Source organism: Candoia aspera, chromosome 5 (assembly GCF_035149785.1).
Source record: "Candoia aspera isolate rCanAsp1 chromosome 5, rCanAsp1.hap2, whole genome shotgun sequence".
NCBI lineage: Eukaryota > Metazoa > Chordata > Lepidosauria > Squamata > Boidae > Candoia > Candoia aspera.
The window spans coordinates 78,154,016-78,226,104 of record NC_086157.1 but is presented as its reverse complement, the minus strand read 5'-3'; positions in this window follow the sequence as shown (position 1 = coordinate 78,226,104).

The following is a 72,089-nucleotide window of genomic DNA, read 5'->3' as shown; positions in this document are numbered from 1 at the left end:
CAAAAACTCTCCCCACGACCCGAGTCTGATCCCAGCAGAAGCCGGATTCTCGGGTAGCCGGCTCAGGTCGACTCAGCCTTCCATCCTTCTGAGGTTGGTAAAATGAGTACCCAGCTTGCTGGGGAAGGTGACGACTGGGGAAGGCAATGGCAAAGCACCCCGTTGTAGTCTGCCAAGAAAATGTCACAAAAGTGACGTCACCCCAAAGTGTCAGACGTGATTCGATGCTTGCACAGGGGACCTTTCACTTTTCACCACAATGATTTAAAATTTACCTATATACAGCAAATACTGTATATACAAATCTGTATTAGTATGCTGTATGTTGCATAGCAAGGTAAAGAGAGTCTGTGCTATACTTCTCCCAGTTCCAAAATGTGAAATAAAATATTATTGCATTTTCTTTTGACTGTAAGTGCTGCAAATTTCATTAACAGGTGCCAAATCAGTCCTGTGTGAATAACAACATTGGTCACACTTTTAACACAATTACAGATGCTGACTTTGTTCTACAAAGTGTTATTTTACTTACTCTACTTACTTACTTACTTAAATTTATATGGCTGCCGGTCTTGCTCTGGGTGGTGAACACAGGTAAAAACAATAATATAATATAATATATAATAATACAGAATGAAAATTGAAAAATAAGGGAAAATAAAGATATACAACAAGAATAAAACAAAAAAGTAGCAGTCAAAGGTAACTTTCAGCAATAGTTAACAGCATCTCACAGGCTCACCTAACCTCCTGACTCCCGTGCATAAAAGAGCAGCCAGGTCTTAAGAGCCTTTGGAAAGGCTAGCATGCTCAGTGCATGGTGTTCCAGAAGGCAGGTGCAGCAACAGAAAAGGCATGCTTGCTGGATCCCACCAAATGACACTCTTTAATAGGTTGGATCCAGAGTCTGACCCTCCTGCCACACCTGATAGGGTGGAGAGACACAATCAGAGAAATCATTGGTCCCTCAAATATCCTGGTCCCATGCCATGTAGGGCTTTATGGGTGACATGCAGCACATTGAAAAAATAACAGATAACATTTGTTTTTGTTCTAGAGTAAATGTCAATCTGATTTAAACAATATATAGTTTTTGTTATCAATATACTGATAATTAGGCTCTTCTTCAACAGTGTTGAAGTGCTGTGGTCCAGTGGGTACCCCAAACAGAAAGTACACTGATACAAAACTCTGCTACCTGCAACAAGGCAACGTAGGGGAGGGAGCAGGAAGGGAAAAACATCCTTTGGTGCCAGGAAATTGGGGAGGGAGGCATTTTCACAAATGTCCAGAAATGTTTCAAAAGACCCTGAATGAATATGGAAAAGCATCCCCAAACAGATTTGGTGTGGCTGTGCCATACTGTGCCATGGTGGAGCTTGCAGCTCCACCCCTTGGAATGTCAATTAAAGAGATTCTTTTCCAAGTTCTGTTATGCACACATTGGGAAGCAAAGGAATAGTGATTCTTCAGCCTGCATGGTAAAATGGAAAAAGAAAGAGGTCTTTTATGCCAAACTGGAGAACTGACAGTGGGAGACTAGTTCCCACTTCTTTTCTTCCAGTAAAGCTGCCCCTTTGATTAGGCATTGCAGCATCTAATCTGCATGTGGCATGTTGTTCATTTATCAAGTGTGCAGAATTCTTTTGGAAGTCTACTTGATTTGTATCAAAATAAGTGTCCATTGAACTTGCAGCAGATTGCCAGACACATGTCAAAAGTGTTCTGTGCAGTACTGCAGTAGGTACCATCATGTTTGCTCTGTCAAAGCTAGGTGCATCACTTTACCCTTGAAATGGTGGCTGAAGAACTGCTTTCTCCCAGCTCCTTTTCCCTGACAGTTCTCCAGTCCCACAGAGCAGCTCTAAGGGATAGGAGAACTTCTGGCTAAACAGCAGCTTCTCCTCTCTCTCCTTCACTCCGCCCAAACCCTCCGAGTGCTTACAGTCAAGGGATCTGCTGCCAACTCTGGTAGGGCTTGAAAAGAGATGGTAGTTTGGCAGTGACACTTCCACTGCCCAAAGGTGAATGGACCTGAAAACTAATGGCTGGGCCCAGGGGAGGCATCTACCCACAACAGCCTTGAGTGGCCGATAGAAAAACACCATTTTAAAACTGAACACAAAAAGATTAGTGCAGTGGGTCAGGGGTGAGGTGAGAATAGCATTATCCATTTATGTCTTCTGGAAACAGTTAACAAGACATCTCCTACCCCAGTTTGCAGGCTGTGCATAAACACTCTAATTCTTCAGAGACTATAGCTGCCAGGAAGAGAATAATGTTTAACTAAAATAAAACAAAGACACAAAAGAGATTGTATTGTTCTGAGGCAGACTGTTGGCTTTGCTGAGGGATTAATGGAAGCATCAGTCTTAAAAAGAGAAGGCAAAAGCTAAAACTGTAATAATGTGTTTGAAGCTGCTCCACAGAGCAATGTAACACAAGGTACTTTACTGGAAGTTTAGCACAGTCAAGCCTTACAGGGGAAAAAAAAAAAGCTGCTTCGCTGACCTTCTACCAGCAGTTCAGGTGATTCTCTCTCTCCCTCTCTCTCCCTCTCTCCCTCCCTCTCTCTCTCTCTCTTTTTCTCTTCATATTTCTTCTACATCAGTCCTGGAGATTTGCAAAATCCAATCTAATATATGTAATATCTTGTGGTTCTTTTTGTTTGCTCTTTATATTGTGTTTTTCCTCAATAAATAAGCAAATAAATAAATAAATAAATAATCATGCAGAAGTTCCTGATTTTGAAGATGTAAGCAACATCTTCAATGAATACTAAATTGTGTTTCCTTTGTATGCCCATCTTTAGCAAAATTTTAAATCATAGGACTTCAAATGGTGGCATATTATAAGAGTAGAAGAGACTTTAATAATATTTTACATGAATAAAAGTTTACATGAATATAGGTTCCAACTGAATAAAAAACTTCCTAACAGTAATAGGGTTTTCATAGTGGAACAATTTAGGCACAGCAACATTCACTAGAAGTGTTCAAGGGGAGTGCAACCCCTGAATATAATAAAAAAATCATATGTGGTCCTCAGTCTAGAAAAAAGTTATTCACTGCCATCCTGAATATAATATGGAGATAGCAGACTAACTTCATTAATTGTTAATATACTATTAACTGAGGGCATAGGAGCTGACTATCTTGCCCTGAGGAATGAGAAAAGAATAACCACTTAGAATACCTTTCAACAAACTCTTTGTTCCTTGCCTCTTAATTGTGAACCTTTTTTGGTTCCTCTTTCCAGTCTTGCATCTTTCCTCTTCATTATCAAAGGAAAAGACAAACTATGCTCCAAGCAACAAATAGACCATGTTGGAGATATCTTCAATAGTCTATTCTTTGTTGAAATTTATCTGCCACTACTCCCTTATTTTTCTTCTGTGCTCCTGAGAGTAAAGACTTTCCTTATCTTCACATGTTTTAAAATACACACACACACACACACACACACATATATATATATGTACTGTGTATGTGTATATACAGTATATATAAACACACACAAACATACATATATACACATACACACAGTACATATGTATGTGTGTGTGTATATATATTCATTCATTCTAATTTAACTTATCTAATTAGTTACCTTTATTTTGACTAGGATTTTGCTGGATTTTCTTTCTCTTTTTTTATAGCCTTAATTTTTTAAAATTATTTTTTAAAATTATATATATGAAACTTTGTGGTATTTCACCCTTTGCTTGGGTACAGTCAAATACTGAAACTACTTTTATGACAGTCTGTTTTGTTCTTTGATTCCAAAGCATGAACAAGGTTGCCATACTGGGCTCTACAAATCCAAGCAACTATTAAGAGATATCAAAACATTAGGAGTTTAATATACCTTTTTGCTGCCATCTAGAGGTAATCTGGATTTTTGAAGGCTATAGTCCTGCAAAGCAATAGATTTAAGAAAGAAAGTTCACAAAGAGGCAGAAGAATTAAAGCTTATATGGACAAATCAAAGACAGCAGAGATAGACAGAAGAAGAGAGGAGGAATATGAGGAGGTTGTCTTGAAAGGGAGTTAAAAAATTATAAACTGTTTCAGATAAAGTTTGGATTTTGCCTCAATAAAATTTATTTATTTATTTATTTATTTATTTATTTATTTATTTTTCAAGTTTCTATCACCACTCATCTGTCCCGAAAGGGAGACTCTCCTTTAAACAACTTAAATAAGAATTAAAGATGGAATGGGTTAAGTCAGTTAAGGAGATATGAAATAATTTGTCAAGTATGTTTGCACAAATTAATAAACAATTAAAGAAATACCAAATATCAGAGGTTGCATAGACAGCTAGTAAAGCATACAGTATTACACTGCTATGAAAAATGAGCTTGATATTGGAAAAGTTCAAAAAGATATTACAGATATTAGATTAGATTTGGCAGATCTCCAGGCTTGGAATAGAAGAAATAATTTGAGACTTAGAGCAATCAGGCAGAGTGCAGAAAAGACTGATTTAATTAATCTTATCTTCAAGATTAATGAACTTTTGCTGGACTTATTCAGATAAAGATGTAGAATGTGCCCATAGAGTTTTTCCCCTAGATTCACTCAGACTTAAAAGCCAAGAGATGTAATAAGATTTATTAATGCTTCTGTGAGACACAAAATTGTGCAAAGCAATTGTGAGCTGGAAGGGATAAACTGAAACAGGGATAAAGTGCAATATTTTCAAGATATTATTCCTGATACATTAAAGAGAATGAAAGCATTTAAACCTCTTATTGAATGATGATTTAAGAACTGAACACAGTACAATTGAGGCTTTTCTTTCAAATTAATTATCTTTAAACTAGGAAGATAGTAACCCAGAAGAGAGACTATTTCAACTCTTTGTGAGATGATCAGAGACTTAAGGGATAGTCCCTGAAAGACAAACTGAGATGACCTTGAACATACAGAAGACTGAGAAAAGATAAAATAAGATAAGATAAAAGGACATGTTGTAGTTTGGGAAGTACAAGAACACTGAGTTTTATAGAGTTCAACATTAGTAAGGATATAAATGCTGGGGGGAAAAAAAGTGGGGGGGAGGGAACAGCTAAGTATTTTATAGAAGCCAGTATAGGGACATAATTGGCTAGGGGAAGTTTCTCAACTTTTTGACCCTGGAGGAGCCCTTGAAATATTTTTCAGGCCTTGGGGAACCCCTGCACGTTCAGGCTCAAATATAGGCCAGAAGCTACAAAATTATTATATGCATTTCATGTGTTTGCCTGTATATATGCATTAACAGTGTTCTTAAACTGAAAATAAAGAATGAAACTTACCTCTTTACTGTGAAGTTGCCTAAACTTGAACTAACTTTTTAAATAAACTGTGATCTCCCAGGGAACCCTAGTGACCTTTCATGGAACACTAGGTTTACACAAACCCTGGCTGAGAAACTCTGGGCTAGGGGGAGAGAGACCTGAACTCAATGCAGCAACTCTTTCCACCCATACCAGACCAAATACAGCATTTATTTAATCTCCTGTAAACAATTGTCCACATTTTTCTAAGAAGGTTTAGAAAGCATGGGTTGAGAAGTAGTTGGGAAAAGGAGTTAGGAGAAAAAAAAGTTAATCAAAAAATATTTTCCAGAGCTTTTACTACTAATTTAATAGTAAATGTATTTGTTATATATTTGTTATATATTTGTTATATATTTGTTTTCATTGTTGATTATTAGAATTAATATTTTTGGCAAGCAAGACAGCAATAGCCGAAGCATGATATGCAAAAGGGTAAACAACAGAAGATAATTTGTTTGAATATCAGGTAATTGGTTGAACCAAAAAAAAATATTTAAAATTAGCAAGTTTTAAGAGTTTCAACCCATTTATGGTTATGTTACAAGAAACATACACAGTATGTCAAAAAGGATCAAGGGCAAATATTTTGGAGACATTTTTTTGGTAGAAGGCACTAATAAGTAAAGTGGCATGACTATTTTTTTAAAAGACTAATATAATTTTTAAATATAATTTTTATTAAGGTTTTTGATTCAATAGTAAAAACTAATACAAACTAAACATAAAGAAAGAGAATAGAATAGAAAGAAAGAATAAAAAGAAAAAGAAAGAAAAAGAAAAAGAAAAAGAAAAAGAAAAAGAAAAAGAAAAAGAAAAAGAAAAAGAAAAAGAAAAAGAAAGAAAGAAATATATAAAGAAGTGACTTCCAACCTTCATCACAACAAGTATAGGCAAATTTAATAACTCTTCACTTCCTATAAGGTTACAAAGAGATATCCCCTCATTCCATACCCCATCCCTTATCTATAAGCAAATTCATAAAACATCAACTTTTCAATCCTGGTGCAGCAAAAAGTCCATAAATGGTTGCCAGAACTCGGGGGGGGGGGAATGTCTTTTTCAAACTTGATCAAATAAACAAATTTTATATTCCTTCCTTTTACTTCTAACAATCTTAATCTTTAATTCAATAAAATATTGTGGTAGGATTTGATTTCTCTTCAATTCTTCTTTATCCCATTGCACAGATTTCTTCAAAGCTTTAACAAGCCTCTTTTGTAGATCCAATAAGAAAATATTTTCCAGGTCATTCTGTTGGGTTATCATTTGTATTTCCCTTTTAATTTTTAAAATTTTAGCAAGTTTATTTTGTATATCCAGTGTCCTTTTCCAAATCATTCTCTTGGCCTATCATTTGTAGCCACTTTCGGTACTTATCTGCCTTGTCAGATAAAATTTGTTCCACATCTGTCATTCCTTCATTAACATCTTTTGGACATAGTCTATCCACAGAAGTAAACATTTTACTGACACTGTTGATATTGTAATTACTGATTTCTGGCTCCATTCTTCAAAGCTCTCCTTTAATGTTTCCAATGTTACTGTATAACATTTTGTGTCATTTTGTAGATCCCAGTATTAACCGACATCAAGAGCAGGCTTGTATTTTTTTTTCCCTTCTGCTTGGAATCTTTAGTCTCCTCTAGTGTCTAGTTTCTAACAACATAAGGTGACTTATCTTTGTTATCATTTTCAATAGCCAGGATAACCAAAATAAGACTGTTTTCCATGACAAGCTCTTTATTTTTTATAGTTGATTCCAAAATCTTATAGTAAAGTTGATATTTGAAATTTATCTGTTTATAACTTAATCCAGTTATAACTTTCTTAGATCAAAGTATTATTTAGCTTTGTACTGTTTATTTCAAATTCTTTAAGTTCTTAAGTTCATAGTTAAATTTTCTTTTGTTCAGTGTTGAAGATAAGCTCATCCGGTGACTTTTCCAACTTGTCATTCTGAATGTCTCTAACAGCTTGAAGATGATTAATAGGCAATTTCTGAAAGTGATTAGAAAGTGAGGTTAGCAAACTTAGTGTCCTTTAAAAGGTTCCCCAGGGGTTGCGAGCAAGATGGCTGAACCCTTTATCTTCTGGTGCTCAAACCCATGGAAAACCACTGTCCTGCAGGCTCCTCATGAGGAGCAGCCATCTGGAATACATGTGGGCGATCTCATGTCCTCTCCTTGTCCAGAGAGGTTCCTCTATCTTTCCTGTGGTCTTCTGCTTCACTTTTGAGGAGATGTCTTCAGTTTGCCATACCTCCCTTGGAAGTCAAGTCTGTCATAATGTATCACAGCATGGTGCCACATTCCACCACTTTGGGACATGCATATGACATCACAAGTCACATAGAAAAGCAGCAGGGATTGATAACAACACTGTGACACTGTAAGCTCCTTCCCTCTGTGGATGCTATTGCTAATTCCCTCTTTTTAATTAGCAGAATGATGCGCAATGTAATGTAATTTCCAATGAAGTCCTATATATACCTACTCAGGAAATTACTACTGAGTAGGTATATATATTGAATACAGTGGACTCTAAGCCCAGATAAGTGAATATGAGTTGCAGTCTCAGGCACTGTTCTAAATAAAGAAATGCAATCAATCACCACTGTAATTATATAAGTTCCTTTTCTTCCCAGTATTTCCAATTTTACAAAAAATTTTTAAAAAATCAAATGGATCTGTAATGGATACTTAGCATAATTCTACTGGATTGGCACGATAGCATCGCTTATGGTATAATCAAGGAGGAAATAATTAAGTTGTATTTTCAATGTATGCTCCACCCTACTTAATGAAATATCCCACTTAAAAAAAAAGCTTTTCAATGTGTGGAACTAGCCTGAATTAATATGCATAAAAGTGGCTATTTATCATCATTTTGAAGTATATGATTTTCTCCTCTAATGTCAATTGAAAATCACTATTTTTTTTTCTTCATGTTGATGACCACTTAATTTCAATAACCTCACATAGCATGGCAGGTCCAACTCTAAAATGTGTTGTCAAATTGCATTTGATTCTTTTCTTTTTATAGATACAGTCCATAGCTTACAGCTTCAGGTTATAAAACCACAATATTAGAGATAGGTAAACTCCCTGTAATGTTATATGTAATTAATTTAGAATAAGTGGATTGATTTCTCAGATGTTAACAGAGCTATTATGAAGCCTAAATCTGCCCCCTGAGCTTTGCTAGGATTCACTATACCCTATGTAAATCATATTTTTCCTCTCTACCCCACTCTTTCAAGGAGGGTGTGCTGTCTGACAGTTGTGCATAGGCAAGCTAATATTTGCAAAAGAAGAACATGCTTACCTTACTAGAATAGCATTCAGTTACTTTCCCTCTGCTGCTTAAAGCATCTGTGTCTTGCTATTAAAGTGAGGGGTGGCAGGAACATGTGGCAGATGGTGCGTAACAATTTCTATTTTTTCCTAGAATCCTACTATATGCTGTGGTAACCCAGTCAAGAGAGATCACATCACTCTCTCCTCTACCATATTTTTTTCTCCAAAACTGATTTGAAATTTGCTTAGGATGCTCTTCAGATCAATGTGCATTGAGGTGCAGAAGAATGTGGAAGATGGGTATAGAATAACATTGTTTCAATCAGGGATAGCTACAGCTACAGTCACAGGCTTCAAAACAGTGGGTTTATTGGATCAAGAAAAGCCCTGTACCTTTTTATGTGCATGCAAAATGTGTGATGCAAATTAAAAAAGGGGGCAGAGCTTTAATTGCACCACCATTTTGAAGCTGGTGAGCTTTGCTTCTAATGTCCCTGTCCTCAACAAAAAGAAAGTATATTCAATCAAGTGGAATTGTAGGACAAATCCTTTGCACAAAGAAGTATGTGTTGAAGTCTCAAATTCTTCTAAGCAGCTCCTGCCAAAAAAAACACTCTGCTAATTTTAAATTACACTTTTCTCTCATTATACTCCAAGCATTCTCTAACATATGCATGCATCTCAGAAAGAGAGGTGCCAGTGGCTTTTTTTTTTCCTGTTCTACAAAATTCACAAATACCCAGTAAGTCTGTAACAGGGGAATTCTATTGAACCGATCTGATAGCATAACTCATGGTATAATCAGGGAGAAAATAATTAAGCTCTACTTTCAAAATATGCTCCATTCCACTTTATTTATTTATTTATTATGTATGGCATAGCCATAATAAATAAATTCCACTTAATAAAATATCCTGCTTAAATACAGTTGGGAAATTATCTGGGATTATCTCAGAAAGAGAGACTCTCTTCCATTTTTCTCCATTAAGTTGCCTTCAGGTGTTCCTTAGCCCTTTGTGCATTGCAGGTTCCTGTGCATGATGGAAGAAAGCATGACTTCCTTTATGATCTCCAGCCTAGACACCTTAACCTTAATCTTTGCAACGCTAGCAGTCATTCTACTGATTTAACCTGAGCTTGCTTTGATTCTCCTTGTTTTATCCTCCCACTATAGTGGTCATCTCTAAATTCCGAACCATTTTAATATCCTCTACTTATGCTTCCTGCCAATCCAAAGCTTCCTATCTTCTCTGACGATGGTAACAGATTTGCTCCCTTTATCCTCCTCATCCTTTTTTTAAAGAATTTTTTATCTCATCTTTATTATTTTTTATAAGTAACTCAAGGAAGGGAAGTTACCTAATACTCCTTCCTCCTCCGTGCTTAATTTTTCCCATGTTTTGCTAAAATACTTTGGCACTGAAGAACAAAAATAATTAAATTCCTATATTGCACCATTTTATAAGTGTTGGTGAAAGTGAACAATAGACCCATTCTAGAACTGTAATTGTGAGAGCCAGTTTGGTGTAGTGGTTAAGACATCAGGCTAGAAACTGGGAGACCATCATTTCTAGTCCCACCTTGGGCACAAAGCCAGCTGGGTGTCCTTGGGCCAGTCATTCTCTCTGCCCTAGGAAGGAGGCAATAGCAAACCACTTCTGAAAAAACCTTGCTAATAAAACTGCAGGGACTTGTCCAGGCAGTCTCCAAGAATCAGACATGAGTAAACAGATTAAAAAAAGAAAAAAAAACCTGTAATTACCCCAGGTTGCTGTGTAATTTTTCCAATTACTTTCAGTCAGAATGGGTGAATAAATATACCAATTTGGTTACAGTATCTCCCAACACAATCTGGAAAAGTTTTGCTTAATATAATGTAATTTTACAGAAGTTAAAATATTTCACAGATGTTTAGTATCACCCATGAAATATTTCTATAGATCCTGATAACTTGACAAAATAAATTTCTAAGGAATATTCTATCATGAAGAATTCCAAGATAAATTACATATCATGTTCAGATTCCAGGTTTTCTTTTCAGGCTTTTAAAGGGCCTGTTTGATATAAGACTCTTGTAAAATGTTGATTTTTTTATTTTTTTTCTAATGTGGATATACATTCTTCAGATATTATCAGTATTCTTGATTGGTAAAGTCCTATGTGCTTAAGAAGAAAGAATTGCAATTGTCTCATTTGAATTCAGGCTGGGACTTATGTCCAGTTATTTTGCATGATATATTTAGCAGAGATAGGGTTCTTCCACCCCCATCACTCTCCCTCAAAATCTTTAATGTATAAAATCCACTGTCTTTCCATACTTTCCAGGTCCCATGTGTGGCATGAATTACTTTCACCTTTTCAATCCTCTAAGGTTTCCCAAACTGTGAGGGGAGATGCAACCAGAGCCCAGGGAAGGTGTGAAGAACCTTTTAGTTGTACTTTGTTACAATAAATCCACATTTCCCAAAGTTTCATTGTATTGTTTTCATTGTTCATTTGTGTTCATTCTGGTGTTTGGATTTTTAGGGGAGTGTATACATCAAGATTACACTAAAGGGAGGTGTTATGGCAAAGATTTTAGGGATCCCTGCTCTAAGGTAAGTTTTAAATATGAATTGCAGATTTAATTCCTTTATATCTGGGACAAATAGTATTGCTGTTACAGATTTAGAGTGGTGTGATAATTCAGTTGGTACCACTAAATGTATTTTGAGTTTGAAAATATGTGTTAATCAGTTGGAAGTCACTGAAGTAATAGTTCAAATTTGATATACTTAAGTCTCTATCATTATTTTATATAGTTTATTGGCTCTTAGGCTATTTATAATTATGTACTGTATACATGAATAAAATGTATTCACTAGTACAACTAATAGGCAGGGGCCAAAATATGTGTAACCGGATTAGAATTTTAGGAACAACAATGCGCCATATCTTCTTCCTAAGAATATATCAGCAAAATAAAATATAGCAGGTAACTCAAGAGCCTCCAGACGCTGAAAAAAAATAAATTACAAATAAAACAAGTCAAGTGTAATGATTCTAGTAACAGCATAATTGCTAGAAAAAGTATGATATAAACAATATGAAAGATAAAAACGTTCAGGGACAGCACAAAAAATGAAATTCTCAATTAAATTCTTAGTATATTCAGAGTTTGATGCCAGGCCTAATGATACTGTAATATCATGCCTGAGAATTAAGCAGACAGAGCACTACTGGCATCAAAGGCCTACCCAAGGCAACTTGGAAGTCTGGTAGATATTGTTACAGATGGATATTCAGCCAGGGAAAATACCCAAATTGGAAAGTTCTTCTTAAAATCCTTACGCAAGTAACTGAGTAAAAGGATTCTTGGGTCTATCTGACTCCAGAGAAGAGATGTGGAAAGAGGGAGGGATCAGTTTCCTCTGTGACTTTATAATTTTCTACTTTCATATTTTCTGAAATATGAGAAAATTGTGTTATTTTAAAACAACCCTATTCCTGAACAAATCATAGCACTATTTCCTACACAAAGAACCTAATGTAAGCATGCACTACAAGTGAGACAAAATGGAGAAGAGATTTTCCCCTTCCTTTGAAATGATATTTCCATTTAATATATGCATATATTTATTTATTTACTATGATAGAAATTGTACACAAAGGTGCAGGCAATATTAGCATATTTCTCTAAAATAAAGACAATATTTTAAAATAATAGTTTGTTCATTTATATCAAATGGTTTTTGTGTAAAACAATTTGTTTTAAATTGAGACACAGAATTAACAGGTATTTACTCCACTAGTAAAGAAAAATTCAGTATATGATCATTACATTTAGGCAGTTAAATTGTGTCTTTTTCTTTCTTGATATAAGTTCTGGCCCTTAAAAGATTGATATGCCATTCTGAAGCTCTACTGCACTCTAAAGAGACAAAGTATAACCTATGCAATAAAGGAAAGAGAAGGGATGACAAAGCTTCATTCAGAGTATTTCTATATCACCGTCATTTTCATTCTCTAAACACTCACCTTTAAGGGGGTCTGTAATTATGTTACTTTTGACAACTTAGAAGATATGCCTAGAGCACTAATGGAGGAAGACTAGAGATGAACATGCCAAATACGTAATGGCTCATATCTATTACACCATGGCAATAAGGGTTATTCCATTGCTGGAATGTCTCCAATGGAGATTTCTGAAGGAAGAAATGGTGGACCGAAAACAGGTCCATGAAAAGGGGAGCTGACAACTGCGGAGGAATGAAGATCTGGCAAGTAGATTGGCTCTTTGGAACCTGTTTGAACAAGAAGAGGGCTTGAGATAGCCCACAAGTGATCCAGATAGCTGCTCCTCATGAGGAGACTGCAAGATAGTGGGTTTAGAGCTCTGGTAGATGAGGAAATCTTCAGCAAAGGATCGTTACCTTGTCGTGGTGCTGGAGCTTGAGCACCTCAATGATGCCATGAGCTAAACCGTGAAGGGCCACCCAAGACGGGAAGGTCATGACAGAGAGGTCAGACTAAATGCGATCCCTGGGGAAGGTAATGGCAACCCACCTCAGTATTCTTGCCGTGAAAACTAAATGGATCAGTACAACCAGAGATATGTCGGTATACCATCGGAAGATGAGACCCCCAGGTCGGAAGATGGTCAAAATGCTACTGGGGAGGAACAGAGGAGGAGCTCAACTAGCCCCAGACGTGATGATGCAGCTAGCTCAAAGCCGAAAGGACGGCTAGCGGCCGACGGTGCTGGTGGTGAATGGCGAATCCGATGTTCTAAGGATCAACATACCATCGGAACCTGGAATGTAAGATCTATGAGCCAGGGCAAATTGGATCTGGTTATTGGTGAGATGTCAAGATTAAAGATAGACATTCTGGGCGTCAGTGAACTGAAATGGACTGGAATGGGCCACTTCACATCAAATGACCACCAGATCTACTACTGCGGACAAGAGGACCACAGAAGAAATGGAGTAGCCTTCATAATTAATAGTAAAGTGGCTAAAGCAGTGCTTGGATACAACCCAAAAAACGACAGAATGATCTCAATTCGAATTCAGGGCAAGCCATCTAACATCACAGTGATCCAAATATACGCCCCAACCACAGATGCTGAAGAAGCTGAAGTAGAGCAGTTCTATGAGGATCTGCAGCACCTACTGGACAACACGCCTAAAAGAGATGTTATTTTCATCACAGGAGACTGGAATGCTAAGGTGGGCAGTCAAATGACACCTCGAATTACAGGTAAGTATGGCCTGGGAGAACAAAACGAAGCAGGACACAGGCTGATAGAATTTTGCCAAGACAATTCACTCTGCATAACAAACACTCTCTTCCAACAACCTAAGAGATGGCTTTATACATGGACTTCACCAGATGGACAACACCAAAATCAGATTGATTACATCCTTTGCAGCCAAAGGTGGCGGACATCTGTACAGTCGGTAAAAACAAGGCCTGGAGCTGACTGTAGTTCAGATCACGAACTTCTTATTGCACAATTTAGGATCAGACTAAAGAGATTAGGGAAGACCCACAGATCAGCTAGATATGAGCTCACTAATATTCCTAAGGAATATGCAGTGGAGGTGAAGAATAGATTTAAGGGACTGGACTTAGTAGATAGGGTCCTGGAAGAACTCTGGACAGAAGTTGGCATCATTGTTCAGGAGGCGGCAACAAAATACATCCCAAAGAAAGAGAAAACCAAGAAGGCAAACTGGCTGTCTGCTGAGACACTAGAAGTAGCCCAAGAAAGAAGGAAAGCAAAAGGCAACAGTGATAGGGGGAGATATGCCCAATTAAATGCAAAATTCCAGAGGTTAGCCAGAAGAGATAAGGAATTATTTTTAAACAAGCAATGCGCGGAAGTGGAAGAAGACAATAGAATAGGAAGGACAAGAGACCTCTTCCAGAAAATTAGAAACATTGGAGGTAAGTTGCAGGCAAAAATGGGTATGATCAAAAACAAAGATGGCAAGGACCTAACAGAAGAAGAAGAGATCAAGAAAAGGTGGCAAGAATATACAGAAAACCTGTATAGGAAGGATAACAATATCGGGGATAGCTTTGATGGTGTGGTCGGTGAGCTAGAGCCAGACATCCTGAAGAGTGAGGTTGAGTGGGCCTTAAGAAGCATTGCTAATAACAAGGCAACAGGAGACGACGGCATCCCAGCTGAACTGTTCAAAATCTTGCAAGATGATGCTGTCAAGGTAATGCATGCTATATGCCAGCAAATTTGGAAAACACAAGAATGGCCATCAGACTGGAAAAAATCAACTTATATCCCCATACCAAAAAAGGGAAACACTAAAGAATGTTCAAACTATCGAACAGTGGCACTCATTTCACATGCCAGTAAGGTAATGCTCAAGATCCTGCAAGGTAGACTTCAGCACTTCATGGAGCGAGAATTGCCAGATGTACAAGCTGGGTTTAGAAAAGGCAGAGGAACTAGAGACCAAATTGCCAATATCCGCTGGATAATGGAAAAAGCCAGGGAGTTTCAGAAAAACATCTATTTCTGTTTTATTGACTATTCTAAAGCCTTTGACTGTGTGGACCATAACAAATTGTGGCAAGTTCTTAGTGGTATGGGGATACCAAGTCATCTTGTCTGCCTCCTGAAGAATCTGTATAACGACCAAGTAGCAACAGTAAGAACAGACCACGGAACAACGGACTGGTTTAAGATTGGGAAAGGAGTACGGCAGGGCTGTATACTCTCACCCTACCTATTCAACTTGTATGCAGAACACATCATGCGACAAGCTGGCCTTGAGGAATCCAAGGCTGGAGTTAAAATCTCTGGAAGAAACATTAACAATCTCAGATATGCAGATGATACCACTTTGATGGCTGAAAGTGAAGAGGAACTGAGGAGCCTTATGATGAAGGTGAAAGAAGAAAGTGCAAAAGCTGGCTTGCAGCTAAACCTCAAAAAAACCAAGATTATGGCAACCAGCTTGATTGATAACTGGCAAATAGAGGGAGAAAATGTAGAAGCAGTGAAAGACTTTGTATTCCTAGGTGCAAAGATTACTGCAGATGCTGACTGCAGTCAGGAAATCAGAAGACGCTTAATCCTTGGAAGAAGAGCAATGACAAATCTCGATAAAATAGTTAAGAGCAGAGACATCACACTGACAACAAAGGCCCGCATAGTTAAAGCAATGGTGTTCCCTATAGTAACATATGGCTGCGAGAGCTGGACCATAAGGAAGGCTGAGCGAAGGAAGATCGATGCTTTTGAACTGTGGTGTTGGAGGAAAATTCTGAGAGTGCCTTGGACTGCAAGAAGATCCAACCAGTCCATCCTCCAGGAAATAAAGCCAGACTGCTCACTTGGGGGAATGATATTAAAGGCAAAACTGAAATACTTTGGCCACATAATGAGAAGACAGGACACCCTGGAGAAGATGCTGATGCTAGGGAGAGTGGAAGGCAAAAGGAAGAGGGGCCGACCAAGGGCAAGATGGATGGATGATATTCTAGAGGTGACGGACTCGTCCCTGGGGGAGCTGGGGGTGTTGACGACCGACAGGAAGCTCTGGCGTGGGCTGGTCCATGAAGTCACAAAGAGTCGGAAGCGACTAAACGAATAAACAACAACAGATGAGGAAATAGCCATCTTGCTTGAACCATGGTTGGTGCCTTTGAAAAGACATTAAGTTTACATACTTCCTTCTCTAATCACTTTTGGAAATTGCTTGTTAGCTGCTTTTCAGCTATTAAAAACCTTTGGGTCAACAGGTTTGATAGCACTGGCTAAGTTACCTTCAATCCTTAGCAAAATAAGTGTTAACTACAAGTTTAAGGACTTTTTTTTTTTTTTTTTGGAATAAACAGCAAAAGGGTATTAAAACTTTGATTTTAGAAAGTTTCGTATGGACTAAGGATCCAGATAAATTTGAAAAAAAGATTTTGGATTTAATTATAGAATCACTCCCATGGGAAAAAGCTTTCTATAAACCAATATAAAGTTGGTTTATTTGATCAAAGTGAAATAAATATGTTGGTTTATTTGATCAAGGTTGGAATAGAAATAGAAATGGAAATTTGATCAACAGAATAGAAATTTGATCAAGGTTAAAATAGATATATTGTTATTTCTGGTAACACATAATGGACTTTTGCTGACACCAGGACTAAAATGATGATGCCTTATGGATTTGATTATAGACAAGAAATGGGATATGGGAAGAAGAGATCATTTGTTATATTTTAAGAGGGGATGATAAGTTACTAAAAATGTTTATTTTGTTTATTTATTTATTTGTTTATCCAATTTGTCCCCACCCATCTCCTCCCATCAGGGGACTCTTGTTATACTTGTTGTGATGAAGGTGGGAAGTCACTTCTTTATATGTTTCCTTTCTTTTTGTTTACTATATTCTTACTTTTCTATTTTTATTTCTTTTTATTTCTTTTCTGTACCTTTTTAGTCTTTATTCTTCTATATATATATATTAGTTTGTATAGTTTTTACTGTTGTTATTTTTAATAGAATTACTATAAAAAAAAGAATGATTCCTAGGGACCTTAAAGATGACCTGCTCCTTTTTGGAGAAGGGGAGGCAGGAAATCTGCTCATGGGCCACTTTGAGATATTTGTGCCACAGTTTTGCCAATATTCCTCAAGTCTGGATTCTGGGTAGGTGGCATTGAGAGACAAGAAATTGGATATATGGGCAAGAGATATGGAGGGACACGGGGATGAGTCATCTGACTCAGAATCTGTGTATCAATGTATGTGTAGAAAGCAAGGGGGCATGTGTGGAGCAGGACATATGTGAGTGACCGATGAATGACCTGAACTTTGCCAGGCTAGAAGGCAGAATAGATGTTAATTGGGAAAGTAAGTTAGAATAGATAAGGATGTTTATTAGAAAAATAGATTAGGGTGCCTGCCAGATAAGAGGGATGCCATTTGCCAGTTGGACAAGAAGCCCCCAGGAAATCATGGGGGTTAGGAGTTTACATTAAGCAGGTGTATGCCTTAATAAGTGCTATCCATAATCAGGGGTTAAGAGTTCATGCTAAGCAAATGGAGGATGTATGGCATGAGGTAACTACTTTAAACTTGTATAAAAGAAGCTGCTTGTCTCATGTTCAGGGCTTCTTCTCTCTTCCGTTGCGGAGAGGAAGTCCTTCTTTATATAGATGTCTAAATAAATGAGTTTGATTCTCTGGCTCTGCGTGGTGATTGGCTTATTGTGCCAGGCAAACAGACAAACTGCACTTTGTGGCCAACAGGGTCTAAGGGATTTCAATGTTAACAGCTTGTGATGTTAGCTCAGATTCATTTCAAGGAAGTGGACAGAATGCTGTGCAGCATGAGCTCTGCCACTTTGTGTGATGCATCCATGTCCCAACTGGTTTCTTTGGGCAGCTGGTGAGGGTGTGAATAAGTAGATCTAGGAAATATTCAACAACTTCTGGGGGAGGAGTGGTACAGTCTGTCTTGAAAGAGTTAATGATTGATCCCTCTGTGGAGAGGCCTTCCCTGGAGCAGGCTGTCTCATACAACTGCTGCCCATTCTCCAACCTTCTCTAAAAGACAGTAGTGCAGGTACAGCTGCAGAGAACTCTAAAGAAAGTAAATATCTAGGTGGTGCTGCACTACAGAGTCTTTCTCCTTCCTCAGTGGTAGTTTCCCTCTGTGCTAATAGAAGGAGAGAGACTGGCTTCTGAGTTCATTCTTTCTTTTCCCTGCCTTTTATTATCTAATGAAGCCCCTGGGGGAGATTATGTGTCAGTTTGGGGTGAGGTATTGTAATGGTTGCCTATTCTAAAACACTATCAGACTCATGAGCAGGAATTCAAAGATATCTGATTTATTAAAGAATAGCATGCAGGATCACAGAGAAAGCTGAGAATGAAAAAAGTGTGCCAAATGCAAACTAAAAACTCTCAGTGTAAATGAGATCCCTCCCCCATAGAATCTTCCCAAGTTCACAATCCCAGGTGCTCCTAACGGTTTCTGATGGTCTGCGGGAAAAGTCCTTGAACAGAGAGCATAACCAAACACATTCCATTGTAATGAACACAGATATAGATACTGGAGGGTGCCTCGAAGCTTGCAAGAATCAACAACCTCCTTGACCTCAAAGTGCTGTCAGCCATCAACCATGATCGGAGCAGGAGGAGGAGGTTGGGGATGCCAGAGGGAGGAGTGGCATCACTCCTGCAATGGAAAACAGGGTGCAAGCGTTTCAAATTGTGAGGCAGGTCCAATTTAACAGTAACTGGATTGATAAGACCAACAATAGGGAAAGGACCAATGAACTTGGGAGCAAGTTTTTTAGAGGGTTGTGGTGACTTGATAAATTTGGTAGATAGATACAACTGATTCCCAGTCTTGAAGTCGTGTTGCAAGGAACAATGCTTATCGGTTTGAAACTTGTAAGCAGCTTGGGCATCAGCCAAAGCTTGTTGAATCACCGGCCAGGAATCAGCCAGCTTAATAGCCCAGTCAGAGACAGAACATGTTTGGGAAGGGAGTTGTGGCAGTTCAGGGATGGGAACAAAGTTGTGACCAGAAACCACACAAAAAGGGGTTTGCCCGGTACTTTGATGGACAGCATTGTTATAAGCTACTTCAGCAAAAGGTAGTAACTCCACCCAATCGTCCTGATGGTAGTTAATGTATGCTCTAAGAAATTTTTCAAGAGTGGAGTTCAAAATCTCAGTAGAACTGTCAGTCTTAGGATGGGAAGACATGGATAGCACTTGTTTGGTGCCAATTTTAAAAATGATTTCCAAAACTGGGAAGTAAACTGTGTCTCAAGGTCACTGACCAAATGGGAGGGGCTACCGTGGAGGCGGTAGATGTGGATGAGAAATAGTCACGCCAATTGCGGGGCTGACGGCATGGATGCACATGGAATGACATGTGCTTGTTTGGAAAAAAAATCTTTTACATCCCAAATGACAATTTTCTTCTGACTGGGAGGAAGATCCACAATAAAATCCATAGAAATCTCATCCCAGGGACGGGACGGGCTGGCCACAGGCTGTAGAAGCCCCTGTGGTTTCCCCCCCTTACGTTTTGACATTGCACAAACAGGACAGGAAGTCACATAGTCTTTTACATTGCGTCTCAAGGTAGGCCACCAGAATTGACGACGAACCAAATGTAATGTTTTGACAAAACCAAAGTGCCCAGCAAGTTCATCATTATAGGAGCATTGTAAAATCTCAGCTCTTAAAGGTTCGGGTACATAAAGGCGGTGTTCCACGCATGCCAGACCATTTTTGAAGGAAACAGTGTCTTTATTAGCTAGCAACCAAGTGTCAGATTTCAGTGCCTGGAGAAAGTCTTTCTGTAACTGACAAGGAACTTGCACGTTCTGCTTCCCATACTGGACTGGGGGCGGGATTGCTTGCGCACGGGTCTGGCTCTGAGTGACAGCAACCAAACCCAGTTGTGATTCAGTGAGAACAGTCCCAACCACGTCTGCTCCCTGGTCAAAATCCTGAGGTAAACGTGACAAAGCATCGGCCAGAAAGTTTTTCTTTTCTGGGATAAATTTTAACTGGAAGTTGAAACGACTGAAAAACTGAGCCCAGCGAATTTGTTTAGGACTGAGATGCTGGGGTGTGTGGAGGGCTTCCAAATTCCTGTGATCGATGTTTGGGGGTGTGAAGGGCATTTAGCACCTTCAAGGAGGTGACGCCAGGCTTCCAAAGCAGCTTTTACACCAAACGCCTCCTTTTCCCAAACATGCCACCAGCGTTCGGTTTCAGAAAATTTTCTGGACAGATAAGCGCATGGTTTTAAGTGATTTTCAGAATCTCTCTGTAACAATATAGCCCCAAGTGAGGAGTCAGAAGCATCAACTTGGACCACAAAGGGGCGTTCAGGATTCGGGTGCTGTAGAATAGGCTCAGCAGTGAAAAAGGTTTTTAATTTCTCAAATGCTGCCTGGCATTCAGGCGTCCAATTCAACACTTGCCCCAGAGTTTTTTACTTTGTGTGTCTCCCCCAAGCCCTTAGTATGGAGTAAATCAGTGAGGGTCAAAGCAATCTCAGCGAACCCCTGGATAAATTGGCAATAGTAATTACTGTACCCAAGGGAACTTTGCAATTGCCTCCGGGTGCGGGGATGTTCCCAACTTAAAATCAGCTTTATGTAATGGTTGCCTATTCTAAAACACTATCAGACTCATGAGCAGGAATTCAAAGATATCTGATTTATTAAAGAATAGTATGCAGGATCACGGAGAAAGCTGAGAATGATAAAAGCGCGCCAAATGCAAATTAAAAACCCTTGGTGTAAATGAGATCCCTCCCCCATAGAATCTTCCCAAGTTCACAATCCCAGGTGCTCCTAACGGTTTCTGATGGTCTGTGGGAAAAGGCCTTGAATAGAGAACATAACCGAACACATTCCATTGTAATGAACGCAGATACAGAGCTTGGTACAAGGTTTCACAGCAGCTCCCTCCTAAACAGAAATGCGCGTCAGCGCCATGGCATGTGAAACGTTACGATGTATACTATACATTGAAACAGTGAACATGACAGGTATCTTCAGAACACAAATGATATTTAGGTAATGTCATAACTCTATAGCAACAAATTTAACTACTACTACAAATGAACAACCAAGGACACAAGTCTGAAGTTCAGTTTTTATTTATTTATTTATTTACATAGAAAAAAAATAGAATCCCAGTCAGTACCTTTCCTTTTAAATGTAGTGTATTTGTGTGGGTGCATGCAATTCAGAGCCATTAACTTCTAATTTTTTTTGTGCTTTGGTGAAGAGAAGATGCAGTCTGTTGCTTCTGGGAATGTGAACTAGCTTGCACCTGTGCAATATTTATACAAGGCCTTTTTATGAGTGTTTTAATTCACTCTCTCAAACTTTGGTTTATTTTCAGATCATGTAAATCTTGTTCCACTCTCTCTGGTACGCATCTCCATACTGGATTGAGCCAGAGATAAAGTTGCAAGTCTTATCCAAAGTCTGGGAGCTATGGAGGACTGGATACAAGGACCAAGCTGAAGATGAATTTCTGCAAGGCAGAGGTGCTGGGTTTTTTTTTTAATATATATTTTTATTAATAAAATATTGGGATACGAAACAAAGTAAGAAATACAGATAGAACAAAACAAACAAACAAACTACCAAATGTAGTTTAAAAAACAAACAAACATAGTGAAAAATCTTTCTAGTAACACTCCCCCTCCCAACCCTACCATTTGTGTCCCAAACTGCTAACCACAGTTTGAATATTTGTACTTTACACTGAACATTAATCATTCTTACTAATTTCTGTTTAAGTCCTAGAAACCATATTCCAAATGTCTAAATCTGCCATGCTGTCTAATGCATTGTGTATAAGGCAGCCATTCCTGCTTGAATTTGGTTAAATTTCTGTTATGGATATATACTGTCAATTTTGCCATTGCAGCATATACAATTTTGGTCTCCCGGTCAGATATCATTGGCAACATTTCTGTTTTCCTATGTTGTGCCAGGCTTGTTCTTGCTATAGACCTAGACCTAGACCTAGACCTAGACATATTTGCTCTTGTAAGTCCAAAAGAAAACAAAGAGCAGGGATGATATAGTAAGGAAGGATGCTTTCTTTTATCATAAGGGAAAACATTATTATATTTTATTAATGTTTTCTGGAATTATACTTAATAAAATATTTGTAGTTTCAGTACAAATTTTATTTTTAGGGCATTTTGAATATTTTGATGTATTTACTAGAATTTGTTTGAATTACCACCACATGTGTAAAATATTCCCTCTTTTTTGTGTCACTTCCAACATTTGTAGTTGTATGCTTTGTCTATCTTGGCAATCATTTATGGGTTTATGGACATATGTAGAACATTTTGTACCAATTTTTAATTGTAGCTTGGCAGAGGTGCCGTTCATCTAAAAAGCATCTGAATTTCTGTAAGCTGTGGTTATGATTCTGGACCTTGACCAGGTAGCATTCCCTATGAAAATTCAGATTTGCAATTTGGAGGAGCAGTCTTATAACTACTAGTAGATAGGCAAGTAGATGCTATGGCAAGTGAAGCCTTTGATTATGTGATCCTTTATAGATTAGGAAGCTTGATAACAGTACCTATTTCCATCGAGAATAGACTACTGCAATGCATTCTACAAGGAGCAACTTCGAAGACTAAACAAAATTGCAATTCTTACAAAATGCAGTTGCTTGCCTGCTAATGACTAAGCTATTTAACATTGTTTTTTGTGGGTGCTGCATTGGCTTCCAATAGATAAAATTCAAAGTGCTAGTTTTAACCTATGAAACCAAGAAGTAATATTGCCAGTGCCTTTGCATCCAAGAACAACAGAAATCCTCATCAATAAATACCTTCCCTTTTTGTCATCAGTCAGACTGTGCACAGGGATGGGTATTCTCTTATATTATCTGAAAAAAGTACTTGAGGGACTAGTTCACAAAGAGTAAAATATGGCTTGTGCTCTTTGAATGACCGTGCTGAAAAGCTCTATATCTCCAGCTGTCCATAAACTATTTATTGAAAAATACTATTTTTGAACTACTGTATCTGAAAAGATGGCCTCATTCTAAAGCAGTGATAAAATAGAAGAGAGTAATAATATTCAAGAGGGTAAATTTGTACATCCAAGAGAAAACTGAGGACAGTGATGGTATACTAGGAAGGATGCTTTCTTTCAACATAAGGGGAAAAAAATATTTAATAAAGCTGCTGCTATTGTCTGAGAGAGACTATATCCTTTGAAACATGCTCAGAACTAAACACAAAATGCCAAACATGTTATGAACTGTACATAATCAGTGATTCAAACAGAAGCAGCAAAATTATATTTGTTGGATAATTATCTTCAGCTAGCTAAAATATTAGCTTGGTCTGAAAATGGAATCAGAAATGCTCCAGGTTTTTGTATATTATTTCAAAGAAAAGGTCATTTTAGTTATGTTGATATTACACTTTCCTTGAAAATTTTATTGTTTATTGGTTGTTATAATTCTGTATATAATTGTTTTATTTACATACAGTATGTAGAAGAAGAAAAAAAATAAAATGGTTAATTTATTTAAAGGGAACAAGAATCCAAAGACCACCATAATATGGAGACCACCATCACTATCGCGCAGTGCCTTGAAAAGTGATCAGTGGAAAATATATCAAATCTTTTGTGATTTATAAATAGCATTTTGTGCTTCTTAATGTTGCACTGCATTTCCAAAATGATGTATATATCAGTCTGATTCAGCATTACATCCAACTTTGAAATGCTGATTTAAAATATAATTCAGATATTGACTAGGCGATTTTTTTTTCTCCTTAAAAGTGTTGAACACGTCATCCTCTCTACAAAATTGTTTTTTTTGACAATCATCTAGTGTCCTACTTTACATCTCCACTCTGATGGTGTTATGTACTTAAAAGGGTTAAAGCTGGAATTAGCAAAGGCCACCCCTCTTAGAACTGTCCATACTAATCACCCACAGTATTGTTTTCAGTGGGTCTGTAAAGTTGTTTCATTTAAGCTATCTAACAGGATGGATGGATGGAATTCTTGCCTTTGTTCATGTTTCTTTTTCTCCTTGCTTTTGACTGCCTTTTATGCCATTTTCCCAGATAACTGTTTTTGATGTTTACTGATGTTCAGAAAAGAAACATTAGACTATATTGGTCTAGCTGAACTGAGTGGCAGGTGTACTTGCTCTGATATGAATATTGGGACTGACTGGGAGTGTGCTGGGTGCAAACTCAAATGGAAATAAGCAACAATAATTTTCCAACAGAAAGGTGCAAACTGAAGTCAAAACATATTTGAAATGTTCAAATAAGATAACTAGCAGGAAATACAATTTCCTCATGTTTCAATGGCATATTTATATGCTATAAAATTGTGTTTGAATATGTTTGTATAAAATAATCTAGGTTAACTGTACTGGAAACAAAAAGAGAGACTTTAATCTCATTTCCTCAAAACATCTTTATGGATTTTATAGAAGAAGCAAAAATGTGCTTTTCAAAAAAGACTATTAAAATAGCTATCGAGATACAGCAGTGTAATGATTTCTACTTTTACTGTGATTATGACGTAGATTTTTGCTCTGAATTTGTACTAAAAGGTTGAAAACACAAAAGAGTTTTATAAAATGAAATTTAAGGTCAGTATCATTTAAAACTTTCCCCTTACAGTACCAAAAGTGGATATTTAATGTTTTTTCCAAGTTCTCAAGATATAATTCTGTAGTCTAAGACATGCAAACACTTTTAGAATTTTTCACATCTTCTGTTGTCTTTTTGTGGCATTTCAATCAATTTTTAAAATTCTTCTGAAACAGATTGAATACTTTGTCCAGCTTTTTCCCCTATTTTCCATCTTTCTTGGAGAACATTTTTCAAGGAAAAAAAAAAAAAAAACTACTATATTTAAAAACCCTAATGAACCTTGCAACACTTAAACAGTTTTCTCAGCTTAACTCAAATAAATCATTTCTTGTAAGAGAGACCCCAGCTGTTTTGGAAGAGATATTCATAGAACATGTAAAATAACTCTAAAGACAACAAAATAACACAAGGGATATTTAATCCAGTCTGTCCCTAATAAATCAAGATTTCATCAAAATAATGAAATGCACATTGAGATATCACAACATGATGCTCCAAACTTCATGTACTTGTAAATGACGTAACAACACAAGTAGGTATCATCATGACACTGAAATGTATGTTTTGTCATTTGCTCCCCTTGCCTCCTTGCAGATGCCCATGTGTCAGTCTCAGCTAATATATCAACTGTCAAGATGAATAATCAGTTCTTCAAAAAATTAGCATGGGCATACTGCCAAAGTAGCAATCCATAGCAATCCATCTAGAGTTGTTCATACATGCAAGATGTGTTTTGTTTCAAGCTTACATACAATACTTGAACTCAGAAATGACTGTTTTCCAGCAGAACAAAACTTAAAATGGTTTTAATATTTCAGCCTCTGGAAACAATGGACATCCAAAAGAAATCCTTTGCTCCTTGTTTTTCAATCTAGAGTTATGAGAATAGCTGGAACTCAGACAATTTTCCAACCACCTATCGGGGGAAAAAATAACCAATACACTGATTTTTAAAACATTGTTGAAAACAGAAAAAAAAATCAATTTATTAATAATAAATCTACCCTTATCCACAATTTGGTTGTGGATGAGGCAGCTGGCCTGGCCTCCATTACCGAGATCTGGGTAGGCCTGATGGGGAGTGCTCCCCTCTCAGAAATATGCCTACCTGTGTTCTGGGTCCAGGGGAAGGGTGGGGGGATGGCATTTGTCATCCACAAGTTGTTGAGGGCTTTCTGAGGCTCTGCTCTGAAGATAACTGGATATAAGATTCCCTGGTTGAAGCTGGGAACTAGGGAACCATTGGCATTGCACTTGTGTACTATCCTCCCTGCTTGAGCTGCTAGATTCCATTACTGGGCTGTAAATAGAGAAACTGACGCTGCTGGTTCTCGGGGATTTCAATTTACCACCTGGCAGTATTGAGTCTGGGATGGTTCAGGAGTTCATGACCTGTCACAAGTCATTGTGGTGCCCAATGCATACCAGGAGCCACATGCTGGCTGGGGAATTCTGGGAGTTGAAGTCCACACATCTTAAAGTTGCCAAGTTTGAAAAATACTGCTCTAAACATCCCACTTGTACATCATTCTATTCTGTCTAAACCAACAGAAGCCACTATCTTATTGAGTCCTGTTGCTATATTGGGTGGACTGGAAAAATGTTGGAAAGAAAAATCACAAGCCACAAAACATCAGTCCAATTGCAGTATTCAGAAAAATTAGGACACTTGAAATAATGCCACATAAAACAGCTGCTTTGCTTTTGGTTCCAAACATATGAAACAGCAGTTTTGATGCCAAAATATTTCAGGATTGGATTGTTTTACACATTTCTACTGCCCATTTTTATATTCTGACAAAACCTCTAGGACCTATGTTTGGCCCAGAAACATCTGGGAAAGAAAAATCATGGAATAAAAATGAAATTGCTTTGTATTGTGCCAGATTCTTGTTGAAAAAAAATAATCTATTTTTTTTAAAGACAAGCAAGAACCTGAGAGAAACTAGAAGAGTTTGCTCTCCAAATTAGGACCCCAGCAGCAGCAGCAAACCATTGATTATCACCTAGAGGATAGTACAAGTGTAGATATAGTTTAGGATCAAAATATGGGGCTAATACATTTTCTAATTATATTATATAACAGATTACAATTAAAGTGATTTTTTCTCCAGATTTTAAAAAATCAAGATGCTTCAACAAAGCCCAACACCTTGCATGGATGTTTTTGCTTATCATAGAACATCTTTTTTTTCTTCTTCTCAGAATAGGCTGGATGGGAATAGACCTAAGATATAAGTACTTTCAACATTTTCTGGCACTGCGGAAAATTTAGTATTGCGAAAATAAAGCCTATTAAGCTATTCATTTCTAAAAGAAGAATTAAACAATTCCTGTGAAATTCTGTTTTTAAGGGATAGGAACCTCAAACCTATGTGAGCAGTCAGGTAGAATTCTAATATTATTTTTAGTATTAGAAATGCTTGAAATGTTCCCTTAGATTTTCAATAATACTAAAGTCTAGCAACTGTAAAGGCCGTTTTGAAGCCTCTATATTTCTTTCCTGTAAGTATTTCATGGTTGACTTTGAGATATGTTTTGGGCTGTTGTCTTGCTGAAATATGCAATCTCTTTTCAGCTTCAGTTTCTCCACTGACTGTGACACATTAGCTACTAGTATATGTTGATATTTAGCTGACTCCATTCTTCCTTCCTGCTACATAACCTTTCCTATGCCACTTGCTGCCATACAACTCCAATGCATAATAAAGTCTCACCCCATGTTGAATAATTGGCAATGTGGTTCATTTTTTCAAATGCTTCATCACTTTGTCTCCAGATGTATCCTGTGTAGTTGTAGCCAAACAATTTAACTTTTGTTTTATCAGTCCAAAGCATTTCACTTCAAAATATTTCAGACTTGACATAATTTTATTTTGTATACTTTTATGATATGAGTAATCTTTGCTGAAACTCCCCCTTCATGCTTTATTTACCCTTTCTCCATTTTCAGGACCAGATCTATATTTCATCGTATAAATCTTTATGTATTTATTATGTATTAATCTGATTTATATGGCCACCCATCTATCCAAGACACTCTGGGCAGTGAACAAAATAAAATCAGAGAATGTCATTAAAAAAATAAAATAAAACTGCATTGAGGCTCAATAAACTTAAGAAACTACTAGATGCATGCATCCATACCAGAGTTCCCTTGTTAACATCCCAACTCCAATGCCTGAGGGAAGAGCCTGGTCCTCACAGCCTTGTGAAAGACCAATAGTGTAAGGGATGTCCATATTTCAGAGGGGAGGCTGTTCCATAATGCAGGTGCCATAACATAACAGTCTTGCATTGACTTAGCAGACCCATGTTATTTCCATTTCTTAACAGTGTTTCACATAGTTGAAATTGCTAGGCAGAAGCATTTTGAAGTATTGTATGCCTTTCCGTACTTTGTAAGAGTGAATTATCTTCATTTTAAAATGCTCAGACAAGTGCTTAGAGTAGTTCATCATTTGATAATTTGAGAACTTAGAAGGATTTGGTTACTTATTTACCTCTGGAATTGTCTTCAATGGCTAACCCTAGATATAATGCTAATGCACTTTTGTGGCAGCAGGGGAGCTCACTAAAAAGTTTATAAGATAGTTAAAAAATAGCACTAGTAGAAGGTGTCCAGTTCTGAGCCTGCCATATACACTGGTTCTTCAACTTAGTCTAACCCAACTTGTATTGATCTCAGGAATGCTAATGCTGACTCATTTATGATTCTTGGTGGGTATAACTTATAACTTGTGGGGAAAAAAACAGCACTCGGTCCTCTATAATTTAGCACAAAAAAAGAAGTACCTAATAGGGCTGTGCAGTGATCAGATCTGAAGGGGAAAAAGGTGGACATGCATACAAGACCTGATGACATCTCTTTTCCAGGATCACACAGCCAACTTCTGATTTTTTATAAAATGTCTTATGACTTTTTGGTATTTCCCAGAAAGGATAGAATTTACAAGAAAAACTGAATAAGTATTAAGTGTTGAAACATTCTAAACCAACAGAAATCAGTACAGACCTTTTCATACTGCACTCCTTTAATCCCTGATTCTACAATAAAGTCCTTATAATGTAGAATGTAATGAAATTTGCAGCAAAAATGGACTCTAAATTGAGGAATAATTATGGTAAATTACAGGCAGAAAGGCTGAAAGGTTTGAGGAAAAGGAAGGAGTGGAGATAAGGAATAATTATGACCCTTTGTGCATGAATGGAGCTGACTGTGGGGTTTTGGTGACTAGAGAAGTATAACAAATTTAGCTGTTTGGGTTTTTATATAAGAGAATATATCCCTTAAGTAGGTCAGGTAGGCAGGATAGCCAGAAACCTTCCTTAACTAAAGAAGTACATTCTTGGTACAATTAAGAATTCTTATTCAGGTTCGCTGTAGCGTCTCTGCAATTATTTGATTTAAGTAACCAGACTATAGTCTTATTAAAAGGGTTATTGAACTATCAGCATAAAGTAAACACCAATCTCTCCCTCTCTCTCTTTCCGTATTTTAGCATGCTAATAAGCACAAATTTTAGTACTAAGAACATTTTACACCTAGTACCCTGAACACCCAAACTGCGTATGAACTCCATTGTGTTTTCAGAGGGAGCTTAGGGTTGTTCCTGGGGCTGTGATGCACAGTTCAACCAAAGCTTTAGTACCACTTGAAATTAGAAAGCAATGATGGCCTTGGATCAGATTGTACCTATGCATATGGATCCCAGAGGATCCTGCTTTGCAAAGGAGCTCTGGGTGATGAAATGGCATAAGAGATGCCTAGAGCACTGCTAGAGGAAAATAAAGTATGAATCCAACCAAAAATGTTAGGAGTCTTCTTGTGCCGATAACGGTAGCCTAATATAGTTACTTTTCTGACTATATTGCATCTGATCTGACTGGTGGCCCTGATTAGGGTAATTCAGTCCTATCTGGGTAAGGAAGGGCCAGGGAAACACTAGTGGTTCTGCTGTGAAGACAATTCCAGGCATTGGTTAGATAAAACTGTTGGAATTTGCTCAGAGTTGGAACTTGTACAGGTCTCTCTATTTTTCCTCACAGAAGCTAGACAAAGAACTATTTAGTTCCTTAAGTCAATGAACATTCTAGGGTACCATTTGAGCTTAGTAAATCAACGTCACTGTCAGAAGAATGTGATAGTTGGCACATATCATTTAAAAATATTAACGTCAAGAGCTGATAACAATATCAGCTCAGTGGTCCATATTTTTAGGGAGTCAGCCATAAGTATTGATTCATTTTAACAGAATAAAAACTACTCTTTTACTTCAGACATTGGAAAACTGCTATTTTGTTGTAACAAATGCTTCATATTACTCTTAGTTTATATTGAATTTGTATTTGGAACTTGGCAAGCGTGCACTTGTGCATTTGTAGTTTGGCAAGTGGAAACCGATTTTCCTCTATAATTCACTGAGCTTATTTTTCCTTTGAGAGAAGATTTGGGACAGCCCAAATGTGTTAATGATAGTAAGAAGCATGTTTATCAGCTGTGCTCCATGGAATTCTCTTTCCAGGAACATTCAATACCTGCTGTGTTGTTTTATATGCTGTCTCTCAGTGTGTAGGAGGAGAAAATGCATGAAGATAACTTCTTGAAAGGAAAGTGAGTGGGCAAACTTCATAGAAATTTTGGTTTAGAATTTAAGTTTACCTTAGTTTACATAAAGTAGAGAAGCATTTTTTTAAGTTAATTTGTCCATAAACTATGTTAAAATAAGGCTAAATCTTAGCTCTAATTTGCTATGAAACTTGCTGTAATATTTGCTCACATACATACATACATACATATCTCAGTCACCAGGCAGTCCTCTGCAACTTCCTGGGTGGTAACATTTCATGTACCTGGATGTAGTGGATATTTCTTCATATCCTCCAGTGACTGGTGAGGCTTTTGTGTAAATTAAAATCAAAACAAAAATAAAATTTAATTCCTCGTGTCAACTCAAGAAGATTCGATCTTCAACTCCATAAGGAACTGAATATCCACATGCACACTGTACTTAGAAACTAAAAGATTCCACGCTCATCTAGAAGGCAGATATTCAGCACGACTACAAATTTAAGTAGTATGAATTCCAATTTGGGGATTATTTTTCAAAACAGCAGGCAAAATAATGTATATATTGAACTTTATGATCTAAAAATAAATGTAGGACAAATATATATATATAAATATGTGAAATGAAGCTTGTTCAGGGTTTGCCTTATGGGTTAAAATGGTGTAGAGCATGATTTCAAGTGTCTACCCATATAAACACAGCTGAACATGGTTATGAGCTGGAAATATGGTTATGAAGTATTTATCCATAGTGTTTTTATTGCTCTTTAGGAAAGCTCAAGATGAATTGATCACATGTCACAATAAAGGACAGCATGTTTCCTGGTATTAGATGTCTCTTTTACTTGTTTTAAGGAGTAACAGAGAGAAGTGTTCAATAGCTGAACAAAGATTTTCTACATGACATGGTTTCCTGTTGTCAGTTTTCCATTTGTGAATGTCTAAAATTGTCTCTAACTTTGAAACTAATCTGGACTATGAGTACTGATGTGGCTCTTCAAGTCTTCTCAGTTAGTTAAGGCCATTAGCTTTTTTAATTTAGAAGTGAAGATTGTGGCTTCCATCATTATCACAAGGCATAAATTATAAGCCCGGGGGCTCAAGAATTGTTTGTAGTGATTATAATTCTATGTTCAACTGTGCTCTCTGTTAATTGGCTCTCTAATGGAAAGATCATCCAGCCACCCTGAGCAATGGAGGAGGAGCAATTAGGATTATAATAATAGATTATACATAACTTTCCAATAAATTTTATAAAGTGTCTAAAACTGTAAATATATATTTTAATAATTATAAATATATCAAACTTTAGAACACTCAAAATAGTATCGTGCTTCTACCACCTGCCAACCATGTGAATCATACAATTGTGCTGGGTATTATCGCAACTGTACGATTCATGAAAACATGAGCAGCACAATAATTTGAAAACACTTTTTATAATTCACACACAAGACAGGGAGCATTATGAAAAACATGGTACAATTTAGGGTCCAAAAAGTTTGAGAAATGCTGCTCTCAGGTTTCCATTGCACCAGAGGCAGAAGGGTATTGGCTAACTGCTACAGGGATTCTTTTCTATCTGCCATGCATAATTGCAGAAGAGAGAGTGTTATGCTCTAGAAATAGCTCATAGGCAATGAGGATAGGATAACTTAAGTAAATAGCATGCAGGTTATTGAACGTTGATCAAATTTAAATTTAATTTAGACCCACCCCACTTACTTCTTTGGGGTGTTGCTCATTGTAAGGCATTGCATTCAAGCTTTGGCTCAAAAGGATTACTGTCTGTTTTATTGAGGACAAGTGCACATTTAGGTAAGTGAAAATCTTCAGCTAACAGAAGAATGCATATGGAATATTTGTTTTATTACCTTTGGTATTTAACTACACCTAAAGTATTTCTTTTGCTGAAGTGATATCTTGATTTATTAATTGGTTTTTAGCATGCTTGAATCTAAGTGATTCATGCATACTTTGAGAATTTTTTGCTAAACTTTAGTTCCTGGGTAAATTTCAAAAGTAACAATTTTTAATTACAAATGAAAACAGATGTACATACATTCTTCTAAAACATGGCATCCCGTCTGTTTCGGCTAAAACTTTTCATTAGAACAAAAGTGCATTTGCTCTACATGGATGTCATAGTTTATATTAGAACTGAAGGTGATCAGTATGAGGTTCCTGCTTTCTCTTCCACTCTCACTTCAGTCTTGGAAAGCTAAGGAAAAAAAACCAAAAGCCTCCACACAACACACACTTAAAACTGAAACTCCAAATTTCTGTGTAATTTAATAAACAGAAATAAAAGTTTTCAGCCATATGCTATCTATGATATGTGAAGCATCCTGGTACCTGGAGCTTGTAAGGACTCCATGGGTACAAAGAAGCTTAGGTTCTGTTCCACCACCCCTCCCGCCCAAGAAAACAGACTAACTATGGTTTAGAGAGCCAGGCTAGAAACGGGAGATGGTGAGTTCTAGTCCTGCCTTAGGGACAAAGCCAGATGGGTGACTCTTTCTAAGCCCTAGGAAGGAGGCAGTGGCAAATCACTTCTGAAATCTCGCCAGGAAAACTTCAGAAACTTGTCCAGGCAGTCTCCAGGAATCAACACTGACTCTAGAGCACACACACACACACACAAGGGTTTAGGAACCTTCTGACTCTAGACAAATTCCATCTTTAATTCTGAACAGAGCATTTGCCCTGGGCAGGATTAGTTCATATCTAGGATTCCTCCTAGAGTGACAGCTACTATCTTTAAGGAGGCGGTAGCTATGGCTAGGAGAGATTTTGCACAGCTCAGCCTTGTCTATCACTTACATTTTTTTTCTGAAGTAGGGACCATTGTGAGACACTGTGAAACTTTTTTCAGTGGGTAAAAAAAGAGGCAGCACAGGCCAGAAGTGGAGCCATGGGAAGGAAGTGTTTCTAAGCCACTCTGCCTTAACTGGCTTGCCATAAGTCTGCCTGGGAACCTATATTTCCAGCTTTCAAAATTATGTATTTGCTTTGACTAGCATTAAAAATGCCTTTATGGAATTGTGAAGTTTTTGTTTTTTGAGTTTGCCAGCTATGTGAGGCTTGACCATAATCACTTGTTTGGAATATAATTGTAATTTCAGAGTTACCAACAAAAGATGGTTGGTCGGCATGCTGGTAGGTGGGATTAGAGTTTTGTTGCAATTGCTAAAGATTGGAGCAGATAAAGATTGGAGCTAGTAGATAAAACGTCTTACTGATTTACTGTGGATCTAGTTAAGTGTGTTTCAGTTATGTATGTTTTACAAAAATAATCATGTGATTAAATCAGAACAGATAACCGGAAAAAAAAAAAAAACAGAAGCTCATTCAAAGATTATCAGCAGGGATGAAACTGGGTGAAAATATTAACTTTAAATTTATCATTGAACATTGTATTTTGTTTTATAAGTCTCTTTATTGACTTCAATTTCTTAGAAATAATATTTCTATTGTAAAACCTAACTTTTTTAGGAATAAAGCAAATCGAGAACAAGATCAGGCTGTCCCTCTAGTCAATTATTTTCTGATCCAGTTGTTAGATGGAATGGGTGGATGTATCTCTTTTCAAGGGGGACTTAAAAGAAGATCTTCTTTTCATAAGTATTCTTATTATGGTTAACTAATATTCCATTGGAATGATTCCTCTAATTGGAACTATGAGGAATTGATTTTGGAACCTGGGGAACGTGGGAAAGGTCATGTTAAACACATAACCACTCAGAGTCCCTCTGTGGGGGGAGATGGGTGGTAGTACAAATTTGAGAAATAAATAAAGAACCAAATGTTGACCCAAGTTTATGTAAGAGGCCCACAAACAGGACATAACAGTTTCAGCAAACAAACATTTTTTGCCATTTTTTATAAAACTCAGATATGATGAAGATGGATTTTTCTAGTGAGGAAATTTCATTGTTTGATGCTACAACATTATCCTGTTCTCTCAGAAATGGAAAAAAAAAGATAGTAGAGTCTCAGATAAATTCAGCTGTTGGAGGAGGTCATGGCCAAAGCTGCCTGAAATATTATTCCTCTAGAAAATACATGGCTATATTAAGAAAATGGGAAAGAGATTTATGGAGTCAGTCACTCCATTATATCATCAACTACCAACAAGTAACATCTGAATGTTATTTCAGCTTCATTAATAAATGCCAAGAATTGAACCAAGAAAATTCTAAATGTCTAAGATAGCCTTTACCAATGAGTTATTATTACTTTTCTTCTATCCAGATAGACTTAGAAACAAAGAATAAATACATCTATTCAAATTATTTAAAAGATGTGATTGAATGAAATAGTTTATATTATCACAATGTATCACATATATAATTGAATATTTGTTTGTTTAATATCAAGTTATATATTAACTATTTTATAACTAGTAATATAGTTCTTAATGGTTCCTATATCTCCAGTCCAACTTTGAATATTATAATTTTAGAAATAAAATGTATTCAACTAATTAAGCAATTAAAAATAGCAGGTAAATTAAACACAAATTGAAGAAATTTTTATTTTTGTCAGAGACAATCCAAAGTAATGCTACATTTCAGCTGATGTTCATTATTGCGAGGAGATTATTACTAATGTGGAAAAACTTACCTAAGAACACACCAATGATTTGAGAAGAACCAACAACTGTTTTATTAAAGCTAGCAAATTATAGTGAGTCACTGGTTTCCTGCTGTTAAGAGCAAATAATGCAAAATATTTATCAACAAAATTTTTGTATAGGGTTATAGAGAGTATACATATACATTTAACCATTGACAAAGAATTGTTTTACAACTGATAAAGAGTAAAAATAGGATACACAGAAATCTGTGCATCTCAGTCTCCAAAAAGAGAACACTTTGTAATACAAGGTAGCCTTTGAGAAGTGTGAATGCCAATCAAACTGTAGCTCTTACATTTTGACACTGCATCCCATTATGAATCAGAAAAGTTTTATACACATCCTAATCAGGATCCTTGAGAATGCTGTGGCTTATGAAGACATCCAGTTTATGAATCAAAGGCCATTCATAGATGTAGCAAAGGTTTCAGCCCAGGAGGATATATGTCATGAGGGAGTAGTTGAGGCATGTATATGAGAAATATGGTTTAGCATTTAAGGCTATTGTGTATAGATACATTAAACAAGCAAGCAAAGGCAGAGACATTTAGAAAGCATTGACAACCCAGGTATGAACATCTAAGAGGCATACAGAACAATAAAATTTCCCTCCCCCCAATCATCTGAATACAAGTTACCTGATGAATCAAACTACGTTTGGCATTTAAATTATAAAAATGATTTTTTAAAACTTAATGCCCAAGCCAAGTATGAGACATACAAAATGCTGCTTTCATAGGTTCCATAAGAAATGTGGATTAAAGGAAACTGAAACAAATAAATTGTTCTTACATGACCCTGGAGATAAAAGCATATTTACGTTCCAGTTAAAGTAGATAATTTTAACGTTCCTATCAAACAGAAGACCACCTTGTCCATTACTGTATGTGTTACAATTTGGAAGCTTAGCAGTAAGAATGTTAATGTATTTTTATTAGTTCCTCTATAATACCATAGAAAACATATTAACCACTTAAGTGCTTTTATAAACCTTTATTTTATTTTATTTATTTATTTTATCAAATATATCACCGCCCATCTTCCCCCAAAGGAGGGACTCTTGGTTCAATTCCTGGCACTTTAAAACTATGCCACATCCTCAGATATTACCATAAACAGTATATTAGTAATGTAATGTTAGAGATTAACTTCATTGATCTGTTTTTAATAAAAGAAAAAACATTCTATCTAAATAGTATTTAAAAAAAAATAACACCAAGATGTCAATGGGACTTTTCCTGAAAAAAAATCAAAATGCTTTGAACTAGTTACATTAAGCCATCAAAGCCACATTTAACTACTTTGTTAAGACATAACTTGACACAGTGTTTAATAATATTATTTCAAACATATAACAACAGTTATTACTTATCACTATAAGTAATATTATGAGCTTTTCCAGTAGAAATATAGAACTGAATTCTCAAAAGATTATAGATAAATAGGGAAATATTTAAATAGAAGCCTTGGTGTTGCTTAGGATAAAGAAAAAAGAAATTGTTTGGGATGGTGTGTTGCTTGTAAAAGTGCACTGTTAATGTGATTGGAAGACATATATTGGTGTATTTATCAGCATGAACGGTTTTGCTTCTCACCTATCAGTGAGACTTGAATTTGGTGGACAATATGGTGAATAGTATCATATCTACTGTATGGGCAGGACAGGATTTTCAGTCTTTTCCTGAGCCTGGGAAGAAACACCCCTCCCTTGTTTTTTTTCATAGGTCAAGCCTATTATAATACTTAAGGTATATTTTTTCCTTGTTATCCATTCCTCTAATATCTGGCAATTGTGGAAAGAGGGGCTCAGGACAAATAAGAAAATGGGTTGGGGCATGGATATCACGTAAAACACCAAGAGTTGATACTGCTCAGCCCCACCCATGGTATTAAAACCACATAGAAAGTAAAAGTCATGTAAATACAACTCTTCCTCAAGCACTCTCACTCATTCACTCACCCATCCCTTCAATTTGTTATCAACTTCCCAAAACTCTCTTTCAGAATCAGCAACTGGGCTTACGAAGAGAAACTTTCTGCTACAAAGATCCATGGGAATAAATAGTCTGTAGGGAGTTGGGAATTTCCAGAGACTATTGATCAGGTGCACTTTTAGCTTTAACACTGAGGACAATGAGGTTTTAAGATTAATTCTCACTTTGCCTGATTTTTCCCTTCTGCTAGAAAGGAAATTTTGAAGAAAGGGAATTTGGAATAACACTGAGTTTCTTTATGATCTGACCTTGAAAATCAGCAAGATTCATATCTCCTGCCTTCCTCTCACCTAGCCCATCACATTTCTCTTATAAAATATAGAACTTGACATCTTCAAACAGCAATTATAGCAGATTAAAAAAACTTAAAATATATTGTTCTTCCTTGCCTGGACAATTCTTTTATATTGTATCTCTCTCTGACTGTAAAGAGATATCTCATTCATTTTACTATGTGAAAGAAGATAAAAATATTTCAAATGTTAGCAAAAATGGAACTTGGATACATTACATTCTTTTCATAAAACTTAAACAACTATATTGTTGAAACAGCGAGAATTTTAGGGCTATTCTGTTATCTCTCTAGCACATAGAATAACAAAAGTATAATCAGCATAAATAACATTTTTTTCTCACAAACTGATTGAGAAAATCAATTTCCTGATTATGTGAACCCTCATCAAAAGAAAAAAAAATGAGTTCAAGAATCTTCTAATCTCATAAGTTATTGAAGTAAATGCATTGACTGTTTTAGCTACAGGATTTGGGAGAGGAATCCTATTCAGTTCTTTTTCATATAAAGTTCTGGTTAATGTCCAAGCAGTAGAACCAAAGGAAAAACTAGAAGACTTAAGAAATGCATCCATTCCTGATTATATATCAGAAAAGAAAATTAAGTCACTCTAAAGATTAAACTCTCATATATATATATATATATATATATATATATATACACACACATACATACATACATACATACACATACATACATACATACATACACACACACACACACACACACACACATACATATACATCCAGACACACACATTCATATTGTATTGTGAAAGATGCTGAGGAACATTTCCATTGTGTTTTTCCATTGTGAATGTCTACGTAATGTAATTGGACAGCTTGCAGACAGTGACTGTGAATAAAAGGGTAAAAGGCAAATCTGGCAAGTTTGTAAAATTGAACATGCACAGGAAAATAGGATATTTGTAGTAAAACAATTTAATTCCCTTTCCACCTAAATATGTGACTTCTAAAGTTAAATGTAGAAAAATGCTCTGCATTTTCTTCCGATTGGCTTCCAAGTGCAATTCAAAGTGATAGCTTTGAGCTCTGAAGTCCTACATGGCTTGACACTGGAAAACTTGCTAGAAAGCTTTTTATAACAGATTTTGACCCACATGATGTGTATGACCAGGTGACCCTGCTTGTGGTTTCCCCATACCATGATTGAGGGAGGTGGAGGTTCACAGGCACTATCTCTGCACCTACTCTTTGAAACAACCTTCCCACAGAAATTTGATTCAATTTCACACTGTTGGTTTTCCCTAAATTACTGAATTATTTAAGGGAACTTTGGGGCAAGAACTGATTACATCAGTTACTGAATGGTTTATGAGTAATGGGGGAATGAGTATAGTTGGACACTTTATTGTGTTTTATGTGGAAGGATTATAAACTGCTGAGATTGTTTTTGGATTATGGTGGGGATAAACCAACCAAATATTTCAGTGATATGCAAGGATAAAAAGAATTAGATGAACTAGAGTAACAACTGTATTGAATTAACATTAATTTGCAATGTAAACATTAAGTAGGATTTTATAGTTAACTAAGAAAGATGAGCCTTCTTCTATATGTTAAATATATGAGGTAAAATCATCACCATTTTTTTTAAAAAATGAAATTAATGATCCACCAATATGGACAAAGGGTTATCATAGTTGGCTGTAATGCACGAAGTCCACCCAGAACCCTTGGTTTGGGCTGAAAAATATTGTGCAATATATATTTGGAAAAGCTGCATTCCAACTAAGTATATATGTTTAAAAGTTGCATACAAAGATGTATATTACAGAAGCTGCATATAAAAGGGTATATTTGGGAAGGCAAAACTGAAATACTTTGGCCACATAATGAGAAGACAGGACAGCCTGGATAAGATGTTGATGCTAGGGAGAGTGGAAGGCAAAAGGAAGAGGGGCTGACCAAGGGCAAGATGGATAGATGATATTCTAGAGGTGACAGACTTGTCCCTGGGGGAGCGGGGGTGTTGACGACCGACAGGAAGCTCTGGTGTGGGCTGGTCCATGAAGTCACAAAGAGTCGGAAGCGACTAAATGAATAAACAACAACAATTTGGGAAGGCACATTATAAATTACAGACTATTAACAAAAGTTGAATCCGTCATATGTACAAATTCATGTTAGGTAAAATTACTTATGAAAATGAAGAGATTCCATTTTACCAAGCCATAACCATATGACTTCCTACTCTGAAGGGTAATGTGTGTGTGTGTGTGTGTGTGAATTAAAAAGTTCAATGTTTGAACATTATTTAATAAACTGAAACACAATATATAAAACATAGATGTATTGTCAAATATGATTTTAAAGTATGTCATATAGTTTGTCTCAAGAGTATACTTTCCACACATTTGGGTCATGTCATGTAAAAGAGGCCACCCTTAAAATATTTCAATTATCTCCATGTAGCTGACATGACATATGAGGTCAGGCCTTAAAATCTCAGCCTGGATTGATTTTCCTGTTACTATAAAAATATGTTAACTAGGCAGCAAAACAAATAAACAAATAATCAATGCTTCTTTCTTCTTAAAGAAATAAGAGTGCTTTTATGTGCCAATCTTGCTTTTCTTACAAATGTCTCACCCTGTCAGCACTATGTGCTTTGGGACCTGATAAAACCCTGGCTGACATAAACCACAGATTTGGGACCTACAGTAGATATCAAAATGATGGATCCAGACCTTCCCATCCCTCTTATGGCACAATTGTTCCTTCTCCCTGGATGATCCCTAGATATTTCTTTAACATCTTATATGCTCCACATAGGAAACTATTTACTTTGGTGAGCATTGGGGTGCTACCTAACAGGGCAACAACTGGGAGCTATATAAGCCTCCCAAGTTCGTTTCTATTCAGACTCAGAGGTAAAATCTGTCTCATGTGCTATTGAAATGTCCATTGTACCCCCAGGTAGAATCTGTCTCATGTGCTATTAAAATGTCCATTGTATGCCCAGTGGGGGTCCATTGTACCCCCAGTATTGTATGCTGGTCTTTTTATTCTGTTTGGTCTTGGACCATAAATAAATTTTGATTGATTAAAACATGTCATAGACTCAACAGTGGTTTCCTGGATATATACTGTATATCTGCTTCTTCATCATTATACAGTAGTGATATGCCCTTATTTAAATCTTGAAAGAGAAATTTTAGGATATTACACCCAAGCGTGTACTACAAATCTGAAAACTGAAGAAAAAGCAAAAACTATGCTTGAGTTCCCTTAAGAAAAAAAGTATTTAAAGTATTTAAAGTATTGAGGGGAATTTGTCCATGTACTAAATACTCATTTTATTTGCTGTTTAATTAATCACTTACATAAAGTTGTAACCATCTGTTCAGAATACGAAAATACCAAATGACACTGAGGTAGACAATTACTTTGTTAATCTCTAACATAAATGGTATGATCATTTCCAATAAGAAGAAATTGGATCTGCACTTTTTAAAACTTTGGTTTGAAAGTATTTAGTGAGGAACATGAACTACATGAAAGCATATACATATTCTAAATGGTGCTTGTAAAGGCTAAAAATGCCAGATAACCAGGAAGTATGACAGATTCTAAATCAAATTGGTCTCTTCAGATTAAAGTGGGTCACCTAAAGTATTCTGATTATAATTTCAACTTTCCCAAACTGCTAGAGACAGCAGCATCCTTGGAAGAATTACAAAAAAGCCAAGATGGCAGTCATGGAAGCACCATTGGAGCCCTCACCCTTTGAACAAGTGGACATTCTAGGGGGTGGGTTTCAATCACACTCCAGTGACTGCCATCTTGACCTTCTTGTAGACACTGCTGGTTAGGGACCAAGAATTTGGATAGACAGATGTACACTGTGTTTGCAAACTTCGAAACATTTTTTCCCAAGTTTCTTATGTAAGGAAAACTTCAAGTATAAGCTTGTGTTATAAAGACAGTGTATAGTTCTTGTACTATCGTTGGGTTCACACACACAATGAACCACAGACTAGACAGTTTCATTTACCTAGAATGTTTTGGAATTTTAATCTATATAGTTAATTTATCATACAGTATGGTATGAACCCAGAAAATTGGTTTAATTAATTAGACTAATATTAAATTAAGCAGTTATCCACATTTGAGAATGGATGATGAAATTGCATTTCACAGGACATATTTATTTATTTATGGCTAGTTCTGTGTTACGGTAGATAAAATGTTAAACATGGTTCAATGAAACCTGTGGAATATGAATTTGAGTTGCTTAAAAAATGGTGAATGCTCAAATTAAATGTTCTGTTCTTGCCAGTGTCAGCTCTGGCAGAACTAATAATTTGTTGGGGGCATCAAAACTTGCATTTAACTCACCCCAGTAGCTGATGATTTCAAGGTAAATGTATTTTTCATCCATTATCAAACATATACACAGACCCTCATTAGTACTGCTCACTATAGGATGGAAGACTTTTAATTATGTAGCACTTTTTAGCCACATTATCACTAGCAAAGAGAAGTTTCCTAGATTAGATTATTCTTTCCAGGTTGGAAGAAATGAATTTATTTTCAGTGAAATACAATGGTAAAACTTCTATTGGAAGTGGATAGGGTACACACAATGAATTTCACAGGCTAGTTGTAAACAACTCATACATACTTTAAAAATAAAATTTGTGATATGTAAGGTCTGAGCCAGCAGGGCACTGCTTACATTCTTATGAATCTGGCAGGCCAGACTGGAATGCCTACAGCAGTATTCATCCAATATATGCCTGCCATATACAGACATGCATATAATATGCATTTGGTCATATTATATGTATAATCAACTAAACAGCAAAGCAAAACCTAAATCAAGTAGGAACGTAGGAAGGAAGGAAGAAAGGAAGGAAGGAAGGGAGGGAGGGAGGGAGGGAGGGAGGGAGGGAGGGAGGGAGGGAGGATTTTTGTTCCACTATTTTATTAAATATATTTCTTCACATTGTTTCTTACCATCTGGAATACATGCCATGGCAAGAAATGTACCTTTAGTAATCTTTCTGAAACATAGTTCTTTTCTTTTCTTTTTTAAATTATATATGTTTCTGGGAAAGAGGGATGGATGACTAACTCAGTAGGCAAGATATTTGTGTAGGCAGTTACCTCAACTTAAGAAATGTAAAATATAATGTTATACTTAGGAAGAAGAGACAGATCTGATTTTTTCTATGAATCTAATCAATTTGCACTATAATAATAATAATAATAATAATAATAGACAATTTATATGACTGCCCACTCCCCAAGCAACTCTGAGCAGCTAATAGTGGTTAAGAATAGCCCAGAGTTAAGAATATCCCAGAAGGAAAATGGTAAATACATAAAACCTAAACATATCACTTTAATCATACAGTAGGCTCATGTGACTTCCTGATACAGTGCTAATTACTCTTATAATCTATCTTCCTCCTTTTTAAAGGGTGTAGTATACACAAATTGGAATGTATTTCTCTACCAAAACACATTTTTTTCAGAATTTTATGATGCAATTTTCAATCAAGAAAATGTTAAGTCTTTTGATTTTAATTGAATTTTATCTACTTCTTTCCTTATTGCTTTTGGCTGTTTTTGATTTTTAATGCAAGCTGCCTACAGTCTATTGAATGTGGTGTGTAATAAATAATCAGCAAATAAAAAATAAATACCATTCTTGTCTGTCATTATTTGAATGAAATAAGAATGCACAGTGGTTATGGTATATCAACACAGCATATATAATTTATGTATATGGTGTGTGTGTATGTGTGTGTGTGTGCAGAAGAAAATGAATCTATCCCCTCCCAAATATGATATATTTCTTATGGTAAATTATAATGGTTAAAATGACATTTTGGTTTACTTCCCTTGTCCACACATGAACAAAGTTGAAGGCAGAGCTAAGAAAATAAGGTAAATGCCACTTGAGCTAAGTGGTGTACAGATGGACTATGTTAGATCATTTCTCAGGAAAACACCTGCAGCCACCTCTTGCTTATAGTAAATCCATGTAATTACACTTACAGCTAACTGTAATTTTCAATTTATGAATTCTGTATATTAATAAGCTTAATTATTGCTACATTATCCTTACTGTCCTAACTTATTTTTAAAATTATAATGGCTCATATGCATTCCTATGGCTATTAAAAAGAAAGCCACAAAAAAGTAATTACGGGGAAAAAAAATCCATAGCTATTGTCTTTTAAAAAAAATAAATCACAAGATAAAAGCTCTTTCATGAAAATGCCTTTATGTTTGCTACTTTATAGTTCACACATTTCCAATTAAAAATAGATTAGAATGGAATGGACATTCCAATTGTCAAAGTTTTATACTTCAATAAAGATATGCTTTAAAAATTGTGAGAATATTGCTTCTAAAATACAAGAATGTTTAGTGTAAATTCTGAATTGCAAGGTGACAAAATTGTCCAATACATTGTCTTTGAAAGGCAGTAAGTTAATGCATTATTGGTCATTATTAGTTGCCAAAAACTAATGTTTTTATTTAAATCTTTTAGACTATAACTTATTCATGCCTCTTCCATACATCTCAATGTATCCCATGATTTATTTATTTTATTCTTTTTTGCTGCATTTATATCCTGCCTTTCTTCTTGACATGTTTTCCTTGTTTCAGTGCCACAACACTCCTGTGAGATAGTTCAGGTTTGAGAGAAATTGACTGGCTTATTGACATCTAGTAGGCTTTGTGATTGAGTGGCCATTTGAAACTCTCTCTGGCCCAAGTCAAGCATCTTAACCACTATGTAACACTGCTATTTTCTTCTTCTTCTATTTAATTGCTAAGTAAGGAACAGTTTGCAATGTAGCTACATGCCTTTAGATGACATTTAGAGTATATCAGACAAAGATATGGCAGTTTAGAAGAGGAAGCAGACAATGGTCACTACACCAGTTTGGTGTCATGGTTAAGGCACCAGGTTAGAAACTGGGAGACTGTGAGTTCTAATCCTGCCTTAGGTGCAAAGCCAACTGGGTGACCTTGGGCCAGTCACTCTTTCTAAGCCCTAGGAAGAAGGCAATGGCAAACCACTCCTGAAAATCTTGCCAAGAAAACTGCAGGGACTTGTCCAGGCAGTCTCTGAGAACTGGACATGATTGAACATTCTGGTAATGGATGATCTCACCCAGTTGCTTCATGTAGATGTTAAACAGGAGTGGAGAAAGTACCAACCCCTGCAGAACCCGGCAAAGCAGGGGCTGTGGGTTGGACCTCTCACTCCCAATCAACACTGAATGAAAACAGCCTTGGAGGAAGGAAGTGAACCAGGAGAACACAGCACCTCCCACTCCCAACCCCAGGAGCCATTCCAGATACCATGGTTGATGGTATTGAAAGCCACCAAGAGGTCAAGCCGAGCAAGGATATTTGCACTTTCCCCATTCTACTCCCACCACAAATAATCAAAAAGTGCAAGGAATGCCTGAATCCTGACTGAAAGCGGTCCAAATAATCTGTTTCATCCAGGATCCTCTGGAGCTGCAGTGCAACCATCTTCTCAACAACCATTCCCAAAGGGAAGCTTGGAGACAGGACAAGAAATTGTCTATCAGAGTAGGATCTAGTGATGGCTTCTTAAGAAGGGGATGAACCACAGCCTCCTTAAAGGTCTGGGACAACATCCCCTCATCCAGAGATTAATTAACCACCACTAGTACCCACACATCACCTCCCAGGAAGCTTTTACTAGCCAGGAGGGACTCAGATCTAAAATATAGGTGATTGAGCTCACATTCCCTAGCATCCTGTCCACTTCCTCAAGAGCTACAGGGTCAAACCATTCCCAGATAACTGGGCAAGACCCTACCCCTGGCATCTCTGTTAATGGTTTTCCTACTAACAGATTAAGGTGCTATTGTATCTAATCATTTTGGCTGGGTGCAGAGGTTGAATTCAACTGCCCCCTTTTCGAATGTTAATTATTGCACCTGGGGGGAGGAACCTGCCCGGACTTGTTTCAGTTCCTCTTTTTCTCTCTGCCGGCATGTAGCAAGCCAGGTAGCTCTCAATGAGAGCTAAGTCCTTTAAATATGTTTTGCTTTTGTTTTGCTTTCTGTAAATAAATTATTTTTATAGATATGCCTGGTGTGTGTGACTTTTCTGATCTCTCCTGGGCTAAAGGCTTTCCCAGCATTCTGCCAACAATCTCCACTGGATGAATATACATGCAAGCATCCATCTGGGAAACAAATCCAAGTGACTTTATCAGCTAGAAAATCAGCAAATTCCTTAGCGTGCCCCTGGAGATAGACCTCCAAGTCCTCCTTATCCAAGAGAAATTGAGCCACCTTAAAGAGGGCTGCCAGGCGATTTTCTGCAGATGCAATTTGTGCAGATAAGTATTTCTGCTTCACTGCACAAATCACCACAAGGTAGGCTTTAATAGCAGCTGTTACACATGTTCGGTCAACTTTGTTCTTCGTCATCATCCACCAGTGACACTCTATATGTCTCTTGATCCATTTAATCCTTCTCAGTTCCTCTATATACCACAGGCCATGATGACATCCATGGGCTGGGAGAGGTCATTCTGGTGCAATCCTATATAAAGCCTCAGTTGCCCTCCTATGTGGCAACTAGGGTCTCAGCAGGACTATGCAGCAGATCTTCAGTTATAAGCCCCAACTCTCTCTGAAACACATCAGGGTCTATCAGTTGCCAGGGGTGGACTGATATAATAGGTCCTGCCTGCCTGCAAAGGGCTGTGGCCCTAGAGAACCTCATAGCCACCAGGTTGTGATCTGACCATGACCAGGGGGGCAAAGATAGGTCCACCAATTCCAGATCACAAGGGCACTGCTTTGACAAGAATACCAAATCAGGTGTGTGACCACTATTCCTAGTCGGGCCCTGGACAACTAGGGACAGGCCCATGGAAGTCATGGTCATACCCAGGGAAGGCAGATTGATGTCCCTCAGAATCATAAGCTTAGGAAACTCTATCACCAACCCTGCAGTGAGGTCTAGGAGCTCAGGCAGGGAGGCTGCTATGCAGCAGGGAGGCTGGTATAGTAGCAGCAATCTCAACTGATCTCTAGAGCCCAACCTAAGAAAAAGGGTGTCACAATCGAGTACCTGCAGAGTGGTGCCCCTGGCAGCCACCAGAGACTTTTGGATGACAACAGCCATACCACCTCCCTGGCCCTACAGTCTAGGCTGGGGCCACACTAGATCCCCAACCAGGCATATCGCATAGAGAGGAGCCCCTCCCTTTGGTCTCAGCCAAGTCTCAATGACACATGCCAGATCAACCTTCTCCACACTGATCAGGTCAGCAATAAGGAGAGTCTTATTACAGACTGATCTGGCATTTAAAAGCAGCAGCCTAAAACCCAGGCCTCTGTTGATCTGCTGACCAGGTAAATAGGATGAGCTCAGTGGGCTGCAATGCAAAACTAGTACAAGACATCGAGATCACATTCCCCATGAGCAGCCCAACCCATCTCCCTCCATATTTCCTCATATACCACCAAAGTACAATGGCCCACCCCATTCACCCCACCAATCTCTCTATTCCCCTTCCTCAACCTCTCTTCTCAATCTAAGGGAACCCCACTCCAAACAACATACACCAGGGGAAGAGGTAAAGCCTAACAGGTGCTATAGCAACAGCTCTCAGCACCTGTGGCTCACCCTCTCCCACAGGAGCACCCCCCCCCACCTGGTTGCTCTCACCCACCCAGCAGGGAGCCATTCCACCAACCACTCCACCAGCCTTCCCTCCCTGGCTCACACCAAGAGGAAAGGGTCTAATCACACTTCAGTTTCACTCACCAACCCACAGCCCCCAAATTCCCATAAAATCTCTTCATAAAACAAAAGCACGTTGATCAAAACAAAACAGTGGGGAATAGCTTTGCATATCATTGACAAAATGATGTGGTCATGCAGAACCTTCAGCAGGTGAGGAAACAAACGCATCTCACAAAATGCTGCTGCAGCCACCAACCAACTACCACATGGTGCAAGTTTGTATAGATGCCATCTCCACTATCTCCAAAAGTCCGAGGTCTCCAATGTCCAAAAAACAGATAGAAAATCCAGCCAGCCACCTACCATCCTCCACACCAATAGATCCAGCTGCCATCCTTGGCAGAGGCCAGGAAAGCTCTTCTTCTCCACCTCCTCTGTTGCCTCAGTCACTATCATGCAGCCAGCACCATCTTAATAAAACCACAGGTTCAGTCCAGCTCCCAGAGTCCAACTGCTCTCAACAGCTAATCCCCGTTACGTGCTAACATTGGTGGTTCAGGGGATTGGGCACAAATACAACACTCTGCTCACCCTCACAACCCTCCACTTGATTTTCCACTCTACTTTCCAACTCTCTGCCTCTTTGTCTCTGTCTCCCCATCTCTCTGTCACTTAAACTGCCCACGTTATTTAAACTTAAACTCCACAGCTCTTCTCAACTCTCTCAACCCTCAACTCACTTTACTTCACAAAACCCACTGCACTTTCAAAACCTCCAGAAAAACCTCACCAATGGCCACCTCAGAAAATCACACCCGAGCTCCTCAAGCCTCACCACACATTGCAGCCGCCATCTCTCTCTCTCATCGTTTTCCTGAAGATTGGTCAGACACACACACATGTTCCCACTAGAGATCTCTATCAATATTCTTAGCTCTTTTCCTAAGTATTCTAGTGCCTTAATTCTTCTTTATATTTTATTCTAGCTGTAGCACCAAGGCTGACTGTACTAGTAGGCATCAGATTCTAGGAGTTATGAAAAGGCAACCGACTTCATTTATTTCACGTTACTATATTTTCGCTGCCAAAGATGGGTAAAATGCTTGCAAGATTTTCTGCCAAAATAACTGAATTCTACACTTTGTGCCTTGGGTGATTAGGTGGATGCAGGTTTAATCTGCTGTTTCTCCTCAGACTTCCAAATGTGTGATACCAACTGTGTATTGCTGGACTGATTCCTTAGAATGCTTAGCAAATTCTGGGAAATCCTAATTGGCTTTGTACAAGTTTTCAGTTTTTTAAGGAAATGAAACTGCAGAGACTTGTCCAGGCAGTCACCAGGAGTCGACAGTGACTCAAAGGCACCAAAAAGAAAAGGGAGAAGGGGAATGAGGGTCTTAATTTGGTCTGCTCTCTAAATCCTGTGGTCCATTCTTGCCTGTTTTCAGGAATCATTGCTCTGTATGGATGCCTGAAATTCTGATTCTTGCTTACCTCCCTGATAAGGAATGCTATGGTTTAGTAGTGACTTGTAGAGTCATTTTTAAAAAAAAATTAGGCTTCACTACCAGTACCAGTTCTGCATATTGTTCTGGGGCTGCATATTATTGATAATAAACTATTTGATCTGGGTCAGTTTTCTTCTGTCCAAACTTAAAACAGACCTCTTCCTGATCCTTGTTTATCTTTATAGAATTGGTTTTATCTAAGGCTTAAAGGGAAGCTTTTGAGAGAACATTTAAGTTGACATGGCGGTTGTATTTTGCTGCAGCAATGAAAGAAGAAAAAGTAGTGTGTACTCCAACCAGAAGCATATCTCTCACACAAACAGGGTCGCAACTGAGGGGGGCAAGCAGGGCGTGTGCCCCAGGCACCAAAATGAGCACAGGGGGACACCACAATGAGCGCTGGGGAGTGCCAAAATGGGCGCAGAATTCATGTTTGCCCCAGGTGACACCCTAGTTGCAGGCCTGCATACCAAGTGTCATTGTTGTCCATCAAAGACTGTTCAAACTGATGCCAAACACTGTCACACTGTTATGGATACCACACAATTTCCCTTAATTCTGTAAAAATGCTAGAATTGTTCGAATCTCAGTCCACAAAGCTCCCATTTATCCTCTTTGGACTCTGTGGTGTTTCATGTCAGCCTTCTAATATGCAACACTGTTGTCATTTGGTTGGTTGTGGCATGATGCTGTAATGAAAGATTAGCTTTAGCTTACCATCAGTCTGTTAACAGAATGCTTCCAAGGCATGCCTGGCTTTAGAAAGCATAAGGGAGAGTTGGCTGCTTGAATCTTTCCTTTCCCTGATATTTCATCAGATATTAGCCAAATGTTAAGGGGGAAAAGTAATTCTGAACACATACTGTTGTTGCTAAGTTACAAATATAGTGTGAACATAAATCACAGACTGCCAAGAACTGGAGAAGATGCTCACTTCTCGGTGTTAAGATTTTATTTAAAACACACACACACACACACACCACCACGCCATATATTTTCTCATGTACTGACAGCTAACTATTCATGACAAGCTATGGTTAAAGTAGCTTACTGGATCTGGACTTGGGTAAGAGCTACAATATGAATTCATCAAAACTTGATTCAAAATACTAGCACAGTATGATATTGTCTGAAAATGGGCTTAAGACTTTAATTTTGGTTGTTTGTTTGATACCTTTTAAAAGAATTAAACCTCAGTTCTATAGAATGGCATATCACATGCTTTATAAGAGTAGTTTAGCATAACATGAAATCACTCATTCATTTTTACAATTTGCCAACCCAGTTTAAGATAAATGCTTAAATTTCAGATGTCCCTAGGTTTGATGTACTTGTTGCATTTAGTGTGCTATTTTTCTAAAGCATTTCCTTTTTTTCTGAGTTCATAATCAGGTGCTGAGTCTTGAAAAATAAATAATAGTTCTTGGGTAGAGCAAAACCTCAAGACAAATCTCAGTGTTGCTTCTTTCACATTTTCTGACACACATTTTCTAACATACTGTACATAGTCAGAGGCTATCCTAAGATTGATCTCTGAAGGGGTACTTTGCTAGGCTGCATAGCTAAGTGAAGCTTTTCTTTGATTTCTATGTAGCAGATGCACACATTGGCAATTCACAAAGTAGATTTGCTTATGAATGTATATCCATCATATCTCAGCTCTTTATTGAGATGAGTAATACACTTCTGAGATGCACTTTGTTATGTTAAGGTGGTGCAGCATATACCTTCAGTATTCTATATATTCAAATTTCTACATCGGAAAAAGACCATTCTCTCTCTTCCCTGCTTCTATCTCTTAATTTTCCCCTCTTTCTTGTAGAGCACTTACACTGGATAAAACAGAGGTGGTGTTAGCAACTTTTCTACTTGGTGGGCATTGTTGCTCATGGGATTGATTTTATATATTTATATATACACACACACAAAATAAGGAAAATGTCCCTCATGTGACAATACATAGATAATGTGAGATTTTATTTTCTGAGATGAAAACATAAAATTAAATAAGTGCAAATGAAGATCAGTGTGCACCATTTCACTCAGGGCACTGGGTTTCTGGATTCTATGAAAGATCCTAGCTTAAAACTCTGGCATTTCCAGATAATATTTTTTTAAAAAACACGATTGAAAAAAAAGTAAAATATCTGGGTATCACCATGACATATATGAATTGTATGTTACTGCAAAATAATTATGTTAAAACATAGAATGAAGTTAAAAAAGATATGCTAAGATGGGAGAAATTACAATTGTCATTGTTGAAAAGTTCTGTGATAAAAATGAATGTTTTGCCTAGAATGATGTTTTTGTTTCAGACATTACCAGTTTTGACAACTGATGTATCATTTAAGCAATGGCAAAAATATATATCTAAATTTGTATGGCAAGGAGGAAAAAACACAACTTAAATATAAAATGTTACAAGATCCAAAGGAAAGAGAAGAATTGGGTTTACCAGATTTGAAATTGTATTTTGCAGCTTGTTGTTTGGTTTGGATGAAAGAATGGGTGTTGCTGAGAAACAAAAAGCTTTCAGAGTTAGAAGACCATGACCATGAGGTTTGGATGGCATGGATAGTTATTGTAAAGTTAAAGTTGATGTGAATTTAAAAAAAAATAATAATAATTAGACATGCCATATTGAGAATATAGAATACATATAAACCCAGACTGTGCCTGAATATATCTCTATGGATCTCACCAAAAGAAGCCTCATAGAAGAGAAACAAGAGGCAAAGACAAATGGTTAACATACCAGGAATTATTGGAAAAACACCAAGGGGAATATAAGATTAAATCAAGAGAGCAACAAATGGCAGAAGGATATAGTTGTCAATGGTTTTACCATTTACAGTTATCAGAAAGATTTAAAATTTATAAAAAGACTTATTGTATAGAGCAAAGTAAGTCAGAATTTGAAGTGCAATTGTATACCGATGAAGCACATATAACTGCTAAAATGTATAAACTTTTGCTGATACTTGAAATGGAGGCAGAACAGGTTAAAGAATGTATAATGAAGTGGACTAAGAGTTTTGGTTATAATACACAGAAACATCAATGAGAAAACATGTGGTTTAAAGGGTTGAAATTTACATTATGTTATGGTGGCGCTGCGGGTTAAACCACTGAGCTGCCGATCGGAAGGTCGGCGGTTCGAAACCGCGCGGTGGGTGAGCTCCCGTTGCTCGTCCCAGCTCCTGCTCACCTAGCAGTTCGAAAACATGCAAATGTGAGTAGATCAATAGGTACTGCTTCGGCGGGAAGGTAACGGCGTTCCGAGTCGTCATGCTGGCCACATGACCCGGAAGTGTCTATGACAACACCGGCTCCAAGGCTTAGAAACGGAGATGAGCACCGCCCCCTAGAGTTGGACATGACTGGACTTTACGTCAAGGGAAACCTTTACCTTTACCTTTATGATCTTAAAGAGAATTTTTATACAGGATGCATTGTTGGTACATGACACCAGAGAAATTATCTAGAATGCATAAAGGTATTTCAAAAGTTTGCTGGAAATGTGGACGACATGGACATTTTATCATGATTGATGGACATGTAAAAAACTAAAAAAAAAAAAAAAAAGGATTCAGATACATACATTGATGAAAGAAAGGTCCCCAAGTCATTTTCTGACTTTGTGGGACACCGCTTTTGTGACATTTTCTTGGCAGGGTGGTTTGCCATTGCCTTCCCCAGTCATAATTACCTTTTACCCAGCAAGCTGGGTACTCATTTTACCGACCTCGGAAGGATGGAAGGCTGAGTCAACCTGAGCCGGTTACCAGGGAAACCGACTTCCGCTGGGTTCAACTCAGGTCGTGATGAGAGTTTTGGTTGCAATACTGCTGCCTACCACATGAAGGGATATTTTATAATGATTGGTAACATGTAAAAAACTAAAACAAAAAACAAAAAAACAAAATGGATTTAGATACATACATTGATAGAAAGGATTTTAAAGATTCATATGCAATTGAAGTCAGAACTTTTCCTTTTAGGACTGATGGATAAACAGTTAGAAAAATGCCATGGAAGATTATTTCAATATATGATTATTGAGGCTAGATTACTATATGCACAAAGATGGAAATGTTCGGCATTACCCAACATGGAGGAATGGTTGGTGAAATTTACAGAACTTGTTGAGATGGACAAACTGACTTCTTTGATTAGAGAAAGGTCATTATTGATATTCATCAATGACTGGAAACCCCTTATGGACTTTTTGTGTAAGAAAGAAAATGTTTTTGTGATTTATGGTTTTGGTGATTAAAAAGAAAAGGTTATAGAAAGAAGGGAATTATGATGAAATCTTAGAGAGACAGGATTGATTATATATATATATATATATATATATATATATATATATATATATTCTTTCTTTTAATGTATTTCTTATTATCTATGTAAATTTTTTACTAAAATTATTTTAAAAAAATATAGAAAATGGTTTTCCCTTTGCTTGGCTATTAATGGAGGAGAGAGGGTTGAGATTATCCACATTTTTGTAAAGATGTTATTTCTCAATTGTTTTCCAATTACTTTGCAACCCAATTTTATGATTTCTTACTAGCCTGCCACATCTGTATTAAAAACCAGACTAGAGATTGTCATTTAAAATTCACTGCATACACACACACACACACACACACAAACACACACTATATATATATATATATATATATATATATATATATATATATATATATATATATATAATACTTTTGACACTGAAAACTGTAGGGAACTTAATCATCGAAGCATTTACAAGCCACATAATGGATAACCTATTTTTTTTATAAAGTAAAGTGATAGTGCATTAACTTAAAAGTCAGCAATCACAAATATTAGAATAACAGTGAGTGGATCCACAAATCATAAAGAGAACAGGACAGTTACACTGAAGATATGCAAAATTCAACTGTTGCTAGCTTACTTAATATGTCACATGGACAAAAATGCACAAAAGAAGTGTGAGTGGTGAATTTGATTAGTTAAAAGTAATTATGATGTTCTTGGGGACAGATACTGATTCTAGATTAAGTAGTCTCACAGAGTTCATTGAAGAATATTATAAATAGATGGATTAGAGCACCAATGAAGTGTGGAATATTTTTAAATGCAACACATATCTTTTGTGAAGATCTTTGTTAAATATAAAACTAACTAACATTTTATATTTTCTTTTTATACAGTGGTCAAGAAAGAATAACTCATAATTAGGCAGGAAGAAGGAAGATCTTTGAAGAAAATAGGAAGCCCACAGGCAAGGATAGCATTACCTCTGAGGAGGACTTCCACACATCTGTTTGACCAGACCAGGAATATCAGATTTCTCCAGAATTTCCAAACTATCATATCCCAGTTGGAGTGGGGATAAAATGAAAATATAGACTGAATACTTTGTTATAAGGGAAGTGCTGAGGGAAGTCCCTCAAAATCTGTATGTTTGTTTGTTTGTTTGTTTGTTCATTCATTCATTCATTCATTCATTCATTCATTTATGGCCCAATGATGTCATAGAAAGAGGCAGAATCAATATTTTCTTTTTATTTTCTTCTTTTTTTTAAGTTTTGGAAGAGAGAGTGTTAAGGATTATTTCCATGTAAAACATGTTAAGAATTGCAGAAGCTTAAGACCCTTATTTTACCTATTTTCATCCCTAAAGTTGAAAAAATGTACCACTGAAAATTAATGACAGGTTGCCAGATATTGGTGAAACAAACTTGGTAAGTTCTTAAACCTGAAAAACTGTGGCCAGGGGGGCAGGGTTGGGTCATATGGAAGCAGTAGTATTGCCTACTACCAATTTACATATCCATATTCACAGTGAAGCTTTATCTTGAACACAAACCATCTGAAATCTGCAGTGATTTGTGACAAAAATCTCTGCACAAATACCAAATTTACCCAATTCTGCTCAAATTGAAGTTTCAAAATTTAGAAGAAAGAATACACCAGAAATCTAAGTTTTCTTTAATATGTTTTCTTGCACATTCACATTCTTTATTCAGATTCATGCAATTATCTGACATACTACAAGCAGTCCTTGCTTAACTACTATTCATTTAACAGCGGTCCGAAGTTATGATGGCCTCAGAAAAAGTGCTTTACAACCTGAACTCACACTTACGACCATCACAAACCATTGCACCACCCCTGCAGTCACGTGATCGCGATTCAGGCAGTTGGCAGCCATCTTGCATTTACAACCAGTTGCATTATCCTGCAGTCTGCTTGATCATGATTTGCAAACTTTTTTTGCCAGTTTCTGGAAAAAATGGTCATAAAATCAAGTCCATTCATGTGGTGACTCACTTAACTACTGCACCACTTAACAACCAATTTTATGGCCCCTGTTGTGGCCATTAAGTGAGTACTACCTGTATGTTGTTAGGCAGCATTTGCTAAGCTTTTGCTATAATTCCCTGAGTTTGAGATATTGATCCTTCCCCCAAAAACGTGTGGAAGTGTATAATGAATATTTTAAGACTGGTAAACTACACCTATCATTTTATGAGGCATATATAAAGTTGATTTTAAAACAAGGTAAAGATCCTAAATTATGTGCTAGCTATAGGCCAATTTCATTAACTAATGTGGATACTGTTGACTACTTTATTAGCTTAGAGGTTACAGAATGTTTTATTATATATAATAATAATTATATTAGAAATAATCTACCCCAGCTGGGGTTTATCAAAAATCATGCTATGGCCAAAACCTGGCTCACAAAAGGAGTACCTTTTACTACCATAATCAACCAGCATCAGACAATTTATGTTTATTACTTGATATATTGGCTATAGCTAAAGATAGAAAAGAATCTGCTATACTAAATATCTTTAGATGCAGAAAAAGCTTTGATTTTGTTCAGCTGATATCTTTAAAGCAAGTACTGTAATGATTAGATATGGTTTGCAAAAGGATTTTGTTTATTTGATTGAGATTCATTATTCTCAACCCCATGCTGTAGTCATAAAAAATCAAAAGATTTCAGATTCCTTTGAGTTACAATAATAAGAAGAGGTGCCCATTGCTTTTAAATTTACTTTAATGTATATTAGTAGATTTGTGGGGAAATCTCTGATTTGTTTATAATTTTGAGCATTGCATTTGCAGCATTGGTAGTTTGGACACTGCTGAAGTTCTTATATAGAAGATAGAGAAAATAATGTGTTTTGCACAGAGCATTTACACAAGAAGGAAGTGCAGTATCACATCTGATCTAATTTCTAAATCAGGAAGAACAGTTTTGAGCTGATTCTCTAGGCCTGCAAGGCAAAATGGATAGGATGGAGATTCAAGGAGCCATCCAGTGCTTTACTAGAGGGTAGATAGACATTGTACTAAAAAGCTATATTGGAGAAAGTAGATATTATACCTGAAAATTGCTATATTCATTCAGCTTTTTGTTTTCAAATGTTACTATTGGGAAATAAAGGAACAGAGAGAACTGGAGTTGAAAAATCAGAAGGCTTATAAGAAGATACGTTTAGGAACCATTTCCAGTTCAGATGATTTGCCACAGATGTCAACAATTTGCAAAGCAAAGTATCTTGTACCCAAGTACTGAATCTTGTATGAATTTATCCCCATCCCAAAAAACACACCACCTTTAATGATCTTCAGAAACAACTAAGTTATAGGCAAAATTAATTTAGAAAGTCCTGCATCTCTGTTTCTAGAAGTGAAAACTCTTTATGTCATAAATATCTACCATGTCTTGAATTCTTATCCCATTCTGTAAAGAGTAAACAGTGTTTAGGTTTTGAATGGCAGGTGTGATTTCTATTTTGGACATTGTTTCTGACTAGAATTGGGCAGCGTCTGATTTGGTCTTGCCATGTAATATAGCCCAACTAACATATCCATTGTGATATCACATAAACCTTTAATTAGAGGTTTATGTGATCACATAAACCTCTACCCCATGTAAACTGGTTGAGCAAGCTATTTCCCTCTTAATTTCCTTCTCTTTACTTGACAAATTTAAAAAGTCATGCCTTATACATAATGTTGGTTCAGCAACCAACTCCATAACAATTTGTATAAATTAATTTTTGTATGATAATAGGTTTAATTAATCCCAGACATATTTAATAGGACACTGCATTTATGTTTCATTTAACCTTCAGTATCAATTATTAATTCAAAATATTTGACAAAGTTTAATAACTAAGCAACAAACATGCATATTAATTATTTATGCTTGTAAGAACTCTGATAAATAAGTTGCACAGTTTGTTAGCAATTATATACTGTACAAAAAGGCAAGCTCCTAAACCTGCAGTATTGATTATTTATGATTCACTAAGTAAATGTATTTTTAATACTCATTTTTAATTAGTGTGGCTAGACCTTTTTCATATTTTATTCATAAAAAAGAGTTTTAGAGGTTTTTAAATTACTTTTGCCTTGTTCTTGGACATATAATGGGGAGAAATAAGAACTGTACAACTTGGAGTTATTTTAGAAATTAACTTACTGTAAAAATTCCTTTAGAATGGATGACAATACAGCAGTGTTTCTCAACTTTGGCAACTTTAAGATGTGTGACTCCCAGAATTCCCCCATGCTGGCTGGGAAGTCCACATATCTTAAAGTTGCCAAAGTTAAAAAATACTGCAATCAAGTAATCCAAAAAGTATGAAGAACATTTAGGTCTGAACCCATTTGGGGTTAGATGAACTTATCTTGCCTGGATTCAGAATGAATTTAGCTAAACTTAGTTCCAAATTTTGAGGAACTCAATCTCTCTCTCTCTCTCTCTCTCTTTTTTTCCCCCTCAAACTCTAAGAGGAGATAAGATGGCTCTAACCGCCATCTTAGGACATTGTAATGAAACAATGGCAACATCTGACCACTGCAGCCCAAGATAAATATCCCTATTTCTTCTGGCATATGGTAGCAGGCTTCATTAATGACAACTTATACCCTATTTCTAGTCAGTTCCCTCTAGGACTCTGGAAAGTGCATTTCAGAACTTTATATGACTTTCAGTCACAGAAATTCTCAGTCTCATAGTCAAGTAATGACTACCTGACAGACTGGCCACTTGTCTCTGAATCTGAAGTGAAAAAAAACTCATTAATGCTCTTAAGTTAGAAAAGGCTCCCAGAATGAAAAAGGGCTCATCCCAAATTCTGTCCAAACTTGGTTTAACCACATTAGGTAGAAATCAGCCAACTTCATCAACTCACTCATCTCTTCAGCCCAACAAAGTTTCTTCTTCAGAACCAGATATAATAGTAAAGCTTCAGTGCTTTTATATGGGAGATTTAACAAAACCTCCATGATTAACATAACCTGCCCCTGTGATGATGGTTCAGTTAAATCTATTCTCCATGTGCTGCTGCACTGCTTTTTCTACAATAATACCCAAAGAAGACTCATCTTCTCTCTCTTGCTACATGCACCAAATTATCCTAAACAACTTCATGTCAATTTCCTCTTATCAGATAAGAAAAGTGTTATCACTGATAATGTAGCAAAATTCTGTATAGTTGCTATGAATGTGCGCAAACAACTGACTATTGCACATGGTTGACACCGTTATACCTGATTCATTTATTTTATGGTGATGTGGATGGTTATGGTTATTTGCTTTTTTTTTTCCTTTTTTCTTTGCTGTATTTAATGTATATGTTTTGTTTTATCTGGTCACTGAGAAAAATAAACATTCACATCCCCCCCCCCCCTCATCTGATTCCAAGCATTTTTCCCCAAATCTCAAACAGCCCTCAGTGTTTTATGTTCCACCCCTTACTTTGTCTTTCATTCAATTTCCATGTAACTGCTGTTGCTGTGGCAGCAATGGACAGACCTTGCTGAAGTCTTCTTTCTGGAGTCTTCATTTTTCCTTGCTTCTCAGCATTTTGAATGTTGGAACAACAGTATCCCAAATCAGAGTAGCTCTAAAACATAATATTTTCACAGTTCCTGGTTTTTACATTATGGGATCAAATGGTCTTAAATACTACATTTCCTTGTTTTGTCGGTAGCTACAAAGCTCTGCAGGATTCAGATTGTTGGGCTGAGAGTTAGGAATGCGGTCTCCAGTGGAAACATAAAGGTTATCAATCACAGTACATGTATAGCTTTGTGAAATGGAATTTGATCTAAAAACTTTTGACATTCAATTTGTTGGTCTATAAGGTACCAAAACACTCTGTTGGTTTTGCTACAATAGACTGATATGGGTATTCTAATGGAATCACAACTGGAACTATGTATGAGGTCTCTTTTAAAAGCTTAATATGGATAGCCATGGGCTCGGTAGGGATCTTGTATTATGATTCCATATTGCCTCTATAGATATTCTACTATTTTGAATCTGAAATGTCAAACAATTCTCAGCTGCTCTGTGCCTGGATAATTCGTCACTTCTCTCCTACCATGTGCATCCTTGATCCGATAAGTTCCCTGACCTTATTCTCCAATGACCAAAATGGCATGACTTTTCCCAGGCTTCCTTTCTAGCTAAAATGCCTTGTTCTGAAGATCTCAGGAGAGCCATCTATGCTACCTCATCAACTAATCCATAATTCATCACTATGAGATTTTTACAGATTGAGGCATTTAGTGATAACTTCATTTACTCAATGGTAGTTTTAGCCTTGATCATACTGAATAAATTAAGGAAGATACTAATATACCTTCACTAGAAATTATCTACTGAAGATAATTTTGCTTAATATAATGAACTTTGTTGTATTTTCTATGAAATTACTACTGTATGAGGTAAATGTGGCTAATTCTAAAATGAACTTATCTGGTCTGTATCCATAATGGATCAGAAAGTACATATTGACTGACTACTGCACTTAGATATGAAGCACTAGCTCTGCATCTGCAATAAACCAAAATATAGATTAGTGAGTTTGCAATTATGATTTACACATGACAATGGGACCCAGATTGGATGTAGAGTCTATACTGTAGGCCAATTTTATCCACCATCGCATTGGTTCATTCCTGCACCAAAAACATCATTTGGTTTGCAGTCATTACATGATAAGCTTTATGAGCCTCATGAAAATAATAGTATAAATAAATAGTATGAATAAAACAGTAGCCATAATAGAACATAAGTGATTCCTTTAAATAATATATTAAACACTATTTATGTTTTTCCTCAATCTATTTGGAAAAAAAATCCTATGTACTGTTATGAACATAATAAATAAACTGTCATGTTATTTCAGCAGAATTAAGAACAAAGATTTGCATTTTGAAGAAGCTACTTATATAAAGTAATGCTAAAACAAAAAGGGAAGCATGATTTATGGATACTTGACAACCCTTCTAATAATGGAAAGTAACATTTGCAGCATGATTCTTCTCCTGCCTAGTCAACTTGAAATTGCTTAACAGCTTAAAGAAAGAAATCTCTAGCAATATGCACATATGATCCTCCCACTTGCATATTGCCTGAAGAGGAGGAAATATGGCTTCTTTCAGATGGGCAGAGTAGTTGTAAATTAATAGCTAAAGGAAACAATATGCACACTGCGGAGAAATGTGTTGTTGATTGTATAGAATTAACTCATGATTTGGACAGGAAGCATTCACCATGGCAACACTTTCTCTCAGTCAGAGTAACAGCACAGTCCCTTATTTACTGTGATCATTCCATAAAGGAGAAATTAGAGGATAAAATTAATCTAAACCAGAAGAATGATGGGATCATAGAACATAAGGTTGGAAGGAACATTGGAGATCGTTTAGTCCAACCCCTTCTAGTCCACTATTACAGCTTCCATGGCAGATGGCCATCCAGCCTGTTTAAACATTTGCAGCAAATGAGCCCCCATCATCTCCCAAGTCTGACTGTTCCATTGATTAAGAGCTCTTGTGTTAAGAATTTTTTCTTCATGTCCAATTGAATTCTATTTCTTTGTGATCCATGTCCATTTCTCCCCTCATGTCTTCTCAAACAGCTCTAAACTTTCCTGCTCTGTCTTCTGATTGCACTTCAGATTACTGAAGACATTTATCACATGTCCTGCAGTTCTATCTTCTCAGGCTAAACATACCCAGTGCCTCCAAACTTCCTCAAAGGTTTTTCCTTTTAGGTCCTTATATCTTCATTGCTTTCCAGTTTATCAATATTGTTCCTAAAATGTGTCCAAAATTGGGCACCATATTCTGGTTGTAAGCTGACCAGTGTAGAATAGAAATGAACAATTACCTTTTGAAAAATCTTAATATTATACTTCTGGAAATGCAACTTGGGACTACATTTGCTTGTTTGCTTGCTTATTTCTTTATTTTTGTAGTTGTGTCACACTACTGACTCAGTTCAGCATGTGATCCACTAAGAACCCAGATCCTTCTTGCATGTATCATCACCCAGTATAATCTACCTCATTCAACACTCATGCCTTTGACATTTCCTGCCCAATTTAGGACTTTGTTCTGGTCCCTGCTGAAATTCATCGTACTGCTTTTCACCTATTGTTCTAGCTTGTCAGGATCCTCCTGTCCTGTTCTCTAAGATACTTGCTCTGCCCCCTACATTTTTGTTGTGTAAACTTGATAATCATATCTTAAAACCCTCGCCCAAGTTACTTGTATCAATAGCACAGGACTTAGATAATAGCTATGTGATGTGCTTGTCATTTATTTCCAGTTTGACATTGTATAGCTTCACTGGGCACAATTAATCAACTGGCTCTCTATCCATCATGGTAACCAAACTTGAGTAATAAAATAAAATAACTAAATAAAGCACAATTATATATATTTCAGAAATAATGCAGTTCAAGTTTTAAACAACAAAGTGAACATTAACAATACAGGGTCATATTGTCCAGTCTTTTCATTGCATAAGTAAGGAGGTAATTTAAAGGCTAAATTCAGCCTTTGCGTAGGTATCATTCCAAGAGTGTATTAATATTTAGTAGAACAATCCAAGCATGGTAATCTCATGGGACACTTTGCCAAATGTTGTTGAACTGTATGACCACTTGAGGTGGGGGAGGGAAGCATAATCCTATCATAATATTTATTATGTTTAAAACATATTTTTTTTAAAAAAAATCTGTATAGATATGTATATAATTAGGGCAATAATTTGGAGGTGCTACATGTACTTAAATAATTGTAATTGATCTGGCTCCATAATCTCAGAACATTTCATACTTACAGAATTTTGATGATACAGCAATCGTGTACTACTGATCAGCATCCCAAGGGATTCAGTGTGGAATTACATTACTTCTACCAGGACTAAAACAAACAGGGGGGAAAAAAAAAATCTCAAACACTAAATCTGCTCTGCAGATTATAAAGTATCATCTATATTTATGTCTTTCAAGAATCTAATACAAATCACATTTATAGTTGTAACATTTATGAAAATTAGCATAATGTAACATTAAATGAGAAGGGACGTGGTGGCGCTGAGGGTTAAACCGCTGAGCTGCTGAGCTTGCCGATCGGAAGGTCGGCGGTTTGAATCTGCATGACGGGGTGAGCTCCCGTTGCTAGTCCCAGCTCCTGCCAACCTAGCAGTTCGAAAACGTGCAAATGTGAGTAGATTAATAGGTACCGCTTTGGTGGGCAGGTAACAGCATTCCATGTAGTCATGCTGGCCACATGACCACGGAAGTGTCTACGGACAAATGCCGGCTCTTCAGCTTTGAAACGCAGATGAGCACCAGCCCCTAGAGTCGGACACGACTGGACTTAATGTCAAGGGAAACCTTTACCTTTACTAACATTAAATGAAAATGAAAATTAATGTTATGTTATTAATAATGTAACATTAAATGAAAATGAAAATTATTGGATGAATTAAGTTATTCCTTCCATAGAAAATCAAGGTATGGGGGAGAATTGACTCCAGTTTTCAGGTGTTACACTGAACCAGAAAAAACAGAAATGTCTTTCCTCCTACATCTGTTATTTGCTGATTTTCAGTTTTAGAGTGCAGAGAAAGTTGTGCATTTGAGAATCTAAATCATTGGAGACTGCAGGGTAAGATAAGGGTGTGACAAAAGTGACAAAATGTACAACCTAATATCATGATGCAAAAAGGTACTTGTGTCAGGATGTCAGGATACAAATATATAAAGTTAGATTTCCATCAGGATGTCACTATGATATCATCATTTTTATGCAATCTCAGTTTGCTCTGGATACCTATGTAAGGACTGTAATGACTGGTACTTTACTTTCCGTGATAGGAAGGAAATCAATGGGGGCAATCAAGCTGAAAAGATGGACTTTCCCTTATGGTTCTTTAAGGAACCATATTTTTTGAAAGTTACTCCCAGCCTTGTGTAAAGGAATTGCACTAATGTAACTATTATAGAATTAAGCAAATTTTCAATACAGTCCATGCAGAATGAAAGTAAAATGAAACTGGAATAATTAATAGTGTTCAGGGTATTGTGATTAACAATTAAGAATTTGCTCCAAGCCAGAAACGCCTAAAGTTCATCTCCATAATTAGAAAACATCACCCATCATGTAGTTAACATTATTAGCATGCACATCATTGAAAAAAATACTTAATTAAAAAATGAACTGGTTAATTGGAAAAACCTTGAGTTCTACTCTTTATCTGTGCAGCAGAAATTGAAGATCATGTTGATACCTGTAGCTCAAAGTAGGAGTCTTAATGTTGCTATTGTCTTAATCGATACATGCTATCTTGGTAACCTAGTATTAATTGTGTTTTAACATCTCGATGTACATGCATTACTTTATGAAATCTGCTACTCAAGCAAGTTAAATGCATTTTGGACCAAAAATTTTGTTGCAATCATCATTATTAAGAAAATTCATACAGCCAGAGAGAATTAAAGATGTGTCCATAGCCTCTTAGCTAAATAAAATATCCATTAATCATTTCTTTCAATACTTTAGAACAAACTATACATTGCTTGAACATTTCCCAGAGGAATCTACTGCTGGAACCAATTCAGTGGATACTTGGTCCATTCCAACCAAGTTTTTTGGGAAAACATAGTATGTGTGAATTATAAAACCATGATTTAGTTTTTGTTTTGTAGAAGCTGGAATTACTATCACTTTAGCAAGTATAAAAAATTAGGTTGTAATATTATACCCTCTTACTAACATTTTTAGAACCTAATTGTGATTAGAGCTACATAGGATTGCACCCTTCTGATGGAAGAAAACAAGGAGCTAATACTACCAAAGAAAGGTAAGACCTCATTTTCTGGACTTCCCCTGTGCCAATTAGAACAGCAAAACTTTATTTATTTATTCATTCATTCATTCATTCATTCATTCATTCATTCATTCATTTATTTATTTATTGTTCAAATTTAATTACCACCCATCTCCCCCAAAAGAGGAACATTAGTTCTGTATCAGCAGAATATTATTGGCAGCTCTGTTTAACACAGCCATTCCCTTTTGTCAGGATAACTGCAAATAGTTTGCTAAACATTTCACCAATAAAATTTCCCACATTCACTGGATTCCAAATGATCAGAATATGCTGAGGTGGCTGGACTATTGTCTTGTAATGGACTCTAGGATCTGTCTTGTGTTGTGGATACTGAGGAAGTGGATATGTTCTCTGCAGCTTAGCTTCTTGTCAGATGGATTCATGCGTCTCTTGGCTCCTTCAATAGCTTCATTGTTTGTGGCTGCTTGGATTAGACAGGCAATAAATCCTTCTTTGGAAGAAAGGAACATGATGGCTGCCTTAAAGGAGGTATGATAAACCTGCTGCTAAGAAGCCATCTCACAACTCAATTAGATAACTCTGCACAATCTCCAACCTTTTCTTTTAGAGAAGGTATTAGAAAAGTTGGTGAGGTATCAGCTGCAGGAGATGGTATAGGAAGTTGAATTACAGTTGAATTTTAAGCCTGGGTAGGGACTGAAAGGTTAAAGGTTGTACTGGTGTCTTGCAGCAGACCCTGAATCAGAAAAACAGAAGTCCTATATCAGTGACATTCTATAGTATTGACTGACCTTGGAACCCATCTAGTCCACCTGTGAGGAATGGGAGTGGGTATCCCTATTTTATGATAGTTCTTTAGTGGATGGTTTCAACGAGTTCTTCAGGGAAGAAGAGATCAAGCTGGTGGCCATTCTTGTGTGGGATGCTGGTGAGTTTAGCTCTATCCCTCCCTACTTTTTTTACTACCATATTAAATCACTGGGAGAGAATAATTTTAAATTTTTGCCCTATGGAACACCCTTCCCCTTGAGATATGGCAGACCTGGAAAGCACTTAAGAGCTGTTTTTTCTTCCAGCTGCGGGGATAGGATGAGATCAGAATGAGAGGAGTGTTGTGGGCTTCATCAGGAAGTTTGGTTGTGGCACCAGATTTTTCTGTTTTGGGTTTTATTGTTGTTTTTTTTAATTGTCCTCCTCCCCTGAGTTGTGGCTGATGTGGAAACTCAGTAACAGAGCTTCTCAACCACAGGTTTTATCCATTAGAATAGCCTCCCACCAATTATTCAAATAGCCCCAAAACTGCCAATATTGAGGAGTGCAATAAAAATTGTTTTGTTCTGTGTTTGTGATTTGTCATTGTGTCAGGGCCAGCCCAAGAACAATGTTAGGTCAGTGTAATCCAAACTCCAGTTCTTTATGGCTCTCACCATACAGACAGAATCTTGCCAGACTAAAGCTAATCTAACTGACCTAAGGGTAAATAACCTGGGAGACTCTAGGGTGGAGCTACCTTGAACCTTTTAACTTTCCCAGCAACAGTCTCTGGACTGTTAATCCTCTTATCTGCCTGGACTGTACTCCCTCTTTCCTGGGAATCAGCAGCAGTGCCGAAATCCACCACATCACCCCTTCCTTCAGGAACATATTCCATCACAGGTTGGTACTTCAAGCTAATACAAAAAGTGAAATTTTATTAGTGGTCATTTTATCCATAATTTGTACTGTACCTTGCATGGAAATCTATAGAATGCTTTTAGTGGTCTTATTGTTTTTGTGTCCCTTTTTAATGTTAACTGCTAGCAGTTGATTTGGAATAAAGTGATAAATAAATGGTCACAAGGCATATCACTGAATAATATTTAAATAAGAAAAATATAGAAACTCTATAAATACAAGGTGTCAGTACCAGCTGAAAGAGTTTTAACAATCAGTAAAAACTAGATCATTCCAACACATCAGATTTTCAACTTTTTAGTTTTTAAAAATATATCTTTAACAAACATATACACAAAAAATCAGATTCTTATTTCCACCCTTTTAACTTATGTAGCAACAGATCATTTGCACTTGTATAGTTAAATAAACTATATTACAGTAAATCAAATTGCTATTATCACATACTCAAACTTGCAAACTTGCTCATCTATATGTGTAAACTTAGTCATAATTTGTATTATTTAAGGCAATTTATTGTAATTATGAAATTAAAAATAAGATATTTAATATGTTTTTAAGGAGAACAGTGAATTAAGTATTATTGATTTAACACTCTGAATGAAATGAGAAATATGGAAAAAGAAAGAGCAATGAAGGCATCTCTGGTTGTCTAATTCTTCAATATTCCTATGTTTTCAGTTTTACTATGAAGGCTACCGTTTTCATGTCCAATAAATTATACTGAAGAAATTATACCACCAAAAATGGATTTGCACATGACTGCATTTATCATTATATTCTGAACTTACCTATGTTGGTACTTCAAACCAATACAAAATGTGAAATGGCACTATTCTTCAAACTTTACACTTCAGATATTGAATAGTAATGATTAGGGCCCTATTACAAATAAAATATGCAAGTCCTCTGTCCATAGCATGGGCTTGACATTGTAAAATGTTTGGAAACCCTTGGATAAAAAATTCAGAGAAGTCAAGTGAACACCACTCATTACATTCAGCAGACAAGATCAACCAAAATGTAATAGCTTTTCTTTTGGGGGGCAGGGAGAGTGATAAAATTACCTTAACAGGCATTTCCTATTTATCAGAACTTCCAGGTCTGTTACAACTTTCTTCTAAATCCTGTGAAAGTCCTGTTTACAAAGTGCCAGGCATCAATCATTCCAACTCTGCTTTCAGGTTGGAATGATTCCAACTCACAGCTTTCAGGAAGCCTTGCATTTTTATAGCGTACTTTATCTCTACTCTTTCCAGCCTTTCTTTGTGCCCCTGGTTTTTCTTCATTATCTACCCCATTTGGAATCTTCAGGACATAAATTTCTAGCTGAGTATTATTATAAATAATATCTTGTACAGGAAACAAAGTTCCAATTATAATCATGCTTCTGTCTGGTTTCAGGTAAATTAAATCACTTTGGTTATATAAATATATTCAGTGCTCCATCTTGCTTCCACACATCTTGCTCTTTTAATATTAATATATTAAAATGCATGTAGCTATATTTCTCAGTAATAATGAATTTCTATGGAAAATGAAGTCACAGTTGTGCTTCATTTTCTTTAAACCATGATTATATTTTTAAATTTCTTAAAAACAAGAATTAATAAGTGAGATTGCTTCTAAGACCTGAGATAGATGGGAAAGAAAATTAATGACAAATTACACATTTCAAGATTGAAGATCAGTGCAAACAATAACGCAAAAAGACAAAAAAAAAACTTTCTGCTATTTAGGTATGATGTAAAGCAGTATCAAGTATTAATGTCCCTCAGTGGATTAGGACACTTCTGAAACAATTTTTCAGCAAAACATGCTACAAGTTAATTAATTATCAGTGAAGATGGATGGAGATAGATAGATAGATAGATAGATAGATAGATAGATAGATAACAACAGCTGTATGTATGTATGTCATAAAATTAACTATTTACTTCAGAAATATACCATCTATACCACTAGGAATATACATGGATTGTGGGATGTTTTCAAAAGCTTTCTATAATACATAGATAAATTCATATCTTTGCCAAGAGATGACTGTTACTATTTCTTGACCAAAAGAGAAAGAAATAGAGCAAAAACAAAATGTCAGAAACAGAGGTAATAACTGAACACCCCAATGACTTGCTTAAACCCTACTCATCTTTAAGTGGGCTCTTTATTTTTTCTGTGAAAATCTGTTTTTTTATGTGTCATATTATTTCAGTTTACCTAAAGTTTGTCTTAGTATTTGCAGTATTTACCATAGTACTAGAACATTACGGAGCCATGTTCTGGGCATTATATTCATTCATAGGACTACTTAGGTTACTTTAGCAAATGACTTATCAGTAGCACTGCAATTTCCAAATTTTTATATATGTGAGTCTATACATACACACACATGGTAGACACATTTGTATAATATACAACTAAAATACTGGTGAAACAAATTATTCATTTTAGCTATGGTTTATATTTTCATTAGTAACTTAGTTTGAAAATCATAAGTATTTAATATTTTATTTTAAAAATAGTATTTTAATTGAACTAAATCCAGACAAAGTTGTTTCTGTATTCTAGCACATATGCTAACACTATATTAAAATCTTGCCATCTAAATCTTAAAAAATGTCTCTTTTAGATTGCTATCGAGTTCAGTGGTGAGGTCTAATCCTTGAAACATACCATATCAAACCTGGCAAGCTCAAAATAATTCTGTAATAATAGTTTTGCAAGACAATCAAGTGGCAAAACTTTGGCTGATACAATGGAGCAGATGAGCATTGTATTAATAGGACATGCTTCGTGAGGCTTAGTTTATTGGAAATAAGATCCCATCAGTAGTTCCATCTGTCACCCCAAAACCTCTAAAAATATGAACATCATTATAAAGTTCTAGCCTTTTTCTTTTCATTTTTTTTATTGAAGAGATAGCTTTGTGAATATACTTCACAGCAGATCCTGAACCAAACCTTTCAGCCTTTCATAACTACTGTGACTTCCAAACTGTATTCATATACAGCTATATTAGAAACACAGACTGTAGATCAGCCACCAATATTATCCTGATCTGTTGGATTATAGCTTCCAATGTCTTGGTCAACAAGGAACTGATAACCCTGTCCAGGGATGACAAGAGCTATTATCCAACACATCTGGAGAATGCCAGAATGTGAAGACTGATATGCAACCTAAAAAATAATTATGGAATAAAACAATATCCCTTGCTGTGCTTTTTCCTTTCATAATGGTGACCTGGGGATAATGCTAATGAAAGGGGTCATGTGTACTTTAAAGATGTGTGTAAATCATGATTTATATAACAAGCAATACTGCTGTTGTTGTGTAAGTCTTCTCCCTCTTTGTCCAGAGCCCTCTCTGTATTTCAAGAATGGGAATAGAGCCACTGGCAAAGCAGCACATTTTGTAGAAATATTTCCAGTAATATTTAAAGCTGTACTTTAGAAGTAATACTCGGGATGAACAAAAACACCATCTTATCTTTCACAGGAACAATAAATATGCTTGTATTCATTTTGATGTATTATGCAGATACTTGTACAAATCATTAGGGTTACTCATTGTTCATCACATGTTAATGGACAAATGATCAACACATTAAAAAATCATGATAAAAGTAACTTCCATAGAATGTGGAATGCTACCAAACTTTTAAGATAGTATATTTCATCAATTTTTAGCATTTTTCCTTTGAGGAACTGTAGTAATTAGTTGCTCCTCTTCACTTGGCCCCACAAAAAAAATAATCCAATGCTGAAAAATAGGTAGAATGGATGAACAAGTTTTGTATCTATTACAAATATTACAATATTTTTTACCATTTCCTTCATCTTTTATTTATACCAATAACTTACTCTAGGAGGAAGATTAAATAATAGAGACAGCACATAATGTTTTCAGATCCTAGTGGAATATGCTTCTTATGAGGAACTGGTACTAAATCACAATCATAGAATTTTGTTGTGCTGAAAGATCTGTCTCTTTAGTGAAAATTACAGGTACAATCCTGAGGACTGAGAGCAAATAACTTGGCACTTAATTTTTTCCAGAGGTGCCCCTCTCTGAGCACAGTATCAGTTGTGAGACTGATAGTCCCCATCCCAAAAACCCTTGAGAAAAGGCCCCATGCCATGGCTTGAGATTACTGTCCTGCCATATTTTCCACCATCCACTTTCCTTATGCCAGTGAAAAGGCAATACACAGTCTATGTTGGGATTGCAATGTCAGATAATTCTCTGCATGGCTGTTACCACTGCCATCTGCTAATGTATATACAGTAGCTGCTTCCTTTTCTGAAAGATTCAAACAAGATGTTCTGTCTGTTTTGTCTCTTTGGTGGCTTGAATTTTTGGAATATTTTAAGGTAATATGAAAATTAATTATTAAGCACATATTCATTTGCAGCATGTTCCCAGACAGGCCTGGTGAGTATGTTGTCCATCAAGTGTGATTTTTTATTTTTTTATTTTGCTATTCATAGCAGTAAATCTGCTTTGAAATACACATAGAAATTTAAGAGAAAAAAATGCCATTCTTATCAAATTAATGTCAGCCTTGAGAAAACCATCAAACCCAAGGCAGACAGACAACTTTAAAGAATCTTGTTTATACCACACAGGATGCAAGTGTTTTGGATTCTCATGTAATAGTACATGTCTAATATAGCCATGCCAGAGCACTGTCTTTTTAACTTATTTTAAATATTGCTATCTGGGCAAAGAGAGAAGAACAGAATTGGCATTTTGAAGATGACACTGTCAGTATCACTTGTACATTTTGCTAAAGCTAAAAGAAAGGAATATCTCTGCCAAAGGGAAGTCACGTGAGTTTAGTGTACAAGAACAGAAGCACAAAGAGATTTGATCAATTCCTTAAAGTAGATAGCACTTTTATTTCCAAATCTCATTCTGATGGCTGAAAAATAAAAGTTCTAAGAATGAATCTGAATATTTATGTCCACCTGGCTTGCTGATCAATTAAAAAAAATGATGAAAAAGTTTCTTGTGGCTTGCACTAGATTGACTTGGAAATAATATTATTGTCTAATGCATCAGCACTGGGTTTGAGCTCTTTGGATTGGAAATAACTTTCTCTCTTTCTCTCTCTTGGCTTCCATTCATACACTAGGCTAAATTAATACTGTTTCTTTCAGTATTTACATTTCTTAAATCATATTCCCAACTTATCAAACTGCAAAATACATAGATTCATCTCCCCCCATAAAATATTTAGCAAATAGGCCCCTAAATTGGTAATTCACAAATAACACAGAGAATATGCATTTCAAATTCAGGGACCCAATTATTTTAATGCTTTGTAGTTACTGCTACCAAGAGATATTTCAGCACAATGTCATATTACTTATAGATCCTCCTATAGATTAATAAGATATATTATGCATATTAAATAACAGCTGCAATATAAGTGCAAATATGAGTGAGTAAAAAAAAAAAAGTTAAATGCAAACTTATGAATTTGAAATAAATTCTAGACTCCATCCAAACCTTGGATTATGATAATAAATACACTTAGGAAATACAAACTAAAATCACACAAAAGTGTCATTATCAAATAGATATAGATATAGATATAGATATAGATATAGATATAGATATAGATATATAGGTATAGGTATAGATGTATAGATGTACATTAAAAACAATCTTATAAACTATTTTATAAAGGTTATTAAGGCTAAATTTCCAGCTGGAGGTATTTTTGAAATATGTATCCCTACAGAATATTCTACTGTCACTTCTAATAGATTTCTATCCTTTAGCAGAAGCACATGCCCTGAAAATGGCTGGAGCTTAAATAAAGTGTCTGATGGCATGGATAAACTGTTTTTCAACAGGCACACATGCACAGTACATTCCTAGAAAAGGAGCTTTGAAATGAATATCTAGTGCTAAAGAAATGAATGATAACAATCCCTAGTTCCATGAAGGAGCATATGGTTTGTCAGCAGGAAGACTAGTTTCCATTGTTAGGTCATTAACACTGGGAAAGCACACAATTGAGGAAAATAAATTATACTGACAAGCAAACTACCATTAGTATTTCTACATGAAAAGCCATGATTTGTTAGAATTATGATTTGCTACTTCATTTAAAAGAAACAATTAAGGGAGCAGATATGTTCAGATAAGCAATTTCAAGTATGCATGCATGTTCAATTTCCCTCTCCCGAACAGAATGTTTTTCAAGAAAAGAATGTGTGTTTAAAAAAAAAACAGTTTATTTGAAACAATATAAAAAAGAAACTCGGTAACAGATAAATTTAAGGGAAGTTTAATCCTGTAATAGTTGTTATGCTATAAGTGCCAAATAACAGACATATCTTAATTTGGTTTCTGAGGTAATCTTTCTGAAAGGTAACTTCAGAATCAATTTGAAAGTCATCTATGATTGTATTCTGCCAACATGAAATGCTGAGATTTAGATTCTACAGCCACAAAATTCCCTTTCTGCAGAATTGAGGAGGAGAACTAGTAGCTTGGCTTTTGCATGCTGCCCTTCCCATGCCAAAAAGAAAAGGAACTGTCATGAGTAAGGATGGCGAGCAGGGGGCTCCCATCCAGGCTGTAAAGTGCATGCGTAGTACTGAGGAATTAAGCAGCCATTCAAAGAGACACAGATCAGGCCCGCCTTAGCCTTTGGGGTTTATATGTCTGGGTTTTTCCCACGCTTATTCAGTTTGTTAGGATTCTGTTTATGTAGCAGTAATAAACATT